Source organism: Dipteris shenzhenensis, chromosome 33 (assembly GCF_047967505.1).
Source record: "Dipteris shenzhenensis isolate YYH24624 ecotype China chromosome 33, Dip_SZ_1.0, whole genome shotgun sequence".
Lineage (NCBI taxonomy): Eukaryota > Viridiplantae > Streptophyta > Polypodiopsida > Gleicheniales > Dipteridaceae > Dipteris > Dipteris shenzhenensis.
In genome coordinates this window covers 42,336,626-42,404,081 of record NC_141628.1, presented here as the reverse complement: position 1 = coordinate 42,404,081, position 67,456 = coordinate 42,336,626, and the positions used below count along the sequence as shown (strand labels likewise).

The window sequence follows — 67,456 nt, the reverse complement described above, 5'->3', positions numbered from 1 at the left end:
GTGTGTGTGTGTGTGTGTAAGACTTGACAACACCCCTTTGCATAGTGAGAAGACAAAAGAGTGAAGCTAGACAATGGAATAGAAAGAGAAACTTATTAAAGGAAAGGTTTGTACAAGTCGGGGAACCCCTATTAATACAAAAACTAGCAGTGGGCCATTTTGAAAAAATGATTTTACATAAACCGCGTAGAAGTTGATGAGCTTAGATAAGTTGTAGCAAGCATCACTTTTATTGAAGAGGGGAGTTTACATACCTGCCACCATCCAACAAGAAAAACATGGTAAGAACTAGCTTAAAACTTAGTTGGGAAGATAGGTGTCATAAACACCCCTCCCTTGTTATCGGGGTCACAATAAAAATAATAACTTAACCATAAACTTATCAAGCTGGATGTAAACCTATGAGTATAATGTTGAAAAGAGTAATAATGATGGATAAACTTGGGAATAGAAGAGGGGTTAAAAATATTAGGTAAAGAAAATGAAAAAAAGGGGGGAAGTCTTCAAAAGGATAAGGGGTGGAAGAATTAATCTTATCAATCAAAATAAAAGAGAGATTAACCATAATGAGAAGGAAATTTTTTTGACATGTAGAGTAATGAAAAAACAATGAGGGATTAATCTTATCAATTAAAATAAAGGAGAGACTTATATAACGAAAAGGAAAAATAATCTTTACGACAAGTAGAGTAATGAGAAAAAGAAGTCTATGTGAGTGATTAATTACAATAAGATTAGGAAAGATGAAATTAAATAAATATGAAAAAAGGGGGAATATATAGAGGGGGGGGGGCGGAATAAGGGAGAATATGAATATGTAGGGGGGGGGGGTGAAAATAGATATAAATATATCGAAAGGGAGAGTAAGAAAAAAACATATAAAAGGGGTAAAAGAAGTAAATAGAGAGAGGGGGGGGAGGGGGGGGTGGGGGGAAGAATTAAAGGAAATTAAAGACCTAAGAGTCTATTTTGGTGAAAAGGTCGAGAGGGGACCAAGGCTCAAAGCCCGAAACGAAAAGCAGAGGCGCATAAAGAAGTGCATAGTCCGAAATAGAAAGCAGAATCGCTTGAAGACGCTACAGTCAGTGAGAGTTCAGGGACCGAGGGATGTGACAACGTAGGCAACGACTTAATTGTGTACATGGTGGGCCGTAGGAGAGCACAATTTAGAGGAAGGCGCCGGTGCATAGACAACAAGGGAGGTTTCGAATGGGCCATCGGGGAAGACGCAGTAGTACAGGGGGAAAAGACGTGAAGGAGTAAAGAGGCAGGGGCCGTGAGGGAGTAAAGGAGGGAGGCAGCTATTAATAAGCAGTGTGCAGAAGCGGCGTCAACATAGGGAGCACCTGTAGTGGACGAAGCAGAGGGGGATGGGGACAGCAAGCTAGGAAGCGAGAAATAAGGGCGCACGGGAGAACACTACAGAGGCAGAAAGTAAGGGCGCATGGGTAGTAATGAAAGCAAGGGCAGAACAATGTACATATATTAGAGGCATAAGGGAAACCGTGATACAGCTGATACGAAGAGGCGAGGAGAGTAATATGACGGGATAGGGAGAGATTGAGGGCGATGTGTGTAAGGAGAAGAGTAGGGCTATTTATAGGTCACGTAGTCAGGTTGGGGAGAGTCAGGGGTCAATTGGTTAGGGGAGTGGCAGTTTTTTTATTTTTATTTTTATTTGGGGGGGGGGGTAAAGGAGTATTTTGGGGGGATTGGGGTGGGAGAAAAAATTAAAGGAAAAATTTGGAGTAAAATAGGGGGGGGGGGAGGGATTGATTAGGAAAAGACTACGTTAGGGAAAAATAGAAAATTAAAAGGAAAGAAAGCAAAGAAGGGAAAAATAAGGAGTAAATTAGGATAAATTTGAGGATAAAAAAGGAAGTAAGAGGTAAAAATGTAGGAATAAAAGGGAATTAGTATGAAAAACTAGGTAGGAGAAAAAATAAAAAATAAATAATAAGAAATAATTTTAAAAGGTGAAAAATTAAGGAAAAAAGTGAACCAATACGAAAAAATTAGCGAAGAATAGGAGAATTAGGAAAATAAAGAGAATTAGGGGAAAGAAAGGTTAGCCAAAAAAAAAAGGAGAAAATTTAGGAAATTTTTATTTAAGGACAAATAGGCAAAAAATAGGGAGAAATAATTAGGAAAAAATAGAGGGAGTGTAGTAAGGTAGGGATTGAAAGGGAAAAAATTGGAGTATGAAAAATTAAGAGAAAATTATGAAAATTAAGAATCAATTAAGGAGAATATACAAAGATAGAGTAGGAAAAAAGAGAGGGAATAAATTAGGAAAGGGAGAGGTTTTAAGGAGAAATTAGGACAAAGAGGAGGAAGAAGGGTAGAGAGGGAGCGGGGGGAATTTGAGAGAGGGAGAGTGGAGAGGTAGTTTAAAAAGGGTTATCAAAGGATTTTTTAAGGGAAAAAAGTAATCTGCAAGGTCGAAAGAAAAAATGAGGATAGTGTGTGTGTGTGTGTGTGCGCGCGCATGTGCATGCACACACACTTAATTCTTTTCACAATGAGTGTGATTGACAGAGCACTCACATCTCTAGGTCCTTTGAGGAAAACTACTACTACTTAATCTTATAGGAGAGGCTCATTTCTTACCCCTTTTCATTTGTACATGGTATACATTCAAGCTAATGTAGCTTTTGAAAATATCATGTTTCTTTGAACAGTGAAAACTTGCTATGCAACAAAAACAATAAGACTAGAATCTCATTGCAGTATTTTGAATTATGAGTCATTCAAATCTTATTATGTAAATCCCATTACAACATTTTCCATCTCACCTTACCCTTTAATAACTTTACATAGATTCCAAGTTGAAACAAAACACATAATTATTAATCATTACAAACATTAGGGGGTTATCCCCAACATAAGAACCTAACATGAGTGTTTCTAATATGGGAAAAATAAGGAGGGCAAAGCAATTTGTAGACCTAGTGCAAACTATGGAAATCTTGAGGTAGAGTTGCAAGCCAATGCGATGGAAAAGTCTCCTATAACATGTAGATAAAATGGAGATAACATATAAATCATTTTATCTACATGTTGTCTCCATACTACCTTGATTCAGACTAAAAGGAGGCTCATAGTGACAACATTAGAGGGCAAGGCTCGTAGTTTATATGTCTCATTCCCTTGGGGACCTAATAAAATTTTTTGGTTATCAAGATAGTTATAATATATGATTACATTGTATAAATCATTGGCATGGAGTACATGTACATTGGGGATAAAGATGATAGTGATGTCCACACATCTGTGATCATTTCTTACCGCTTTTCATTTGTGCTTGGATACATTTGAGCTGATTTTTCTAATGTCTTGTTTTTCTAGACATGGTAAAGCAGTGCTTGATAAAACTAGATCCTGATTATAGTGTCTATCATTTCATTTAGTATTGTAGTTGTGAGTCATTGAACATTCTTCCATTCCACACACAAATAGTAATCATTGCATTTGTAAGTTTTACAAGTTAAGCATTTAAGCAAAAGAAATTTGATGCCTTTCATGGCACTTAAAGGAAGGTTGTGTGGCTTTCAAGAAATTTTAACATAGGGAGCTAGAGGTTCCTATTATTCATTTCATGAATTGCTTTTAAGCATCTCAAAACTTAGATATTGTTATTCTAGTGGGTTTATTTGCTAGTCAAAAGCTCATGCATTTAAACATAGGTTTTAGATGCTTCTATTATACATGTCATGAATTGTTTTTAATCATTTTAAAACTTAGACTTTCATTGCTGATCTAAATGCCAACTAGATGGTTATGATCCAAGGCTATGCATGTTTTCCCAACTTTAAAAGTTGTATGCAATGCTTATGGTAGTCGTATAAGGGTCGTATAGGTAATAAATGGTGGTCAAAAGCACTATGAATTATATTCATTATCCCCACCTCCTCTTGTCTTCTCATTGCACAAACATAGAAATCCCATCATTATCCCTTACTCTTATTAAAAACATGTTTTTGCACCCACAATTTCTCCCATTCAGTTGCACACACTTCTTTTCAACTTTATAAGAGTAATAAGTGGTAAGTTCCTAAATTATGCAAGAATAATTTCACAATCAAAAGATTCAATTGAGTGCAAGATCGATGATAAGTTCTTATTATATTAGGGCAAAGCCTAGCTTAAAAGAAGTTTGAAATTGTGATTGACAAGCCTTCATTCAACTATTTTTGGCTTCTTCACTTCATCTTTAATCATATTTACCACTTGCACAAATAAATCACTCAATTCCTTTGTTGTGTTCTATGCCTATTGTTGATGAAACCCTTATTTTAAGCATCCCATATCACATGCCACACGTTTAGGTGACTCTGAACATGACATGTATGAACTTGTGGAAATTTTAAAGAGAAAACATGCAAAACTTTGTTTGAACCTCATCAATAGCATATATTATGAACCCTTACAATGCTATTAATAGTCAACCGATGAAAAGATGTAGTAGTTTTGAAATAACAAGATAATGCCATCTTCAACAATTCAATACTCATTTTTTATATCAAGAGGATTTTGATAGTTACCTTGATAGAATCTACTTCACAAGTAGCAGGTGGTGGTTAAAGCCTCTTCTATAAAATAAAATCATCATTGAGTCGACTTCCTTAGCCACTTTCTGTTGCTTCTCTGACTCAACTTGGTTGCCTTGCCTCATATGAATCAAGGAGCTATTCCTTTCAAGTTCAATACTCATTTTTTGGGTCAAGAGGATTTTGATAGTGATGTAAAAAAGACTTGGATTGATGTCTCAATAATTTTAGTAATCCTCCTCAGTGAAAGCAATCACATTGCCTACTAAATGTTTTGGTAAGGCAAGAGCCCATAAGGCTAGATTGTATGAAAGGAACACTGTATGGGCTAGATCTTATTTGATACTAACAATTCAGGAGTCACCAATGGATGCGATGTATGCCTCATTAATTAAAACTACGGATCTATTCCTGTAATCTTTAGAACATAGTAAATTAGCTACAGCAAGGATTGTGTCGGGTCTAACATGGACTGATGAGGGAAACAAGCCATTGTTCTCTTCTTTATAGCTGTCCGTGATAAAAAGTGTAAAGAGTCAATCTCAATGGTACTTGACAAGAACAACAATAGGGACTTCAGAGACAATAAAATAGCAAAGGTTTTTGCTGATCATTTATCTAGTATCCAGGTTCAAAGCCAAGTATTCCTATGGATTATAATGATCATGTTGAGGCATTTCTTTCAAATCTACAGTGAACAGTTATGCCACACGGTGATGACTATGGCCAAAGGAAAAGCATCGAGGCCTAATGGTTTCCTTATCAAATAAATTCAACATTTTTGGAGTGCATGTGGCTCTGGTTTAACTAATCTTATCAAAACCGATGTAGCTTTAATGGAATGATGCCTCACAAACTGAACATGGGCATTATTAAGTTTATCCTCAAGTGTCAAAATAGGCTACTTCGTAGTAGTCATTGGAAACCTTTGTCTATGCTCAATTGTGTATGTACGGTGATTTTTTGTTTTTAAAAGAGGATTATTGACCCCAAGCAGTATGGTTTTGTCACTGGGAGAAATATACATGATGTAGTTTTAAATGCATTACTTGTGAAAAAACTTTAAATTTTTTGTATTACTTGTGGTTGATCATGCAATATCTTTGAATGACAAGTTTTTGGTGTTGTACCTTGATTTAGAGAAAGCATGTGACAGAATTACTTGTTGTTTTGTGCTCAGCACTATGCAAAAACTTGGTTTTGGAGAGATATTTTGTAGAATCATAAGGATGTTGTTCACTAATACATATGCAAGGGTCTCTTTGAATGGCTTTCAGGATGGAAGCTTTAAAGCTACAGAGGTTGATCTAACAGGGATGTCCCTGAGCCCTTTAGTTCTTTTCAATAGCCTCTTCTTCATCAACATGACCACTATCAGAATCTTGGGCTAATTACATGATTGCCTTTGCCTACTAATAAGTCATCCTTCTACTTGTGGTTTTTTGCTAATTAGAACATTAGTATATTCTTAGGCTTTGAAAACAATGTTAAGGACCTTTTGAGGGGTCTTTGATGATTTCGTTGTTGTATCTGACTCTAGGGAGGCTCTAGGGTCAATGAATCCAAAACTATGGCTATTTGTCTGAGTTGGGGTGATGCTCCTCCATCAACAAGGAATTTTGGATTTAAGTGGATCAACATAGGATAGATAATCAGGCACCTATCATAAAGGTTGGCATTTCTAAATGCATAACATCGGGATGCATTGGGGTTGACACAGACACAAAGAACCATGGGGCCTTGTGCCACATGGTTGAGTCTTCCATTGAACATGGTGACTGACTGTGCACACACATAAATCATGCTCACACAATCGTGCCATTAAAGGCATGGCTATAATAGTGCAAGATGGTGGATCAATGGCCGCAGTCATCCACGGGGGCGGTGTCGAAAATATTGGCTATCCATGGAGTCAGGAGTATCGCAAGTCTCATGGCCTCAGGCCATGGGATGGATATTAAATGGGGCCACACAATGCCCATTGTTGATGCAGACACAAAAGTGGGTGTGTCGCCACATTGGTGGCTGCTCATTGTGCGTTGTAGTGGGGCTTCATTGGTGTTGCCTTCCAATGCCTCATTGTTGTGCATTAGCAATTGGAGTTCAAACTTGGAGATGATTATCTTTTGGGAGTGCATCTCATTAATTTTTTCTTTGTATTGCTGGTAGATGGTTGTATATGCCTCCTTAAGCTTTCTCATTTGCAAGGTGACCTTTGCCTGTTGAGGAATGTCTTCAGTGGTATGGACCATTGGTCCAAGACTTGTGCTTATGAAGTGCTAGCCTCTTGTGCGGTAGCAAGTTGGTCCTTTAAGATTCTGCATTCCCTTGTAAGCTCGTCAATGTTGAAGGCACGTACTGCCAAAGATTGTTTCATGTCTTCAAGCTTGTCTTTGCAATCTTGGAACTCTTCTTCTTTGTGAATTAGAGTGAGTCGAGCTTGTGCCACTACCTCCATCTTTTGAGCATGTGCGGATGTTAGGGAGTTATAGTAGGTCTGTAGGATTGCCGTTGCTTGTACCGATGCTGTCAGCTGTGTTTGGCTTCGGTGGAGGTGCCTTGACCTCTATGGCGATTGCCTGGAATTGGTCTTCAATTTTTGTTGCAGTTTGTCTGTCTAATTCTCTTGCATATTCTTCCTTGGCCAAGCTAGTGAATAGTTATGACATTTGGATCATTTGGCTAGCTTGATGTTGGAGAATGACAGACGGTGATGAGATCTGGCGATACTGTTGATACAAGTGGTGCCCATGTAGCCATCCCGATGATTCCGTAGAACTTGGGGGAGGTTGTTCCAATGGTATTTCAGTCCCTTGTGTACAATAGTCATACTGTTGATCTGGCACTAGCTCCCCTTGTGGCTCATCAATTGGCATGGCATCGATGGGCGGTTCTAGTTATGATGTAGCCTCAGGCTCTGGTGCTGATCTTTCCTTAGGTTCTAGTGCCAATCTTGCCTTGGGCTCTAGTTGCTATTGTTGTTGGAGATATATTGGTTGCAGTTGTGCACTGAGCTGCAGCATCTCGTGGGGTAATTCCTCAATCCCGATCTCCAGAATAGGTATTTCTTCTAAGGCATGTGCACTTATCAATGTGATGGTAGGAGAAGTTGGTGATGGCTCCCATACTGGTGAGAAGGGTATGTCCAACTCCTCAATTGGTTTTGGTGACTAGGGCAGAGTCATTTCTCTTTCTTGTAGCTCTTTTTTGATGATTATAGCCAATAAGTGTGGAATTTTACATGTTTGGCCTGATGAACCCTCTAGTTTCTTCGTTAAGAAGATGACTAAGTGCTAGACCCAGTTTTGTTTTAGCTTCCTACTCAGCAAAACAAATGTGCGCTTGCTACACTTAACCCCCAGGATTGTGGATAGGAATTGTGCTACTTCCTTGAGGCGATGGTTAAGGATTGTGCGAAGCAATATGCCATCCCTATGGAATAGTGTGCCCTTAGTGAGAAGAGATTGTACTCCAAGAAACTTTGCATCAGTAGGCCGTGTAGGGTATTTGACACCGTGTGTTGGCAGTGAGAAGCCCTTTGAATGACTGTATTATTGAGGATAATGTTTAGTGTGCTCTGATGTACAGTGATTGTACCATACTTGCCAACCTTTGCATTGCTGGAGTGGTAAGAATGGAGAAAGTCCTTGATGTATGTCATCATTGTAGGACTGTTCTCCAAGGATTTTAGGCTCTCATGCAAACTGCCTAGACCCCTTTGCTCTAAGTAAGAGGTTGCTTCCTAGGAAAGAGCATAAGTCGATGTGGGTGGCCAAACAAGTTGCAGTGGCTGGGCCCCATCAATGGCTGTGTAGGCCGATGGTGATTGGGGTGGCATTTGTTCTTCTTGGTCATGCACTGAATCCTCTTCGGAGCTATCGCTCTGGACCATGAATGCCTGTGGTCGCCAAGGTTGAGAGGATGTAGATGGCTGTGAACTCTGGAGGGGGGGTCTCGTAGTTGAGGCGGTGGGCTCTTTCTGTGCATCCTCTTTAGTGGCGGCATCTTTTCTGAACCTGCATCCATGTGCATGTGGTGTGCCATTGATCATTAGATTGGTTGGCATGTCGGTATGACCTTTCTATGTGTGTGAGAGAGATCTTATTTTGATACATGCTTTGAGAGTGTAGAATGAAAGTGTGTGGTACAATTATTCATGCAATCATCTATGTCTGAGCAAAAGCGTGTGAGTGTAGGTTATATGCTTTTTTTTGTTGCTGGGATTTTCATAGGGTAGCTAGAACTCAGGCATCACTTCAAAGGCCCTAGGTTAAAATCAATTGATGCTACCTATATGTGTGAAGACGTACATATGCAAGTGAGTGCTCATGATACAATCTAATCCTCACTAAGTAAGACTTGGTTTCCCAAATCTTCGTTTTTGTCGGGGATGGCTTGCGTGTTGATGTAGTAGCGCTTCTGTGGGCTCCCGTTTATTGTTGTGTTGAATTGGACTCCATCCAATGTTTCTAGTAGCACAGCTCCGATGGGATTCATCTTTCATACTCAGTAGGGTCCTTGACCTAGATACTTCAGTTTCCTCTTGTGTACTTTGGCATTGTATAACAGAACTATGTCGCCTTCCTTGATGTCTTTAGCTTTAAGATTTCTATCAAACCATGCCTTTCTTCTACGTTTTTCTATTGTCATGGCATGGTAGGTGACTAGTCTTGTTTTTGTATGCTTCTCCAATTGATAGAGTCTTTCTTTTAAGGATTCATGGTCTCCCATGCATTCATGTACTGCTATGTGTAGACTTGGAATTACAAATTCTAGTGGGACCACAGCTTCAAGGCTGTACACCAATTAAAAAGGTGTGTTTCCCGTACTGACCTTGAGTGTGGTTCTGTATGCCCATAAGGATGCATTCAGTTTCTTTGCCCAATCAAAACGTTGTGGTTCTACTACCTTGGTGAGGATAATGCATATTATTTTGTTAGTGGATTCGGCCTGTCCATTCCCTTGGGGGTAGTAGGGTGTGGTTTTTCTATGGATTATCATGAAGCCATACAAGAGTTCTTAGATTACCTCATTGACAAAATGTGTGCCTCTATCCGACAAAGCACACTCCCAATTGCATACTTGGATCCGTCAGTATGAACGTGAAAATCAATATTCCAATTGGGAGATATAAGGATGGGTGCTGTGATTAGGCGCCACTTTAAAAGCTCAAAGGCTTCGTCGCACTCTTTGATCCATAAGAATTCCACTAATAAAATTTGTAGGAGGAGGCAATTCCATGATGATTTTGATTTTGTCCACGTCAGTTGCAATCCCATGTTGAGAGACGATGTGTCCCAAAACAACTCCGTGCGTGACCATGAACTGGCATTTTGTTGGATTTAGGGAGATGCCATACTTCCTGCATTTGATTAGTACTGCTTCAAGACATTTGAAGTGGTCTTGTTTGTTTGAGTGGATGCACAAATCATCCAAGAACACATGTAAAAACTTATCCAAAAATGACTTGAAAGCTGTGAACATGACTCACTAGAATGTGTTGGGGCATTACAAAGGTCGCATGACATGAATCTATATGCAAAAATACCCCATTCTGTAGCAAATGCTGTTTTTGATTGGTCTTTAGGAGCAATTTGCACTTGGTTATAGCCACTGAAGCCATCCAAGAAGCTATATATTTTAGAGTCTGCCACCTTTTCCAAGACTATTTCTATTAAGGGTAGGGGATAGTGATCCCTAATTGTGGCGGCATTCACATTTTTTAAGTTTAGGCATATTCTGAGCTTCTTGTTGCGTTTAGGCACAATGATGATGGGTGAAACCCAATCAGTGTGCTCTATCTCGTAGATGAATCCGGCATCTAGGAGCTTTTGTAGCTCATCATAAACCATGGTGCCATATTTAGGATTTATGCAATAAGGTCCACATACCTTAGGGTGAGCACCTTCCCTTATAGGTATCATGTGTACTGCCACTTCTAGTGAAATTCCTTTCATCTCTTTGTATGACCATGCTAGGCAGTCACGGTATTCCATTAGGAGTGCTTTGAGTTTGGTTTCATCTTCCTATCGAAGCTGTTTCCCAATGAAAACCAGTTTTTCTTCCTCCCCTTCAAGGGCGAGGTATATTCTGCGTGTTTTTGCTGGTCCCTCATAGATTGGAGTTTCTCCAATGCTATTAGTTTCTTGAACTTCAGATTCTCTTAGTGGTCTTGGCATTGCTATTGGCGCACTGCCACTTGTGTAATTCTTGAAGTATTATGGCACTTCTCGAAGATCAACCTCTAATGGTGTTGAACTAGCCTAACATGTGCCATGTGCACTGGGTGGCATAGTTGCATTTACCAATTTGTTAGGCTCTTCTTTGCTTTCTTTTTCTAAAGTCTCTTGATCGAGCTTCATCCGCACATGTGGCTTATATTTTCAAAACTTCTTACGTTGGGAACTGTGGGGTAACTTTTCCACTGGTAAGGTGTTTCCAAGTAAGGGTTGATTTGTTGCGCATACTCCTTCCAGTCCCTCAGGAGACCATTCAAGAGGTGGTGGTTCTAATTTTGAGGGAGCTGGCTTTGCAAGGTACAATTCGACGATCGTTGTTTGGACTTGTTCAAATTCATTGAAGTCTTCGGCCTTGACTTTTTTGCGATTTCCTCCTTCAGCTTTCTTGCGGGATCTTCTGCTATTATTCAACTTCGGAGGTTTAACTTTTGGGAGCTCGACTGCCATTAGGGCATGCAGAATGGCTAAGTCATTATCAAAGATTTGAACAGTTGTCGATGGTTGCCAATGTTTGTATCCAGTTATTGACATTGCTTTATGAGTCACCTGCTATGGCATGCTGTTGCAAGGGAGCTGATTTGCTTGAGATTGTCATGGAAGATGTGTCATCCAATGCTCTAGGCACAATTGGTTTGATAGCTCCTATTCCCACATTCACCCTGATTGCAGTGTTGCGGTTCTAGATTGTCAGTCTATCAGTTCCCCAATCATGGAGGACTGATACTTCCTATAACCAAGGATGTCCCAGTAAGATTTGATAGGATTTTTTGGGAAGATCCAAGATTGTGAATTGAAGGGAAAAGCGGACTCCTGCGATCTTTGTGGACATGCCATTTACTATTCCCAAGGGTTTAGCCCGTGAATCATCAGCAAGGCATATGTTAAAATTAGCTTTTGCATTGGTGGGAGACCCCATTCTTTGTAGAGCTCCTTTGATAGGACATTCACACATGCTTCACCATCTACTATGGCTTGGAATTCATTATATGCCTTGTGGATCAAAGGCACAATAATGTTGCATATGTCATCTCTCTCACCCATCTGCACAAGGATATCTTTGATGTCATTCATAGGTGGAGGGGGATTTTCGAGTTCAATCCATCCTTTGAAACTCTCCCAGAGATTGGGACCATTTCGTAGAAGCATTCCGATGGGAATTGACACAGGGCAACTCAGGATGCTAGAGAGTGCGGCTCCTTCAAGTTGACGTGGTGGTACATTATGTTGTGGAGTTTGTTGTTGGAACAGAGGCTCGAGTACAGTATCAATACTTTGTGGGGCCAAGTCATGGATTGGGTCTTGAGCTTGTTTCTCAGCCTCAAATTGAGCTTTTTTTTCTTGTACCCATTGTTGAAGTTGCTGCGCATGTTGAAGATGCAACTATTTTCATCATGGCCACTGATGACGCAAATATGGCATCACAACCTTGGTGGTGTATTTGCTTGTGTAGTGATCCTAGCTCTTAGGACCGGGCACTCATTTGCTATATGATTGGCCATGCAGTGTGGACACCAGACATTTTCTCGCCGTGGATATGTCTGAGTTGGTGGCTGAGACAAGTGAAGTTTTTGTTCCATGGCCTGCATCATGTCTTCTTTCAGCTTCATGGTCATGGCCTCTAGGCAATCTTCATTTTATGTTTCAGTAGTGCACTTGGATTTGCCTTTTTTTGAGTGCTTATCTCGTGTACTAGATATGCTGTCATCACTGCTAGTGTCTGAGTCGATCATGCCATCCTCAATGTCAATGGCTGCCGCATGAGTAGCATTGAACGTTTCATAGCTGCTTATCTTTTTCATATCCTTTCAGATTTTCTTTCTTAGTCCTGCAATGAACCATGCCGTGAGGTACTTTGCATCTAGGCATGGGCAACATTTGGTAATTAATCTTTTCATCTTACCCAAATACGTGCGTGCATCTTCTCACCAACCTTGTTCAATCTTGCTTAGTTGGAGAGCGGGATCATCTTGTAGCCTCTCCATTTGAAAGCGTCATTTAAATTCTATTTGAAGTAGGTCCCATGTAGCACGCTCTTCCACTAGAAGGTCTAGGTACCATTCAGATGCTTCATCAGTTAAGGCCATGGGAAACCAAGCCACCTTGGTTTCATGGGATTGATCTCCACCTGCCGGGCATGCGGCATCAAAATGTTGGAGGAATCGGGCTGGATCTCCCCTACCATTATATTTGGGAAGTTCCAGTTTCCCCAAGGGGCGCCTGCCTTGAGTGTTATTATTTCTTCGATTAAAGAAATTGTCAGCCTCTACATCGAGGTCGATATCCCCATCATTGTTGCGACGGCATCCAGCCATATTGTGGCATGGAGGAGTCAAACAGAGTGATTGAATTTCAGGGGGGAATTCGGGATAGAGGATTGTCGGAGGCGGTGGTTGTAGCAGTGGAGTTGTATGCAGATTTGGTGAGCGTTGGAGTCGGAGGCATTGGCCGGAATGTACTTGCATGCAGATTGGGCGAGATTTGCAAAGGGTGCCTCTACTGCAAGTGCGGGTGTGGATGTAGTTTTGTTGGGAGGGTTAGAGTGGTATTAGTTTGTGTAGGGACCGTCGTGTTAATAATGTGCCTAAGATTGTCCTATGTGTGTAGGGAACTATGCCGGTGCAGATGGATCGTTAATCAGAGGTCACGGCCTGAAGATACGAGCGAATTTGTGCAAAATGAGGCCCACACGGGGGCGCGAATGAGCGAGTGCTAGGGATGCCAAAATGGTGTGAAATGGGCTGAAAAAATACCTCGTAGTGTGGTGTTTCCCTGTGTGAAATTTGGGTTCAAACGGGGTCTAGTTTGGGTCCCAAACGGATGAGTTACGAGGGGTTAAAGTAGGGGTAAAATTGGCTTTTTTTGGGGGAGGTCTTAAGGGTGGTGTGAATGGACTTTAAGTCCAACTGAGGGGTTTGAACCAAGTAATTCTAGTTAGATAAACTAACCTATATCCTCCCACTTACTATAACTGGAAGGTTAACCTAACTAGTTTTACTAACTATAGTTAGGCACTAACTAAAGGTTAGTGAAACTAACATAACTGTTAGTAACTAGGGATGCCAAAATGGTGTGAAATGGGCTGAAAAAATACCTTGTAGTGTGGTGTTTCCCTGTGTGAAATTTGGGTTCAAACGGGGTCTAGTTTGGGTCCCAAACGGATGAGTTACGAGGGGTTAAAGTAGGGGTAAAATTGGCTTTTTTTGGGGGAGGTCTTAAGGGTGGTGTGAATGGACTTTAAGTCCAACTGAGGGGTTTGAACCAAGTAATTCTAGTTAGATAAACTAACCTATATCCTCCCAGTTACTATAACTGGAAGGTTAACCTAACTAGTTTTACTAACTATAGTTAGGCACTAACTAAAGGTTAGTGAAACTAACATAACTGTTAGTAACTAACCTAGGTTAAACTAACCTAATCTAGGTTATAATGTTTTTTTCAAAACTGTTTTTTTTGGGGGGGGGGGGGATTTTGCCGTGGCGCTCGGGGGGGGGGGGGGGTTTCGAGCATCGGCGCCCGGGGGGGGGGGTGTTTCGAACAAAGGGGACGGGAGGGATGTGGAGGGTGGAGGGGAGGGGAGTGGAGGCGTGAGCGGCAGGTGGGGGGTTTGTCGTGGCGGGCGGGATGGGGTGGGGCAGGACGCAGAGGTGGCGAGGGCGTTGGGTAGGCGCCGCCGCTGCACCGCTTGGGGCTGACTTTACGTGCGAGCGTCGCTGCAGGCGCTAGCCCTAAGTAGAAAGGGCCTTAAGGCCCTTGCTTAGTAGGTAGATTAGTTAGGTTAGTTTTGTATAGGGAGCAGCCGGCAAGGGGGGCGGTAGAGAGAGAGAGATGGGAAAAGAGAGAGAAAGAGAGAGAGAGAGAGAGAGAGAGAGAGAGAGAGAGAGAGAGAGAGAGAGAGAGGGAGGGGGGAAGAGAGAGAGAGAGAGAGAAAAGAGGGAGGGGGAGGGAAAGAGAGAGAGAGGGAGAGAGAGAGAGAGAGAGAGAGAGAGAGAGAGAGAGGGGGGGGGGGAAAGAGAGAGAGAGAGGGGGGGATGGGGGGGTGAGAGGGGGGCAGGGAAAGGGGGTGGTGAAGGGGGTGAGGGAGTGGTGGAGGGGGGGGGGTGGTGGAAGGGGGAAAGGGTGGTGGAGATGGAGGGGGGGTGGGGGGGAAATGGAGGGAGGGAGGGGGTTTCGTGAGAGGTCTCAAAGACACTTATAAGGTTGAGGTGAAAAGAAATTCTCCAAAAACCTTTGAGGAAGCCATTCAGTATGCCAAAAAATATGATGATACGATGGGGAAATCTAGAGTTAGAACTTCAGAGCAAACATGTTATGTTCCAAAGTTTAATAAATTTCCCAATTTGAAAAGGAAGGGGCACTTTAAGAAGGAGTTTCCTCAGGCACCACCTAAGAAACCTCAAACACAAAATTATCCTCTCTTAAAGAAAGAGGATTATGAAAGGGCCAGGCAAGAAAATCTTCGCTTCAAATGTTTGGGCAAAGACCATGCTGCTTGGAATTGCCCTAAAAATAAACTAGCGGGAGCTAAAGCCCCAAATAGACCTCCATAAAGACAAGTGCATGCGGCACAAGTGTTACCGCTGAATGGTACTGAAAAGTACACTGAGGTAGAGGTCTATCATGAGGATAGCACCCACATGTGTTGTTTATCATCGGCAATGCAGCAGCCCACCTTTGGTCCTCATGATTTAATGAGGATGCATGGAAAAATTAAGGGGCAAAGAGTAAGAGTGATGGCCGATGATAGTGCAACACATAATCTCTTAAACTACTCGTTAGTTAAGAAATTAAAATTGCCTGAGAGTCCGAGTGCCCATAAATATGTGGTCTCTTTGGCAAAGGGCTGTGATAAAAAAGTTTGGGATACCATGATATATGGTGTAGAGGTGGATATTCAAGGCTATCAGGATGCCTTGGATTTCCAAATCATGCATCTCGACCGAACAGATGTAGTGCTTGGTCGAGAATGGTTGTATAGTCTTGGGCATAGCTTACAAAGGAGTTATCTTAATAACTCCATTATGTTTGAAAAAGAGGGTAGAGTCTTCAAGTGGATTTGTAATCAGCCAGAGCTTAAAGGTAGAAAAGCTAGATGGGTTGAGTTAATGCAAGAGTTTGATATACAATTGACATATAGGAAAGGGAAGTTCAATGTGGTAGCAGACTCTCTTAGTCGAATGCCAATTGTTAATGAATTGAGTTTTACTCAATTTCAGAATGATTTCCTAGAGTCCTTAAAGGGGAAATGTGAGTTTGATCCTCACTTCTCTGAAATATGGAAAGTAGAGTCCTTAATGGGGAAATGTGAGTTTGATCCTCACTTCTTAGAATGATTTCCTAGAGTCCTTAAAGGGGAAATGTGAGTTTGATCCTCACTAATCGAGAGGCTTTCACTGAGGAGTTGCATGGAAATGGCGACACACCACAGGTTGGTGTGATAAAGGACTCAAGTGGAAAAAATATAGTATTGAAGATGGCTACCTGCTCTACAAGGGTAGAGTATGTGTCCCGATGATAATGATATTAGGCGCCAAATCCTTTTTGAATGTCATGATAGTCCGAGTGCTGGACACCCGGGAATTCACAAGACATATGTGCTTCTGAAAAGACAATTCTTTTGGCCTGGAATAGGTAAGGACCTCCAAGATTATGTATTGAAGTGCCAAAAATGCCAGGTCAACAAGGATGAATACCTTAAGGTAAGAGGTCTCCTACACCCATTGGAGATTCCATTGGTAAATGGGAAAGCATCTCCATGGATTTCATTGTGGGGTTACCTAGGACATAGAGGGGGCACAACTCTATGTGGGTAATTGTGGATCGGTTGACCAAGATGGCTCATTTTATTCCTATCAGTGAAGATGTTAAAACTCCAAAATTAGCTAAGCTATTTGTGGAGCATATCTATAGACTGTATGGGCTACCAGCTGGTATTGTTAGTGATCGAGATAGCAAATTTAACATCCATTTTTGGAGGGCTGTGTTCAAGAGGTTAGAAACTTCATTGAATATGAGCACCGCGGATCATCCACAGAGTGATGGTCAAATTAAAAGGGTCAATCAGATCATTGAGGATATGCTTTGAGCATTTGTAAGTAAATGACAAACTAATTGGGAACAGTATTTGTCCATATTAGAATTTGCATATAACAGTGCCAAACATTCAGCTACAAGTTTCAATCCATTCATGATGATGTATGGATTTCAACCGGGGGGAGGTCTAGAGAGCACAGAGAGAGAGAGGAAGAGAGATTGTGTGTGTGTGTGTGTGAGAGAGAGAGAGAGAGAGAGAGAGAGAGAGAGAGAGAGAGAGAATATAATAGAACATATATAATATAAGAGATATGTATTATAATATAATATATTATATTATAATATAGATTATAATATACAATATATATAGAATATATTTTATATTTTATATAATATAATATATTAATGTAATGTGTGTGTTATATGTATATATATATGTATCAGAGTTTGATCACTGAAAGTAGGACGGGGAAGAAATGGTGTTTCCAATGACGAGTGAAGCGGAGGAAGGGGCCCTCGGATCTTTTCCTTTGGAACCTTTCCTATTACCAAATGTTGGCGTGCACTAGAATGGAGACCTCAAATAGCTTCAAAGATTTAATATCTAGAAGGATTACTCGAGAGTCTGATACATTGTTTCTCTCGAATGCGATATATACAAGAGTGAAGAGTTTTGGTCAACTAGACAATGCATTTTCAAGCGAGCACAGATTAGTAAGAGTATGGGTACATAGATACTATAAAGGTTCTAAAGTGAGGGATTGATTTCATTTTAGCCTGCCATTCACTGCTTGCAAGGTCTTTCACAAAGATTAGATAAGTGAAAATATATATATTAGCGCTAGCCCAAAATGCCCACAAAGGCGACGTAGGCAGGTTTCTAAGGTAGCGGAGCTTGCACGATGGGAATTTCCTGAAGAGATGGCGATAGGTGGACAAGAACCATGCATGGAAGAACCAAGAAAAAAAGATGGATGGATTGGGGATGAGAGGCAATTATGGTAATGAGGAAAGAAACATGGAAGAATTAAGAAAAAAAGATGGATTGGGGATGAGAGGCAATTATGGTAATGAGGAAATCTCTATATTCCTTATTTGTGAGGTTGCACTCCCAAGGCACCCCTCCTTCTCTTGTGAAGGTAAATGGTGAGGGTTGGAAAAGAGGCAACAGATCCTCATGGGAAATGATGATTGCAGCAGCAACAACTGGTCACCTTTGTCTTTTAGTTAGCATGCTAAATCAAATTAAAGGTGAACCGAAAGCTGCCACAATTAATATCTCCAGTTGACATGCCTTTAGGAGAACAATAATAGTAAGGGATGTGAGCAAAAATCTGCAGCAGAGGCGGATGCTCACTAAATCGAATTGAAGGTGAACTCAAAGTTGCTACAAGTGGTGAGACTCAAACCCACACACCTCTAGCAAAGCATCGATTGTGAGGGGATGATATTCACAACGTGCAAGGAGTCGAGTAGCCTCAATACCACATGGATATGCAAGGGGATATTCTCACACTAATAAAATCATCATTCCTTAGATGAGGATGTTTGAAGGATAGCACTTCGTTGCATAGATTGAAAACCATTCAATAGTTCTAGGGCATGTTCTTAGTTTTCTTCTATCTTACATATTTTCTTATTTTGAACCTGCCATGTGTCAGGGAAAAGGGAGTTCCATGTCCCAAGAAAAGAAGAGTATCGAGGATTTTAGGGGACAAAAAGAGTGAAAACTATTCTTTCGGAGCACTATAGAAATTTGAAATTCTTAGAAAATATAATTAGGTACCTAAAGTTTCTAATACGAATACCATGAAGTTTATATGTGTGTTTGCGCTCACACACACATCTATATCTATGGGTGCAAATTTCTTAAAATTCCTCAAAGTTTGACATTTATAAATGAGACCTTAAATTTTATTAAAGGCAATCGTAGACAGGTCAGGTTACTTGTAGGCCTTAAAAACAGATGGTCGTCCTTATATATATAGGGGCATATTGAATAGACCAATGTAACGATATTAAGGATTGCAGGACGAGGTATGTTTCTGTCTCCCTTTTGTCTGTGTTTTAGGGTTCATCTTCGCACTAGCTGAGAATTGTTGCTCGTTCCTCTGTTTCTGGATTGCATTTAGGTTTTTTGTACATCACTTTGTACCCATGAAGCCCTTCCCCGTATTTGTTGGGGACATGGACCATTCTGGCTCCTCCGCTGCAATGGATATGGACCTTGACCATCATCGTGCCATCAATTGCTTCGGGGATTCCGTCGCCGATGTCAAGCCCTTGGACATTGATTTCTTTAATAGCTTTGAGGACGATTTCGATGACTCAGACATTGCCTAGGTCTCGTTTCGCTTTCTTTGTTTCATGAGATTCGCAGAAGCACTGTTGGCCTTTCCTCCGTACTGCCTCCATTTATTCTGATAAAAGATTGTTTGTTAGCCCTACGCCTTTATAATTTTAGTAACCCTATACCTTTTCTTTTGTTTGAAGGTTCCAACAGGTCGATCGAGCTTTAAAGGGAACAAATTACGTTTTGCAGTTTCCGAATGTCGAAAAGCAAAGAACCTTGTAATAGGGAAGCGTGCGATATTCAGACCTGCCTAAAGAAGAATGATTTCGTACCTGAAAGGTATGCTAGATATCTAGACGTGGATTGTCCGCAAGATGAGAGCTTAAGACGATGATCATATATGTAATAACTGCAACGTGTTCACAAAACCTTCGCCCTCTGGAGCTTGACGTGTGGCGTTCCAACCTTTCTTTTATTGTGTCTGTACTTTGTGATCTCCCATTGCTTCCCGTTCGCTTTCCCATTCCTTTCTGTGGGCCTATGTTACAGTTGTTTAGAGTTTTTTCAAGCACGTTCGAGGCCCCCTAAGAATCAAGTGGGGGGGACCGTACCACAGGGTGTCCCAAGAAATAAGGTTTTCACCTACCCTGAGCATGGATTAGCAATCTCAACCTGTGTCGATCATCCATGTAATCTCAACCTGTGTCGATCTGCATGGAGTTGATGGTTGCTCAGCTGTAAATCTCTTAATTTAAGTACAAATATGGACTGAGTTTGGGAATGTTCCTGGATTCATCTAGGTATATACAAATATGGACTGGTCTGAAGCATGAATCTTCTGTACTGTCTTTTGCTTGAAGGCTTCCCTAAAAGCATTTCCACTGCCAACGATAGGGAAACTTAAGATTTTAAGATTTTCTTCCATCCTCATGCTTCTATGGAAAGCGACATGTTTGTAGGGCGGTAGTGGCAGGGGCGGGGTCCTTTTATAGATTTTATCACAGGCACTGCTGGTACCCTTCCTGTACCGGGTGGTATCTCAATGCACAGGATTTCATATCCTTCCCAATCAGACGATCCAGGCTGCCACACGTGCCGATTGGACATGTACCGCATGGTACAGGAAGGTTACCGGCAGTGTTTACTGATGCCCTAATAACTACCGCCGGTATAGACCACGGACTATGCAGGGCAACTGATACTGCTTGGTATGGCTAGAAACTGCGCGGTGTTTGCGAAACGGTACCATGTGATAAGAGCGTAAAGCATTTCCTACTTAAAGACTGCTACTACTAGCCGCTCACAATATTCAGAGGCAAGACCAAACTAAATCATAGACAGGTTCCACAAGTGCTGAATAGAGGCGACTTCATACAAGGTTGATGTGCTCCTTTATCAAAATAAAGGAATTGCCGGATGCATAGAAGATTGGCCTTTTGCTAGCGTTAGGATCCCCACAAAGGCTAAATCCTTTATTGGAGAGCCAAAAGTATTTCTATCTTCTATCAATTTAGCTCTACTATATACAAACGAGATGGGTTGATATCCTCTGCCGACTGACGGAGTTGGTTCTCTAGACAGCATACATAGGATCCGTCACTCATGACGGTTAGTTGACCGACTGGCCCACTGATGGTGATCTCCCTCCTACTCCTTGTCTGGTGAAATTAGCTGATTCTTGTAGACACTGTCGTGTAAATTTCAGTAGCAGTGATCAATCCATGTGTATCAAATTTATCATTGAGCTTTACTAGCTTTACTGATACTGTTAGTGTGAAATTTAATAGAGGTGGGTTTGTCCTAGAGAAAGTAGGTTTGCTCACTAATCTAGTACTTTGATCTTTTTGCAGATGTCGTGCTACTATAGAGGCTCTGCAACTTTGTTGTGAAAAATGCAAGTACAAGTCTACACATTGTGCGTCTTTGTCTGGCCTTCTTGGGGTGAAAAAGAAGACTGAATGATGCCCTTGGAATGCAATGCGTCCTTATAGATTTTGTGGATGCCCATTTTGATCATTTTTACGAGGGTGAATCTTTAGGAACTAAACATATCTGTCTCTGAGTCGATCAAAAGTTCCACTCTTTGTGGATGTACAAAATCCTGACTATGATTCTTGTTCTCTTCTACTTTGTACATAAAATTTGGTATTATGTACTTTGTGGAGTAGGATTATGTATTAAGTGTGTGTGTGTGTGAGAGAGAGAGAGAGATTAACGTCTGCAGAAGACCTCACGGGTCTATGAGAAAGTACCAGCACCAAAAAATGACTTGCTACATCCCGAGTTATGAGAGAGAGAGAGAGAGAGAGAGAGAGAGAGAATTTACTGTTTTAAGTTGTGATTTTGAGCATAGGACTACGAACATTTTTACAAAACATAGCATTGCAGCATAATTAACAAAGGATGCAGAACTATACCCACCATATGAGCATTATCAATTGATAGAATGTGATACTCCACGTCTATTGCCTCTACCACAACTACCAACAGAACTATTTTTTCATTTATGCCATTGTAAACAAATGATGCTGAACCGCACCCACTGTGCAAACCTAGGTTTTCCATCTATCATCTATTTGGATAGTATATAACACTCAGTCATATTTGCTCTTACCATGACTGCTATCATGGAATGCCACCCTTGATAGAATATAGTATGTTGCTTGTCATGACTAGTGTCTTATGTGTGCTTTGACTTGATGATATTTTGTAACTCTTTTGTCTATTTGACTCTTTTCTTCTACAGCAATTAGTCGTTGCTTAAACGAGTGCTTGTCAAAAAATAGTATATGTGCATGAGCTATCTTGTGAGTAACATCACGTATGCACCTTCGTTTACATTAGATCTTATTGAGAAAGGTTAATAATAGCTATTGGTCTTCGCTTGAACGAATGCTTGTCAAACAATAGTATATATGTGCATGAGCTATCTTGTGAATCATTTGAGAATGACATCTCAGATTCACTGCATCCATTCCCATATCGAATCTAATTTGTATGTAAAATGCCAATTCACTTGTGATTAATATGGTCATGAGGAAAATTTAATTTGGATGACACGGAGCTACATAGTCATGACTTTGCAGAGGGTCTATCATCCCAACATGCATTGCATGTATCAAGTATGCATTTGTACATATTTAATTATCAAGTTGGAACAAATTTTGTATTGTGAGATAGGCTCCTAGAATCAAAAGGGCAAGAAATCAAGATGTTGAAGTTCAGCATTTGCAATGGTAATTGTAAAGGGGTTGAGGATTAGTTAAGATAATTGATTCTAAGAGTTTTGTTCATGGTGGAGTCATTGTTATGTTGATGTAGAATGATTCTAAGCAACTTTATGGATGACCTTAAAGGTAATGGGATGTAGGATAGATTATTTGGGTAGTCTTGACACTTTATGAGAGGGTTTCAGGCATGGTTCGGGTGGTGGTTGGATGGATTGAGGTGGCCAAGTGCACAATTGGTACAAACAGGGTTGTCCTTTGTTATCTTTTTTATTTGGGCTCTACATAGATGAGCTTGAGACATTCATTGAGACGCCAAGCAGCACGGGCTCATCTTTAGCAAGATCCTTGGTTTAGGTTCTCATCTATGCATATGACGTGATCTTATTCGCTGTTGTTGAGGGTCTCTAGTGACATCTGGGTCCACTTTAGACCTTTTGTGAGACGTGATTAGAAGGTCAATCTTAAGCGGCACGGGCTCATCTTTAGCAAGATCCTTGGTTTAGGTTCTTATCTACACATACGATGTGATCTTATTCGTTGTTGTTGAGGGTCTCTAGTGACATTTGGGTCCACTTTAGACCTTTTGTGAGATGTGGTCAGAAGGTCAATCTTGGTAAAACCAAGCTTATGATCTTCAACATGTTTGGGTAGTCACACATAGAGAGTACTTTACAGTAGAGATTGTTGCATCCTATATGTATTAAGGAGTGCTCTTATTCGGTCTAATCTTTATGATGACATAAGCTAGGCATGCCCAATTGGGTAGGGACTATGTTGCACTTGCCAAGCTCAAGCGCCAGTGCTTTATTCTTGTGTCCAAGATCCAAGTCTCTTCACTTTGACTGTTTGGTCTATTCAGTTGGTATATATGGTAGACCTTGTTGGAGCTTCGATGTATCAGAGATGGATTGGACTCGATTTGAGGATCCAACTTTTAATTACTTTCCGTGTTAAACCTTCAGTCCCACACTAGATCCTTTTGGTCGAGTTTAGAGCTTCCTCACTATAGCTTGACACAACCTTCTAGATCATCACATACCCATGACCTTAGGTTGATGCAAGTTATTGCGGCTGATCCTATGTGTGTTTAGGACATTAGTGATTGAGGGAGATAAAAGATATTAGTATGCTTGACATGTAGATGATTTGTGAGTCTTAAACACATTGCCAGGGTCTCATACAAGTCCACACTTATAGGACTTAATATCTAGTGAGCTTTCGATGAAGCAATCTCTACAAAGAGCATTGTCTATAGATATGAGAGGTTGACCTACTTAGCTACACTGGATCCATCTCCCCCATGCTTTGAGGATCTCAATTGGATACTTTTGAGTTTCTAGCCTTTGTACTTTTTGTGATTTTTGGTGATGGTCCTTCCCCCTTCAATTAAGAACATAACTGTGATGTCAGTAGTACAATATTCTTGGCCGGCCAGTGGTCTTGGTCCCTTATATAGCATACAAATGACCCCCCACATAGGTGGACAGCCAGTTTTTCCATCCTTATGCTTCATTCCCTCCAATAGTGAGCTCTCCACAGCTTTTCCTTGCTCTTTGGTATGATATATCATATAATACGCTATGTACTCCCTCCCACAGTGACATCATGCTATATATCTACCTTTCATGGGATTTTTGGATGTGTGATGTTGCTCAGTGGTCCCACCCCTCCACGTCTTCTCACTGTATGTATTTTTTTAAGTCTTACAGACCGACCCTAGAAGACTCTAATAAATCTTATGGACCGACCCTTGAAGACTCTAATAATCTCGCTCTCTCTCTCTCTCTCTAGGCCAGCATGGAGCCTACCAAAAAGTTTGCTACCTCGACTCTTACTCGACTATTGCAGCTTTTGCCCCAACTCCTAGCACAAAGACATACCAGACCATCTCAAATCCAGAATAGCGCATCTATTACCTAGAGCTTGAAGTGAGCTCAAGCTTCGGCTTGCAACTCTAGGGTTCATGATATGGAGGGTAATAAAAAGCAAGAAGTCTTCCATGAGGCAATACAAAAATGTAATGCACCTCCACCGACATCGCAATTGGTTTCTAAAGTGCAAGACATGGTCATCATTGAAGTGAAATCTATGAAGCAATTGCAACACGAGAAGGAGTTGTTGTGCTCAGACTTTGTAGAAGACACAACGATTTGCGTGGAGGGTTCTACAGAGTGCCTCGAGGTGGTCAAGGAGGTTCTAGCCACCTCTGTGCGGCATGTCTTTTGTTGGCCCCTTGCCTCATGTATCTCGCAATATGATTTTGAAGCTATAATTTCACTTATAATTGTCAATATAATCTAGGTGTCATTGTCTTTCAATGACATATGTTAAGGCTTGTGGTACTTATGAAAATTTTCTTCATGTCATAGACACTTTTTGCTAACTTTAGATATGCATAATGGTCTATTAAGAATGATGCATCCATTGTCTGTAGGCTCTCTTTCAATGTAATTTAAATAAATAAAGTTAAATCTTGTGGTTTCTTATAGTAAATTTTACATGTCATACACCTCTCTCTCCTCTGTAGTACAAACTTTACATACGCATGGTGTTCTCTTACAAATGATGCATCCATTGTATATATGTTCTCTTTCAATGTATTTTAATGAAGGGGGTGAAGGCTTGTGGCTCCTTATTGAAATTTTTACATGTTATACACCATGTCTTCCCTTCGTACAAAACTATAGATATGCATGGTGTTGTATCAAGAATTATGCATCCATTGTCTTGTAGTGTAACTTTTGATATGTAATTCTAAATATCAAAAGTAACTTTTGATTGTCTTGTAGTGTAACTTTTGATATGTAATTCTACATATGCAATGGTGGTGACTCACCAAACGCACATGTTGGAGAATGCATTAGTATAATTCTCTCCATGCAATTATGGAGAATGCCAGTAGTGGTACCGCTCCCAAATGGGGATATAGACAATGTCATTAGTTTCTTTCTAATAACCCCTAAGAATGTTACTAGTGTCGAGATTTGTGCATCAAAATCATTGGAGTGATTTAAATCTACATCCATGTGATTGGCAGACGTGGACATTGGATATGGGTTGGATGTAGATGATGGAAACTTGGTTCCTATTTAATGGGTGGTCACCCCTCTTATATGGTGTGGATCATTCTCGCCTTACATTTGAACAAGGTGATAGCCCATACAAGCTTATGTGTTGACTCCATTAAGTGGTCCTCCATCTCCATCTCTCTTCTCACTTGTGATCGTTTCCTCTTGAGCACTCTTGTAGCTCATAACATGGTATCAGAGCCTTGGTTCTCCCTCCCTCGATCTTTGATCACTCTTGCCATATGTTAGCTCTCAAAGGTCCTCTTGAATTCTTAGAGTAGCTTGTGGTTTTACACAGAGAATTTTTCTTGAGCATTTGGAGGCTTGGTTCAGAAGTCCGAGTTACTGTTGTCCAATGTGTTTTGACACATTTTTTAGAAGCCTTATATCTAATCGCCAGTCTTTTTAGAGGGTGTTGTTGTCACATTTTTATTCTAGAAGATGGTTTTTTAATGTGGCTCAAGGGGCCTTAGCCTCCAATTGCCCTTCTATGCTCTTTCATTGGTTCTCAATTACTAGAAGGACACATCTTTTTTTAATTTTTTGCTCTCTCCCTGTTCATTGTTGACCACGAAAAGCTCTTGTTAATGTGCTGATTTTTTCGGCTAATTCTTGGCTCGAGAGTTTTTTTACTAGCAATATTTCACTATTTTTTAAAGCCCGAGAAGTCCTTCCATTTCTAATAAGGATTCCCTTTTTTGGGTTTAGGGTTTTTATAGTCACATACTTTTTTAACTCTATTTTACAATTGTATCCTCATTTTATATTGGTAGTTTGATGTAACATGCATATGTATTATTACTCTTCATTTTGTAAAGTAGTAGTCACTACCATGCCATGATAATTGATATTGGTACGACCCTCCTTCCTTCTTATGCCGAGAAACCATTTCTGCATGCTCATGGAAGCCAATCATATCCATGTGGACACTACTTAGTCATTGTGTGAGGATGACTAAGGTATAAGACATACAGAGTTTCGAGAGTCAAGCTACTTTATAGAGTCACATTCATTAATACACAACTCTCCTTGATAGTGTGTCACCAGTTACCATGATGTCTTCAATTTCCAAAACCTTATAATAAGCCTATAATCGATAAAGTCTTCTCCTTGAGTTGATATTGCCTGATGTTAGTGCAATACATCACCCATTTTATATTGAGGGGGAATGCTAGGATTTGTACATTAGAGCGATTAGAATGGTTTATATCTACATCCATGCCATTGGTGAATCTGGATATTGGATAGGGGTTAGATGTGGATGATGGGGACTTGATTCCTACTTAATGGGTGGTTACCCTCCCTTATATGGTGTGGATCATTCTAGCCTTCAATTTGATGAAGGTGATAGGTGATACAACCTTATGCGTTGATTCCTATTGAGTGGTCCTCATCTCCATCTCTCTTTGACCTTGTGAGTGTTTCCTCTCTTGAGCACTCTTGCATCCCGCAGCAACTAGGACGATTCTCAATAATACCAAAGGGGGGAATGGAACTACTTCCATTCTCCCCCAAGGGATTACAAGGAATTCCATTACTTTTAGTGGCTATTGTATTCCATAAGGGGGAAGCAGCAATACGACCATTTTCCATAACCGCATGGGGGAAGGAATGAAACTACTATCGTTCTCCATAAAACATGGTGGGGAATGTCACATGTGCCATTCTCCACTAGCCCATTCTTTCCCATGGGTTCATGAAATGAGAGAGGGCATGTGACATGCACAACTACTGCCATTGTCCCCCATAGGGATGACCATAAGGCCACTACGTTATACTAGAGGAGTTGATGTCGTACTTGCTACTACAGTTCAATGAAGCTAATGATGTGCACATTGTGATCCAGAGGAATTGGTATGGATGATTTCCTATGCTGGAGGTTTATGAAGATTCAAACATCGTCCAAGTCATTTTTAATGGATGGAATGAGCAAAATCATCTATGGTCAGGAATGGAATACAAAATAAGAAGGCTTCCTCTTGTAGTACAACTAAGAGGTAGGGCTATAGGTGATAAGGTAGAGCTGCAAGCTACATTTCATAAACCAAATCATGGTTGTGGCAACCAATTACCTCAACTCAATACGTCACAAATAAGACTTCTAAGGGATGCTCCACCCATCTATAGCATGAATAGCATGCAAGTTTTTCATTTGGCTATAGAGTTAGGGTACCAAGGTCACTTTATTAAGAAACACATTGCTAAGGCCCTATTTAAAGCAACCACAAAATGCATATGGTTCCATGAAGGTACAAATACCAAATCTTTCCTTGAGCTTATCTCAAGTGACTATAATTGCATATTACATTACTTTGGTTTTGGAGCTAATTCGACTTGTCTTTTGTCATGTAGACAAATGATTTCAAATCTTGCTTGAGTAAGACATAGTGGGATGTGATCCACTTGGAGCAATAAAGTTTCCTATGTTCATCAAGGAAGTGTTATGGATCAAAATGGTGACTTTTGAGGTGCAAGAGTCAACCATTATAAGCGCTAGCCTAGGCTTATTTGTGCATGATTTCCTCAAGAGAGGGACTACTATTCTCAATTATGGAGGTGGTAAGTACTCATACAAATCTTGGAAAGAATTGTGTAGAGCTTGGAAAGAAGTACTCCATCCAAGACGATGGTAAGGTCTCTATGAAGGATATGGTGCACATTGTTGGTGATGTTTGGTATGGCAATGTGGTAGGCTCTATCAACAACAAGAGAAATAAATATGCAACGCTAAATGTTTGTTTTGTATTTCCTCGTGATTTACCATCTTGGTCTATCTCTATGAGGAAAGTAGACATTGAAGAGTAGGCATGCATATGTGTTGAAACTATAGATGATATATGTGCAGGAGAGGAGCCACTTGTAGACTATGAGTTTGATTAAGACATTGCACCCATTGAGTATGTGAACATGGTCAAAGCAATGTTACATTTTCCATCACCTAGTGGGAAGATGGTATAGAGCTTCAACAGCTCTAGGACCATCTTCCCATTGGATTATGGAGAATGCCTCTAAGGTCATTCTCCCAAGGCGACTATGTATAGAACGAAGGGCTACTAGGATCTAGGCATTTGATTGATTGTTTGTTTGTTGAGAGGAATGTTTTTAAGAGAGATAAGGATGATGCTTTCAATGACGAGGCTTAGTACCTACATATATAGTTTAGAGCCTATGGGTGACCTTGGCTTGGTGTTATTGACTATGTTAATATATTTGAGTTGAGTGTACTTGCTTCTTATACTAATTTATATTGATGGGTTTTGCTGTGCCTTTAGCAACTTCCTATTTTGACCTAGAGATCATGAGAGTATACGCTCGGAGCTTGTTGGGTGTCTTGTGCTATCTCAAGCAGATATTCAATATCGTCACCTATATCACCTAAGGGCTCGTTAAGAGTACTCAATGGGGGTTATATCATGTATCTATCGAGTCTAAATTGGAAAAACTTATGAACAAATATGAAGCGAGAAAATTAGAAGAGTGGAGAGGTAGGGAATCTCAAAGGCATTCTACTACGAAATACGGTTGATCAACATTTGATCTGCTGACACTCAAGAAACACCCCTCAAGATGTTATTGCTAGTTTAGAAAGCTAAAAGGTAAAAGGGAACACTTTCTATCACAAGCATGAGAAACCTTCAACCCCTTGACAATAAAAATACACTTGAATTATTAAATCATGTTTGTAGGGACCATTCGTATATGCTATGCAAGGACAAGGTAGACAATAAACCATTGATGCTTTGTTGCTCATCTATCGATTCCACTCATCTACATGGCACACAAATAGAATGGGTGTATCTACAAATGGTTCATCAATTTCCAAGTTTGGAAAAATTGTTGATCCATCATAGGAGCTTCTAAATGGAGAGTAGTTTTCCACATTGCAAAGCCTTAAAAATTTGATTCAACCAGTAGGAATTGTAAAAATGGACAAATAAGGCAAGCAACACAGCTACTTCGCACTCAAGTTAAGCATGTGCATGCATAAGTGATTATTGCATGAACATCCATCAAAACTCCTATGACAATTCTAAGGTGAGTGCTCCCAAATTTCCATCTCTCCTCGTCATTGCCTTGTCATCGTCACCTTGAGCAACACATAACTTCACACGTGGAACCAGAGAGGGTCTCTCCTCTTAATTGCCTTGTCATCGTCACCCTGAGCAACACATAACTTCACATTTGGAATCAGAGAGGGCAAGTGGTCATCATAGAGGGCACGGTAGTGATTTCTCATCGTGTCCTTAAATGAAGCATTTGGGAAACCTATAGATCAACTCGTGGTTGGATTCAAATAATGCTCCTCAAGTTAAATACAATACATTGCCTTGTGGAGAGAGAGAGAGAAAGAGATCCATGGCTGCTCCCAATCTAAGCGCGGCCAAAAGTTTGGCTTCTGCATTCCGACGACGCGTCACTGCCCGCCCTGCCCTCCTTCGATCGGGTATGGGCATGCCTGTTGGCTCTATGGAAATCCCAAAGGAACCTGTAAGTCATGTCTTTCCTTTTGGTTTTTTGGAGTAGCTGAAGCCGTGAATGCAACAACTTGCCGATCGAGGAAAACACATGGGTGTGACGATAAATGGAGCGTCTTATTACAAGGAGTCCCTTCTATCTTCTCTTTTTGGTCCGTGATGTCCGTAAATGTTGGGTTTAAAAAAATGCAGCTTCCAGAGGATGCTGAGTTGATCTGGGACGATGGAAGCCCGTATCCTGAGCCTTGTTTGGATGATTGGGCTCCAACAGTTGGAAAGGTCTGGAATCGATTATTTTTGTTCTCAAATTTGTTGTCAAATGCCGGTTAGGAGTGCAATTTCGTGGAAATTTGCTTGCTTTTCTGGTGACCAAGTTGAATGATGGAATGTTCAGTTTGTATTGAAGACGCATGTTAAATTTCCTTTGCTACCAGCGATATAGAGAAATCAGATAAACATGTTTCATGATGCTCGGAGAAAATCTATTGGACTGGAAAAGGAGAGCAAAACCTTGAATTGGAAGGCGGGGGTGGTACTATTTTCAATTGGCTCTGTAGTAAGTTATCATATCGATAGCATAAAATTGTTCATATGCAGTACGAAGCGCTTGCATGGGTGTGTGGTGGATTCGGGTTTTTCGGGCTCGTTGGACTTCTAGCAGCCTGGAATGATAAGGCATCCAGAATACCATATGTACGTTTTCAAATTTATCCTCGTTGGCAGTCTCACTTTCAAGAACTGCATGCTGATAAATTTATCATTGTTTTAAGATAGTTTTTTAGGCTTATTTGATTTCTAAATCGTCCGAACTTTATGTAATATGACAGGATTACTTTGTCAGATTATCTCTTGCATTTCTTTCAGCTATTATGTTCTGTGTTCTTTTTTCCCAGACACCTCGGGAGTACCCCTACGATAACCTCCGCGTCGAGCTTGGGGGAGAACCTTGATGGTTTGAATTTGTGTTAGAGTTCCATCTCTATCAGTACAATCATGAGCGCTCCATAAGCATGCCAAAGTTCCCTTTCCTCTCACCTTGTTATTTTGCAGTACACTCAAAGGGAAGCTACATTTAAGTACACCTGATAAGAAACAAGTTACTCTGAAATAAATGTACGATTGGGGTTTGCAATGCTTTGCAAGCAAAGTAAAAACATCAGCAATAAAAGTTTTGTGCTATAAATGTTCTAGGTTTTCTCTTCATTTTTGCACTTTAATTGTACCTAAGAGCAATTGGAGCGTACTTCTTGGCCTCATTTTCCATTTTTGTTTTGTCATCATGATGTACTGCCAAGTTAAAGGGTCCTTTGGTGATATGTGCGATTGTGACTCTATAATTGGGGGATGAAGTATAGGTTTTAGTATATCAAATATTGAATACCTTGATAGAAAAGTCAATGCGATGTTTGTATGTATGACTGTAAGAGGAGTGGAGGGCAAAGGGTGGGCTGGAGAAGACCCGGTAGCAGTGGTAACATTTCATGCCTTGTATGGAATGATTGCATCAACAACCCATTTATGTTGAGTGTTGAGACTTGGGAGGGGAGAGAATATGAGTGGGTGGCTATTGTCGGTGGAGCCCTTAGGACTAGAGGGTCATGTAAGTGTCTCTGGGCATGACATGGCATCTCTAGAGGGGATTGAGGGGTACCATCCTTGTCCATGGCGGTACCGTCAGTCTGATTCTCACTCTTACATTGAGCTAGTTCTTTATACTGATAGGAAAAGACATAGGGACTGCAGGGCAAGGCAGCATGAGAAGGAGAAGGAGAAGGATAAAGGGAAGGTTTTGATAGTACAAAGGGCCAACGGGTCCCAAAGCGGGAATCAAACTGACAATATCACCATGTACAAGGACGGTACTAAATCATCCCCCCAAAGATACCATCCCATGCCCCGAGAACTTACATGATCCTCTAGGCTTGGGGGTCCAACGATGATACCCGGCCAAGTTACCAGGGAATGGCGTTCCGTCTTTTTGGAACGTGGGAATGCCGTTCCTAGGTCGATGGCAGTGCAGGACGTCTGGAAACGCTTGGGAAACGTTCCCTTCCGTGTTTAGGGCTGCGCGGGAGCGTTGTTTTGGCGGTGACGGGGGGCTTTTAGCCCTCTCCAACCACTCTCCACCCCCTTCCACTCAGCCTCTCAGCCCCCTCTCTCAAGCACTCAGCCCACTCAGCCCCCTCTCTAAGCTCTCATCCACTCAGCCCCCTCATCAGCCCACTAAGCCCCCTCTCTAAGCTCTCGGGCATCAATGCTCAGCCCCTTCCACTACCTTCTAAGCTTCTTTTCTTGTATTTTGCATCTTATATGCTCTAGCCTCTATGATCTATAGTAATCTGCAATTCCTGGCTTAAGCTTTAAAGTTTATGCACATTGCCCATTGCACAATGCACATTGCAATTTGTGTTGATGTATATTTCAGTTTTCTAAGGATTTTTTTTCTGTAAAAGTCTAAAGTTGAAATGGAAAGATTAGAGCTGCTACATCTGGTTATTCTTAGCATATTTTGGTATGTCTCCATGTGATTTGATGACATGTCATATGACGTGGCGTTCTCGTTCCCGTTCCCCCGCTCCCTCTTCCCGAAACGTTCCCGTTCCGACCCCCCACGTTCCCTTTTCTTGGTAACTATGTACGCGGCTCACTTTAGTCTCCGCCTTTGCCCCCTACCTCTCTCTTAGTATATTCTCTCCCCTCCCAAGTCTCACAACCCTCCGATCCCCATGCTTACGAGACTCCCTTGTCCACTGCAATTGGGTTCGTGTCCTCCTCTTCTTCCTTGATTTACACATACCCACCATGCCCTTTATCATTGCCCTTGTTTGGCCTATATATTAAGGAGCTGGAGTCATTCAACAGGCACTAGGTGTATTAGGCTCATTGTTAGTTAGATCTGTGATCCCAATGCAACTATATGTAGATGACGTGGCTTTATTCTCTTCCTTAGTCAAGGATCTCCGGCAACACTTGGACGCACTTCAAACTTTCAGTGAGACATGATTTGAAGGTTAACCTTGAGAAAACCAATGCTATGATTTTCAACATGTCTTGGGCAGCTGCTCATTAAGACAAAGCACTAGTGGAGATTGTTGTGTCTTATACGTACAGGGAGCTCTCTTTTTGGGCCTGAACTTCTCAATGCGACTAACCATGCAATCCTGATTGAGCAGAGGGTATGTTGCATGTGCCAGACTTGAGTGTCATTGCTTGTAGTCCCATTTTCAGGATCCCAAGACCAACTTTCTCCTTGTCAACTCTCTTGTTTGCCAGCCGATAGATGTATGGTAGCTCCTTTTTGGGCATGGATCTGTCTGAGACGATTGGTCTCGAGTTAGACTACAAGTTTTACTTCTTGCACGGATGATCCATAGCAAGCCATCAATTTCACACCATTTCTTGCTAGCAGAGTTTGGGGCTACTCGTGTACATCTTGATGCATCCTTTTAGGTGGTCACATATCTCCACAAGGTTGAGGTCTTTGGCATCACTTAGAATGACATAGTCTACCTTGGTTGGCCTTGATCTCGTCTATGGTACTAGCAGTGAATGGAGTTCAAATGAGTTGGTATGCTCAGACATGGGGGGATGGCACAGACGTGAGATTCCATGTGGACAAATTGCTACCATTTCAGTGTAGCCCTAAGGCCGCATCCATTCTGCTCGCTATCACGAGGTGGACCACGCCATCAGAGAGGATCTCCTACAGCTCTACACTTACAAGACTTGATTGGCACGCCACGAACATTGAGGAAAACTCAGCTTCTATAGTAATCACTGCGTCATAGTAGGCCTGAAACACGTTTCAGGACAGCCAAAACGTATGAAACACTTAGGTTCTGAAACTCGCGTTTCGGGACCCCAAAAAACCCACAATGTTTAAAAAATCCCAAATTGTCCTAATTTTGGAAAATCTGGTGTCGTGCTACATTTTTGCCACCCGTACGTCTCAAATTGCTGCCCGTATACTGAAATTGACCTTCAGCCCATATTTCTTAAGCTTGTCTAGGTGCAGCACAGACATAAATCACGATTCATGATTCCATGTATGCTTTTCAATTTTGAAATACCACCATTGATGCTTGAATCTACAATGATGTGTTGTTAATTTTCTGATTTATGATTTAGTAATATGTTTCATGCATCCAATTTCAAGTTCTAAGTGACATATCAAATGTCTGTGCACTATGTTTCATGAGTTTTTTTCAAGTATTGGAATTCTGGTGATAATTATCTAGAATTCTTTAATATTTTTGGGGAAAAATATATATTTAAATATCCTATTATGCACGAAACGTTTTTACAGATGTTTCGGGTTTGCCTCGAAACATTTCCGAAACCCCCAGACCCGTTTTGAAACTCCTCGCCTACTATGCACTGCATGCATATCTTGGAGAATGGTTTTATGGATTCTCCGGCTGTACTCGGATCCATCTTCCACATGCCTTGAGGATTTCGATTGGGCAGTTTTGAGTGTCCTCTCATCAACTCTGTGTTGAGAGAGGATGACCAAAGGATCCCAAGCTTGAGCTCAGTATCTTGAAGGTCCATATCAAACAATTTTGCATAGTCCTGAGGAGTAGTGACGGTACCACTAAGTGTTCTCACGGGATGGACAGATTTACACTTTATGTGACATGCAGGAGGTTGAGTCAGAGGACCACCTTGCTTTTAGATGCCCTCTGTACGATGCGTATCTAGACGATATCTAGCACTGATGTTACCCAAAATGGGGAGATGGCCAAGTTGGCTGATCAAATAGCAAAGAAGTTCTTTGATTGTTTTAGGGATGAGTTACCTTATGGGTTACCCCCAGAGTCGAATGTTTAACATGAGATTGAACTAATCCCAGTGGCAGAATCTGTAAATAGATCTTCCTATAGGTTAAGTTTTACCAAGAAGCGGAGGTACGAAGACAACTGGAAGAATACCTCAAGTTGGGGCAGATTCAACCCAGTTTCTCACCTTTTGCTTCGCCAGTGATATTGCAGAAAAAGAAAGACGATACTTTCCGCCTTTGTATAGAGTACAGAGCATTGAATAATATCACTGTTAAGCACAGGTATTCGATGGCTTGGATCGATGATTTGTTAGATGCATTACATGGGGCCATAATTTTCAGTAAGATTGATTCTAAGTGTGGCTACCATCAGATCCGTATTAGAGCCGAGGGTGTGCATAAAACCGCTTTTAGAGGCAGGTTTGGACATTATGAGTTTTTGGTAACGCCATTTGGACTTACTAATGCTCGGGCTACATTCGTCATGCTTATGAACGATTTACTACGTCCGTATTGTTGGGGTAAAGGCACATTGCCTACCCTTATATTAAAGAATTAAAGTTAGGACACCTATGACTGTCTTAAGACAGTCATAGGGTAAACCTAATCCTAATAAAACTTAAGTGAGTTTGTGGTGTGGCTCACTCATCACTTCACACCCGCACTATTGTGTCTCTCTCACTCTCACTCTCTTGCTCCTTTTCTTACTTTTCTTCCCCCTCACAACTGGTATCAGAGCCATCCCTTTTCTTTTCCCTCCTTCCACTCCCTCCTCTCCCTAGCCTACCCCTACCGTACGGACAGATCCGTACGGCTGTACGTCGTCCGTACAACCGTACGGACGGAGCTCGAGCAGCGAGCTGTGGTGCAAGGCGGCGGCGTCGAGCAGCAAAGGCAGCTCCAAGGCGGCGGCGTCGAGCAGCAAGGGCAGCTCCAAGGCGGCGGCGTCGAGCTGCAAGGGCAGCTCCAAGGCGGTGGCGAGCAGATCTGGGCGCAGGCGCAGGCGTTCGACTCGAGCTGGGCGCGGGTCTTTTTTTGGCACAGCAGCTGCTAGCTGCTAGCCTGCGCAGGGTCAGCGCAGGCTGTGCGGGATCAGAGCGCGCAGTGCGCTCTCAGGTACGGAAATCCGTACCTGTTGTACGGATTCCGTACCATAGCCGTACAGGCGTCCGTCAGTACGGACGACGCCGTACTGTTTCCTTGGAAACTGCGACAGGGAGGAGTTCGTTTTTTTTTTTTGGGAGCTGCGTCAGGCATCTAGGCACGCAGGCCTAGGTAGCATTCGAGGAGGAAGAAGAATAAAATCTCGTTTTTCGAAGAAAATAGAGCAGATATCAGGTTATGTATCTGACAGTGTATATATGCTTTTACTGGGATTGAATCTCAGTTTTCGGGTGAGCAGATCATAGGGCTTTTGCCTGGCAGTTGGTGTTTTCTATGCCTTGAGGCAGTGTGTAGCCAGGGAGCACACATTTGCTTTCTTTCCGCAGTGCATTTGGTGACATTTGTTGCAGGTCACATTCTTTGTACACACTCTGAAAATCTCAGTTGAGCCACGCTTGGTCAGGGCGCATCGAGTTTACTCGGTCCCTAACTGCCCATCGTTGACAGTGCTCAAAAGATTTTCTTCTGGGTGTTTGTACTTTGTGGTTTGTGTTGTTACTGAGTACACAGAGGCAGTCTATGCTTTGCACATTGTCAGGTACAAGAGTCAGAGAGATTTTCATATTGCATGCTACCTCATTGTTGAGGTGTTCTTCACTTGATTCAGGTGTCAGATCAAGGGGCTTTTGCCCAGACTTTGTTTGACAACACTTGGGTTACCTACAGATATCTTCAGCTGCATTTTCTCCCCTTGGTATAAGGGTGATTGCTTGGGATTTATCCCATTTACTGTTGCAGGTTTTGTGACAGGCTGAAGGGTCATTTACTGTTTTTGGGGTGTTTGTCAAGTGATTTCTGCAATTTGAGTCAGTGACATACCTCATCTGAGGTGGGAGAAGTGATCAGTACAGTCAGTACAGCAGTGTTTACAGCAGTCTGAAATCACTGTTTTATGCCTTCTTTGAGCTCAGAACAGTTTGTCAGAAGGTACAGTATTTGCAGGGACATTTACTGTTTTGCTGCAGATTTCTGAAATGGTTTTGTCAGATTAGTATGCACTGTTAAGCTCTTGTTGAGCAGCAGCAGCAGTCTGAAATCACTGTTTTATGCCTTCTTTGAGCTCAGAACAGTTTGTCAGAAGGTACAGTATTTGCAGGGACATTTACTGTTTTGCTGCAGATTTTACTGACAGTAAAAACAGCACCTTTGAGAGTGCTTCTGGCTCTTGAATAGAGCAGGCTTTTTCTGAGAAATCAGAACTTTTTTTTTATTCAGTCTTTTTACTTCCAGGGAGTCAGGTACTTTCCTCATCTGATATGGCATCAGGAGGAGGTGATTCTTCAATTCTAAACATAAAGAAACTGGAAGGAGCACATAACTATGCATTATGGGCAGAACAGTGCTTGAATGTTCTTCTGTTAAAGAAGATTGCTAAGCCCATAAGGGTAAAGGGTGTCAAGCCATCTGATATGGCAGCTGATGATTGGGAAGAGCTTGATCTGTCTGCGAGGGCAGCTATCATGCTCACTATTTCAGACACTCTTGTGTTCAATGTACAGGCTGAAAAGACCTCTTATGGTCTATGGCAAAGACTAGAAGAACTGTATGCCCAAAAGAGCTCAGCCAGTAAAGTTTATTGGCTGAAGAAGCTGGTCGATCTTCGCATGAAGGAAGGTACAGCTATGACCTCACACTTGAGTGAGTTCAATGCTATCTTTACACAGCTGATTGCACAGGGGTTGAACCTTGATGAGGAGTTCAAGGCTACTTTCTTGTTGTGTACTCTTCCTGAGAGTTGGGACACTTTCAAGACCACCCTGTCAAACTCAAATGCCACTCTTATTTATGCTGATGTAGAGAGCTCTCTCCTTATGGAGGAGATGAGCAGGAAGAATAATGCGGGCAGCAAGTCTTCAAATGCTTTGCAGGTACAGGATAGAGGCAGGACTCAGCAGAAGGGGAGATCTGCTAGTAAGTCCAAATCCCGCAGTCAGTCCCGTGGCAAAAAGGACATTGAATGCTTTTATTGTGGCAAGAAGGGACATGTGAAGTCGAAGTGCTTCAAGTTCATACGGGATCAGAAAGCCAAGAAGGCTGAAACACAAGATGCAGGAAATGCAAGCAAAGGCAAAGGCAAGGCCAAGATAGTTGAATTGGATGCAGTGAATGTTGCAGCAGAGGACAGTGACAGTGACATACATGATGTTTTATGCTCTTCTGCTGTAATAGCACATGCTTTGGTTATTGATGGCCATGACATGCACACCTGGCTCTTGGATTCAGGTGCCTCTTTTCATGTTACACCTCATAGGGAGTGGTTTACTTCCTACACAGGTACTCATGGAGTTGTTCATCTTGGGAACAACTATGCATGTCAGATTGCAGGGGTTGGCAGTATACAGATAGTACTTTCTGATGGACAGTCATTTATGCTTGATGGTGTTCGCCATGTGCCGCAAATCAAGAAAAATCTGATTAGCACTGGCTTATTGGATGACAGTGGTTACCACACCACATTTGGAGATTCCAAATGGGTGATTACTGATGGCCATACTGTAGTGGCTGAGGGTTTTAAGAGTGATACCTTGTACCCTCTTTATGTTTCCAGTGTGGGTAATCATGTTGTTGCCATAACCGAGCTGCCAAAGGTTTCATTGTGGCATAGCCGGTTGGGACACATGTCTGTTAAGGGAATGCAAGAACTGTCACGTTTGGGTTATCTGCCGCCTCTCTCTTTTTCAGATTTGCCTACTTGTGATCATTGTATTTTTGGCAAGCATTCTGTGACTCCTCATAAGAGGAGAACTCCCCAAAATAGAGCACCACTTGATCTAGTGCACACTGATTTGTGTGAGATGCCACAGTTATCACTAGGGGGTGCCAAATATTTTATTACTTTCATTGGTGATGCCACACGTAAGGTGTGGGTCTATTTCTTGAAGCATAAGGGAGATGCCCTAAATGCTTTCAAGAGATTTGTCGCTCAGGTGGAGAATCGGACAGGTCGTAGGCTGAAATGCCTCAGATCCGATAATGGGGGTGAGTATGTGTCACATGCTTTTGTGCAGTTTTGCCAAGCTAAGGGCATCAAACAGGAACTCACAGCCCCTCATAATGCATCTCAAAATGGTGCAAGTGAGCGGATGAATCGAACTGTTCAGGAGAAGGTTCGATGTATGTTGTCTTATGCTGCATTACCCCATGGCTTTTGGGCAGAAGCCGTGCAAACAGCAATTCACATTATTAACAGGTCACCAAATAAGGCTTTGGAGTTGAAAGTGCCAGAGGAGGTGTGGTCTGGCAAGCCACCTTCATATAAGCACTTACGGGTATTTGGCTGCGAGTGCTTTGCTCATGTACGCAAAGATCTACGCACCAAGCTGGATCCAAAGTCTATCAGATGCATCTTTATGGGATATGGTGATGAAGGTGAAATGGGGTACAGGTTATGGGATCCCGTTAAACGGAAGATTATACGCAGCAATGATGTCATCTTTAAAGAAGATAGTGTACACAAGGAACCCGTGCAACCTGTGGAATACAGGAGGGTTATTTATGATGATGTTGGACAGCAAAGAATGCCCATTTATATGCAGCAGCAGCCTGCTGCAGATCACCCTGTTCAAGAGGGTATACAGGCTGAAAATCAGCCAGATAATTTTGCCAATGATGCACCACTGGATGTGCCAACAGATGGGGCTGTAGAACAGCCAGATATGGTGGTACAGCCACCCGTCATGCATGAAGAACAGGCTGGACAGCAGCCTAATCCAGAACATTTTGTGAGGAGGAGCACCCGTGCACAACGGCCTCCTGCCAGGTTTGTTCCAGGAGCCAATAATGTGGCTGATTTTATCATGTTAACAGATTGTGGTGAACCTTCCAGCTTCAAGGAAGCTATGGGAAGAGCAGAGAAAAAGAAGTGGGAGAAAGCCATGCAATCAGAAATGGCCTCCCTACTTCAGAATGATACATGGGACTTGGTGCAGTTACCTGCAGGCAGAAAGGTTTTGCCATGCAAGTGGGTTTACAAAGTCAAAGTGGATTCAAATGCTTTACCTCGGTATAAGGCCAGATTGGTTGCCAAGGGATTTAAGCAGGAGAAGGGCATTGATTTTGATGAGATTTTTTCACCTGTAGTCAAGATGACTACTTTGAGAGCAGTGTTGGCTCTTGTTGCTCATGCTGACATGGATTTATGTCAGATGGATGTGAAGACAGCCTTTCTTCACGGAGATCTCCATGATGAGATCTATATGAGTCAGCCAGAAGGATATGCTGTTAAAGGGAAAGAGCAGCTTGTATGTAAGCTCAAAAGAAGCTTGTATGGACTCAAGCAGGCGCCAAGAGAATGGTACAAGAAATTTGATGCATTCATGCAGTCCCAAGGGTATCATCGGTGTGAGACCGATCATTGCTTATACACCAAACGGGCAAAGGATGACAGTTTGATGCTACTCATTCTATATGTGGATGACATGCTTATTGCCAGTAAATCTCAGCATGAGATTAGTGCTTTGAAGAAACAACTGCATAAGTCTTTTGACATGAAAGACTTGGGGGATGCAAATCATATTCTTGGCATGCGTATTACTCGTGACAGGTCCCAGGGACTTTTGTTTCTGTCACAGCAAGAGTATATTGACAAAGTACTGCAGAGGTTTAAAATGGAGGGGGGGAAGTCCATTAGTACCCCGTTACCTCCACATTTAGGACAGCCCCAGATCAGATGATGATAAGGCTGAAATGGCCAAGGTTCCGTATGCATCTGCAGTTGGATCTTTGATGTATGCCATGGTTGCCACTCGTCCGGATATTGCTTTTGCGGTGGGAGTCATCAGCAGGTATATGGCAAATCCAGGCAAGCGGCATTGGGAAGCAGTGAAAGGTGTCTTGAGGTATCTCAAAGGTACCAAAGACTTGTGCATATGCTATGGTAGGCAGGATGCATTGGTGCATGGTTTTACAGATTCAGACTATGCAGGGAATGCAGACAACCGGAAGTCTACTACCGGTTATATTTTTACATTTGCAGGAGGTGCTATATCATGGGTGTCTCGGTTGCAGAAATGCGTTGCACTATCAACCACAGAAGCTGAATATGTTGCAGCCACTGAGGCTTGCAAGGAAGCAATATGGCTTACTCGGCTGGTGGGAGATTTGGGCATTACAGGAGATATGCCAGTTCTGCATTGTGATAGTCAGAGTGCTATCATGTTGGCAAAGAATCCGGTCTTTCATCAGAAGACCAAACACATAGAAGTGAAATATCATTTCATCAGGGAGGTACTGGAAGACAAGCGTCTTGAGCTTGTGAAAGTACATACTGATGATAATCCTGCAGATTTGCTAACTAAGAGCTTGCCTACAGAGCGGTTTGCACATTGCCGCCACATCATGGGATTAGGATGAGACCATTCTTACTTTATGGTCTTGTATACAGTAACTGTATATTGCTGTATTTTTATTCTTTTCTCCCCTTTAGGCACATTGGCCTTTAGGTGGGAGGTTGTTGGGGTAAAGGCACATTGCCTACCCTTATATTAAAGAATTAAAGTTAGGACACCTATGACTGTCTTAAGACAGTCATAGGGTAAACCTAATCCTAATAAAACTTAAGTGAGTTTGTGGTGTGGCTCACTCATCACTTCACACCCGCACTATTGTGTCTCTCTCACTCTCACTCTCTTGCTCCTTTTCTTACTTTTCTTCCCCCTCACACGTATATCAAGAAGTTTGTAGTACATTTTATTGACGACATTCTTGTTTTTAGCAAAAGTTGCTGAGCATCATGAACACTTAAGAATAGTGTTCAATACTTTGAGAAAAGCCAGCCTTTATGTAAATAAAAAGAAAACTGTACTGTGTATGGCAAAACTTGAATATTTACGATTCATTATTACTCATGAGGGGGTAGAAATGGATCTAAAGAAAGTGGCTGCAATATTGACTTGGCCTATCCCTCAGAGTTTGACCGCTTTTTTGCGATCATTCTTGGGATTTGTCCAATTTTATCGAAGGTATATCAAAGGATATTTTGAAATAGTATCGCCATTGATTGTTGACCTCAGATAAAGTACCTTTTAAATGGGGACAGAATCAACAGAAAAGTTTTAACACCATAAAACAAGTTGTGGTATCAGGACCGGTGTTAAAAATAGTTAATTCCTAAAAACTGTTTTTCATTGAAACCGATGCAAGTGGCATTGTGGTAGGAACAGTTCTCCTCCAAGAGGGAAGGCCAGTACTCATGCAGGAGTTTAACTTGACGATTCGGTACCGAAGAGGGAAGGATAATAAAGTTGCTGATGCATTGTCATGCATTATGCATAATATGAGTTTCACGGTATTAGAGAGTGCTCTAATGATCGAGATTAGAGAAACTCAAAGGTGGACGAGTTTGTTCAGAGTCTTTGGCCGAAGGCTCATGTGCTGAAACCCGGGGAAAAGGATGACCTGGCATCTAGAAAAGGCCAAACTTATGCAAGATTACCATAAGAAATGGTATGGTGAAAAGAAATGGCAAGGTAGTAGTACCGAATCAGAATGATCTTAGACAGAGAGTCATTCAACAATGCCATGATAGCCCATGTGCGGGACATCTAGGAGTCAAGAAAACGCATGATCTTGTGAAGCAAGATTTCTTTTGGCAAAAAATGATGAAAAAACGTATTCATGAATTTGTGACACGTTGTTTTTTGTGTCAAGTAAGTAAGGTAGAACGGGTGAAGCCATCCGGACTTTTACAGCCTTTATAATACCACTAGGTAGGTGGGAGAGCATTTCCATGGACTTTATTGTAGGTCTGCCTACGACACAAGGTGGATATGATTCTATCCGTTTGATATGGATATGATTCTATCCTTGTGATAGTTGATTGTCTTACCAAAATGGCTCACTTCATTCCAACTAGAGAGTCTGTTAGTTCCCCGCAAGTGGCGAATTTGTTTATCAAACATATATTTCGTCTGCATGGATGACCAAAATCCATAGTGTGAGACAGGGATGTTAAATTTACCAGGCATTTTTGGACTGCAGTGTTTGAGACACTAAGGGCTGAGTTGGAAATGAGTAGTGGAGATCATCCAGAAACGGATGGTTAGACGGAAAGAATCAACCAAATTTTAGAGGATATGCTTAGAGCATATGTTTCATTGAGGCAACATACGCGGGACAAATGGTTGCCATTGTTAGAATTTGCCTACAATGATAGAAAACATTCCTCTACAGGGTTCACTCCGTTTGAGCTGAACCATGGTTATAGAAGAGCAAATCCAACTACAGTTGGAGTATCTCAGAAAGTGCCTAGTGCTGCGAACTTTGTGATTCAGATGCAGGAAATGCTAGCACTTGCGAGAGCTAACATCTGCCAAGCTATGGAGAGAGCTAAGGCGTATGCGGATGAAAACAGATCTGTTAAGGAATTTAAGGAAGGAGAAAAAGTTTTTCTCAAAGTTCCTTCGCACTCTAAGTCTTTGACTGTAGGAGAGTGTGCTAAGTTATCACCCCGATATTGTGGGCCATGGTTAATTCTAAAAAGAATAGGCAAGGTGTCCTATAAATTAGAATTACCACAGGGTTGTAAGGTGCACCTAGTGTTTCATGTTTCTCGTTTAAAGAAATTTTTGCATACAGGAGACTCACTAATCGAGGGTGTTATTTTATTTCAGGAGATAGATGATAATGCAGGACGCAAACCAACAAGAAACATGGACCGAGGAATAATGCAAGTACACAATCGGAAGATACCCACGGTGTTGGTTGCATGGCATGGTTTACCTCTATCAGAAGCTACTTGGGAATCCGTATACCAGTTACGGAGAGTGTTCCCAGGCTTTATGATCGAGGATGCTGATGCCTGAAGAGGGAAGGAATGTTACACTCAAGTTGAGGTAACATGACCTCAGAAGGTCAGTGGACATTTTCGTTTAAGGGATCAATGTTTGTATTATATTTGTTTGGGCTTCATGTAAATGGTCAAAAGGAATCAATGTCAAGGTCCTTGGTAAGGGTGACATGGCACAAGACTAGGTGGATCTAAGGCTAAGGGGCCTAAATGCATTAAATGTGCCAAGGGGCAAATGAATTAAATGATGACATGTGGCAGACTAGATCCATCTAGGGATATGTGGGCTTTGTGTGTAGCATGCCGGGGTTTTTCTACTTACGTAACTTTGGAGCTTGCTACAGTAGGGGTTGGCTGGGTGGAACAAAGTGTGCCTATGCCCTTGATTTGACAGAAAAGTTTGGCGTTAATAGTTTAGTCGTATCACCGTCTTTGACACGGAGTCTGTGACAGATTTGCTCTGTGAATCTCCAGCATTCCACAATTAGATCTCTTTGGGTGGCTTCCCTAACAACTAAAATTATTAACTTAGCGGCCTCCAAGAAGTCCACATCACCAACTCTCAGTCATCATGCAAAAGGAGTCACATGCGTCTGTTCTGAAGGTGCCCCCTTTGGTTGTCTGGTGGATCTTGAACCTTCTTTCTCCCAGTTGAGAACTTTAGGCCAAGGGAACGTTCAAAAGCATCTTGCTGAAATTGTACAAGATGCATACCTTGGATGGATATTCTCATGTACTTGCTTGCTATTGTAGCAACCCCGGCACAGCTCTTGAGTGCTAATTCTCCTGTGACTCTGGAGCTATACCTCAGTGTTGGTGGCCTCGTCCTCAATCTTTGAGTTTAAGCCACATCCTCTTTGGGATGTGCACACATGCAAATGAATACCACTCCCAGATCTGAAGTAGACAGCAAGATATGGCAACCCATAATGTTGGTCTTTTAGGGGTCAAATCCTCACCTGTGAGCCCACAAATGAGGACATGGGGGAGGTCATAAGACAGTCCACCTGAACTGTCGGGGGGACAGATCTGAGAATTTTTGGAGTCTGCAGTGAGCAGGGCTGCTACAGCAGGTCATGTAGAGTATAGCGGGGCTGTATGGAGGCTGTACAGGTTCATGACAGCAGGCTGCAGCAGGTAAATGATTGCTGCAGGGCAGCAGCAGCTACTGTGGGGCTGGGGCCATCTATAGGCCTGGCTCCAGGGCAGCAGCACAGCAGTACTGGTTGGCAGACTGGAGCAACCAGTTAGGTGTACGGCAGACAGGGTCAGCAGGAGGCGCAGCAGCAGCCGGGCCAGTGGCAGGCTCCCAGGTTGGCCAAGTTAGCCTGCAGATCTGCTGCAGGCTGGGTCAGCCGAGTCTGTGGGCAGGGGTAACTAGCCCCTATATAAAAGCCTTGGAGGGGCCAGTTCTATTGTTCACACAAAGCCTCCACTCCTGGCTGTTTACCACGACAACAGAGAGGCCAGGAATCACCATTCCAGGCAGTTCAGCCTGCAGATTACCTGCAGGGTAAAGAGTAGTACACTGTAGAGGGTTTACGGGGCAGCAAGCAAATAAGAGGTTAGTGGAGCACTCAGCCTGCACATCTTCATCAAGAAGGAGTGTGCAGAAGGGCATCATTACTCAGCCCCCTGAAGCTCTAGGAGAGCACACAGGCTGACATAGATTGCAGGTGCCAGGAGGAGGTAGATGGCAGTTTTGAGTGGCCATGGGTCCACATCTAGGCAGTACCTTACCTGCCAGGTGGTGGTGCATTGAGCACACCCTTTTGTATCAGGTTTTGTTCTTTCATTTGGAGCACTTTCTACTCTATTGTTGCACTGTTCAAGGACCTAAATCTGTGTGTGTGTGTGCACATAAAGGAAAGGACTGAGATTTGAATTCAGCACTGTGTGGCTTCTATTGTTACAAAATCTTCCGCTGTAGGAGTGTTGGCTATAGCAATCAACCTCCATCTCTGTTTTCTAACAAATAACTGAATACCAATGTCCAAAGATAGGACACAAAGGGTGCTCTTAGATTCTGCACAACGTTGGAGAGGTGCTGCCCACTAGTGCTGAAACTGAGGCCAATCTGCTTCACTCCCCGTTCTGTGTGCCTTTTCAATGAGGTCTTCAGTGGCTTAGGGAGGAGCCCCAAAAATTCCTATTGGCTGTTATCTTCCTGCTCTTCTCTGTTATGCTTGCTCGATGAGCCCTACGCAAGTGCCAAATCCTGTTGCTGCTGAAATCTTCACTTTCTTTAGTGCCTTGCTACACTTAAGACTTTCTTGATCCTCTGCCCTTGCTGCTCTCCTTCACTGCTCTCTCCTAGTGCCTTTGGTGCACGCTTGAGAGGTCCCTTGCAGTCTGAAAGGCTGACTGGTTGGATACACTTGTGCCCCCCCAACGTGGGCCTTTTAAAGGGCTCCAGGACTCCTGGAATTGGCTGATACTCTGATCTGCTGACCAGTCTCTGGACTGGCCACAAGTCCAGAACTTGGGCCTGGACTTCTCCATTTCTGCCACAAAGAGGGCTTTCTGCCTGCCTCTATGCAGGCCTGTGCACAGCCTCATTGTCAATGGCCTATGATCTGGCTGCAATGGTGCTTACGTGGCCCTGAGAATGGCCAATACAATGACTATCCCTTCCAGGGCAGATCTGCTTATGTGGCCCCGAGGATGGCCAATACAATGACTATCCCTTCCAGGGCAGATCTGCCATAAAGGGTGGTTCTCCATCGAAAACAGGGACAATCATATGCTGTCCTTGTGGCAGCCTGTGTGCTGCCCACATCATAGCCTCTTCATCCCTCTCCCTGCTTCCTATCTGTCCACGGGTCACTCCCCCATGCTCTCCTCATTTGGGGGCTTACAAGTAGGGAGTTGACCCATATATTTTGACAGGCACGATCGTTGGTATACTTATAACCTTGAACCTGGACACCACTTGGTAGGGTAGCTTGAATGCTGTAGTGTGTGAACATGTACAGAGAAATGGATTAATTACCAAAAGGAAATAAGCCTAAAGATTCGTGGAAAGCACCAAACCTTTCTTTGGGTAGTGCCTTGCTATTCCTAAAGATTCGTGGAAAGCACCAAACCTTTCTTTGGGTAGTGCCTTGCTAAATAGATCGGCACCATTGTCCTGTTAGAGCAGTTGGTCAATGTGACCTACGTGAAGCCTCCTCTGTGACATAATGATAACAAATCTCAATGTGCTTCATATGGGCTTGAAAAACTGGATTCCTGGCCATAGCCTCTCAGACTGTCAATGAGAAACGTAGTGGTTTTCCGTTGACATTCAGGAAGATCTCGAAATAACCTCCTCAGCACCCTTGTAGTGAAGGTTGCCCTTTACTCAGCTTACATACCTACGTTATATGGCTTTTAGACTCTTCTTCAGCCAAAATTCACCTGTTTACAAATAAGGCTTGCAATCCTGAAACCCAAACTTATGCAGGAGCTTTTGTTTAGTGTGGAACTGCAAAAGGATAGGGCATAGAAAATGAATCAGTGATTACTGTAAGATCTGTGACAAACCGGGACATGATACCGATGAATGTTGATACATGAGAAATCGAATGTTGAGCATAGGTTAAATAGACAGAGAAAGGGAGAATAAGGGAAAAGGATACCATACAGAAGACCACACACCCATGGGAGACTTACGATGATATGAATCGAGATATGACAGAGGCCATAGAAGAGGACAGGAACAAAGTTTAACATATAAAAGGACTCCAACAAAAAGATTTTGCTATGAAGAAGGGCACACCTAGACATAATGACAAATTTGGAAAAAGCATCTGGAGATGTTGAAGGCAAAAGTAAACAAAAGTTAAAGCCACACCAATTGCTTGGTGATGTTAGAGATTAACAATTGTTGTGACTATATCGCAAGCGTAGGGATTGACTATCACAGAATTGGCTAATGTTGAAACACCCAACTTGAAGAAGGAGAAGCAAGTATCATGACATACTTAAGGAATCATGACAAACTATCTTGCAAAATGCTCATGAGTCCGGCAGATGAATGTATGAAGGATGACAAATAAATGAGCTCATAGAAAGTGAACACTTGATTGGAATTGCTTGAAGACCTTGAAGTATCTCAATAGCAACTTGATTGTGGGACAGCTAATGGAGCTGGCACCCTATTGGAGAGTTTTTTTTGATGAAATTGAGACAAAGAAAGCATAATTGGGCAACTCATGAGATTGGTAGGGATGGCGTAGTATCTAGCCCTTGCTATGCATGATGGCTTGCTAATATTACGATAAATTCTTTCTATGCAAATCATGACACCATCTAGTTGTTTCAAGTAAGCCAAAGACCCCATGTTGCGGCTTGCTAACATTGCAATAAATTCTTCTATGCAAATCATGACACGAATTAATTGTTTCAAGTCAGTCAAAGATTCCAAAGGATCGATTCTCGATTGAGCTAAGGTATATTAAATGAAACAATTTCATTCTTCGGACTTAAAAAGTGTGATCATCCTTGTGAGGACACATCCACCATAGTTTTCGTTAGTAAGCTTTGCCCTCCATTCCATCTTCACTTCAATCCGTAATTCATGCTTTTACCCCATTACTCACCACGTGTGCCAATATTATTCCCCCATTCACTTTTGAGATTTGCTTCCATTTTTGCAAGCTTCCCCTTCACTTGTCAATCCAAATTGTCGAGAATCGAGCTAAGGTATATTAAATGAAACAATTTCATTCTTCTGACTTAAAAAGTGTGATCATCCTTGTGAGGACACATCCACCATAGTTTTCGTTAGTAAGCTTTGCCTTCCATTCCATCTCCACTTCAATCCGTTATTCATGCTTTTACCCCATTACTCACCATGTGTGCCAATATTATTCCCCCATTTACTTTTGAGATTTGCTTCCATTTTTGCAAGCTTCCCCTTCACTTGTCAATCCAAATTGTCACTGTCTTTCATTTCTCTCTCCACATCTTGCACTTGTTATTGCTATCCTTTACACCCTCTACCATCTTCCACTATCATTCATTTGTAAGCCATCTCGATGTTCTAGATTTTCATTAGCATCTCTCTCTCTCTCTCTCTCTCTCTCTCTCTCTATGATTGGTCTCTGACGATCACCACCTGCACATATATACTGTATCTCCCCCCTCTGTCCCATTTTTGGTGCCTCCTCCTTTTTTGTATCATCTGGAGGTAGACACATTTTTTGTATCAGGACTAGACATACCGTCCTTCATAACCTCTTTTTTGTAGAAACGGTTGGCTAGCCCGTTTTGAGACTGCTACCGTTATGCTCATTGTATCAGTTATCTTTAGTCTCATAGACCTTCACGGTCTCTCGAAGACTTTAATAAACTTTCTTTTCTTTCTTTCTTTCTTTCTCTCTCCATCCATCTATCCCCTCATCCACTTCCATCCTCCATCAAAATAATGAAAGCTCAACAAGGAGCATCGGGTGATACACAACAAATCAAATCCTCTCTGCAACACATGTGGACTCCAAGTGTGAAATTGTTATTGCAAAAGTTGAAGGTGAAAGTGTTTTTCAACCTTGCCTACGATGTATTTGATGGAAACAATGCAAAGTAGGCAATCATATTTTCCAATGAGACATCCTCGTTCGTAGTGAACGACCAGATAGTCACTCTCGTCAAGCCTAACATGATGGAGGTCTTTCACTTGGATATGGAGGATGATGACTTTGAAACAAAGTTATCTAACAAAGAGAGAGGATTTCAAGGACAAGCTAGAACCAACAAGTGAAGATAGCCCCTTGATGAACGACCAGTCACATCGACCACTATGCGTGAAGGGAACTGGTGTACCATGGATCATTGAAGTACATATCTTGGAAGTCCAATAGTATTGGGGTGTGGCAATATTCAAAAGCATAAGGCCATGAACTTGCAATGCGAGATCTTGATGGATGGATGCCACACCAATATGCTTTCAAGCGATCCAATGGCGCTAGAGGCAAGAAGAGGTCGAGGAACAAGAAAGGGCTATTTGCAAGGAAAGGGTGGAGCAGTATCAAGCTCAAACAAATAGCGCCCCAAGAGAAGGTGGAGGGGATGACAAAGGACATCCACAGCATGTCGAAGCAAAAGGATGAGCTGAGAAATGTAGCTCAAGAACTAACTCGAGCAAAGTTGGTAATCCTTCAGTAATACAGTGACAATAAGGAGACTTGCAACAACTCTACACGATGCCTTGACTCACGAAAACTGCAATGGTATGTAGAAAAGGATATGCTTGAATATCAAGTTGCAAACTCAGGTGACATGGTACCCATTTCAAAGAAAGGGATGATGGGACTTGGCAACATAGTTATGTATGTTGGAAATTCAACTTGACACATAGAAATTCGAAATGCTTTAAGGACTAGCAGTTAGGTTTGGATGTAGGCGATTGCAAAAGGTGGGTCAAATGCGGCAACCCTAAAATCATCAAGGATGAGCACAACCAATGTGCCTAGCAAGCCCAATAATTCCAAACCTATAAGCAAAGGACAACCTTAAAGTTGACTCCCTACTCTTTGAGTGAGATATGTACATGGTTATTAGTAGATAGGACAAGCAAAGTTGCAATGCAAGCCATAGGGAGGCGAGGACCAATAAATGAGGAAGAAGCTGAGCACCCTCGTTAGAGTTTTTTGCTAAACTAAGTGTGGAAGACATTGGAGGTGACAAGATATAGCTCCCCCGTGAGATTATCTCGATTAAATTCATAAATTACACAAAGGAATCACAAGCCTCAAGGGAACATGAAAATAATCTTGTAGTCAAAGAAGAATCTATTGATGCAATCTCCCAATAAAGTGCCCCCATACATTGAGGAGTGCTTTGGATGTCGAGAAAATTGGAAACACTCTTGCAAGCACAAACACCCATCATCGAGGAATTTGTGGACATAGATGAGCGTAGGACTCTCTTAATCTAAGTGATCAAGGTAGCTAAAAGAATTTGGCAGGTGGTGCAAGGCAAGATTGATGAGCATGAATATAACCGAGCTAGTCAAGTATATATGAAGGTGCATTGGGATTGTGCCTATCGAATGTCCTACATCCAAGAAGAAGAGAGTAATAAATTATAAGCCAAGTTCAATGAATGTGCCAACTTACCTAAAGTCTAGTGGACATCAAGGTTACACATGCAGTGACATAGAGGGTAGAAGATGACAATGTGGGGTGCGCTTTAGGGTAGTTCTTGGCCAATATTTGGCCTCGAGTGACCCAAGGCCCACAACCCAACGAGGTCAAGGGAAGGGGAAGGAAAGGGTCAAAACTTTACAGTATCAAGGGTTGGCTTCCTTTTCAGACTTAGCGTAAATGCAATTGGCCTTAACAATTTTGTCATTACACTAGTGCATGTGCCAAGGCATATGGTTGTGAAGAGTCACATTGTGCCATGAAGGTGATCCTTATGATCGCCTAATGATAAAGGTCATAGTGTGCAATGGGTGCTTGTTCTAAGATTGTCTCACATAGGTAGCCTTATATTGAATAGGTGAACCTTATGATCACCTAATGTGATAAAGCTCATATTGTGCAGTGGGTGCTTGTTCTAAGATTGTCTCGCATAGGTAGTATTATTTTGAATGAAGGCTTTGGCTTCTTTCTATTCTTAATTGGTGTGATATGCAATACTTTACATATGTTGTAGTGGGAAGGTTGATACTCACCTTCCTTGCAATATTGGTAGGATTTGATGTGATTGTAATACTCACCTTATTAAGACATCCAGATCGTTGATGTTTAGAAACCTTTAAGTACCATGATAGCCTTTCAAGTAAAGAAGTGATGATTTTCACTTATTGAGTAATGATCTTCACAATGAACCTCATTAGAGGTGGTGTCAACTCCATCCACTGGTAATCTTGTTGTTTGTAAAGGGATAACACAACCATTGGTATACTTCTAACCTTTAATCCATACATAATACTCGGTAGGATAGCTTGAATGAAAGGCTAATTGTGACATCATAAGTAGCTCTAAAGAAATCATATACTTCCTATTCTAAAGTTAGTATCAAGGTCCTTTGATCAAAGATCACATATTTTTCATTCTTGTGACTTCTCAAGTAACCTCCATGAGGGATCGTGTCCATATGGGTTAGACCTATTAGTACGCATCATAAGTGCTCTTAACCTTGACCTATGTAAGGACCATGCTTGTCTTGACCAATCCTTGATGCTTGTGCAATGTAAATGTGTTTAGAGGCCTCAATATTGAAAGTACTTTGGAAGAAGTTCGATAGGTCAATTAGGGTGTAAATCCTTTGAAAAGATGTGCAAATATGGTTGGAAAAATGGTTGATCCAAGTACTCAAGTATAGTTTCGTGAGTTGTCTCATCCAAAAAGTTAACTAATTGAGGTGTGGTACAAGCTTGTCGCTTGGTGAACCCCCTTCAGTGCTGAGAAAATAGGTATTGAAGGAGAATACTATATGCCAGTTAACGCTATAAGTTGATTGTTTGGATGAGTTGAATATAGTACCTGCAAAGCTAATGATTGTTTTGATAGGTGTACATGAAAAAGGTCAATTTGTTGGAAAATTTCAATCTAGTGTTATTGAACATGGGCTCTTGTGTAGGCACCAAGAACCTTATAAGAAAGTTCTATATGGTTAGGGAGGTAGATCCATGTAGAAATAGAAACTATGTTTGTGTCTAGGCTCATGTTTATTGTGTGGGCTATTCAAGCAAACGTGCCTTTATATCTTGAAGTAGTGGTGAACCATCTACTTGTGTATTGGTGCTTGGTCCCATATTGGAATTCAAGTGGAGTCTTTTAGGGCATTCAACCCATCTATGATTGTTAAAACAACTGGTATACAACTCTTTGAAAGATGAAGATTCACTGTTTGCGGAAGACTCTATAGATGAGCGTTTGGAGTAATTTGGTCGCTTGTCACTACATGGGGTCAACTCAAAAAAGAATAATGGCATAGGGGCCTTCTTTCGTGAGTCCTAATATGGTTTTTGGAATTTGGAATGATCATGGTTATTTTTGAAGGGTATCAAATGTTGGTTGGGATTTGGAGCCATTCATAGCACATGCACTAGCTATTTGTGGTTCTATTATTGGCTAGAACCATGTTGAACAGATGTTTGAGATTGGTAATCTGTGTGACATTTTGAATATTTTGAGCTGTGGTTACTCATCATTATTTCTTTGGCATATAGGTCTAGCAACAATGAAAAGAGATTTTCATATCTCAGGTGAAGCACTATCAGAGGTTTTGAAAATATTTAGGATGGAAAAATGCATGGAAGAGTAACCCCAATGGTGGCTGGTTGAGTAATGAGGATCCATCTCATTTGGTGGGTGTACCAAATATTGGTAGTTGCTAGGTGGTATGATCTACTATACTCCCTCTTTCTTACTGTTTTACTAAATCCCTTATCCAATCATATGCAAGAGAGAGAGAGAGAGAGAGAGAGAGAGAGAGAGAGAGAGAGAGAGTCTAGTGCCATAGCATTGACAATAATTTATTTCAATAGGATTATATGTGCATATGTGCATACTTTATTTCAATAGGATGGTATGTGCATATGTGCACATATGCACTTGCATGCATGCATGAATACGTGTGTGCATGCATGCATGAGTGCATATGTGCTTGCATGCATCTATGTGTATGAGAGAGAGAGAGAGAGAGAGAGAGATTTTATTAGAGTCTTTGAAAGGACTGTGAGAAACCAGATAGAAACAAGCTGGAAGGGTGGAGTTACTACTTAGCAAGCATTAACACCCATACTACATGCTACATGCTATATAGTCATGCTATATAGTCATAAGGACCTCAATACAAAGCCAAAGCATAATATCCATGTCAATGTGGCCCCCATCATCGCCACTATCATCATAGTTCATCAAAATACACTGGAGAATCCATTGCGAGATCATGAAGTACCCAAAGCCCACCAATGAGACAATGGTAGCATAAAGTCTTCTAGTAGAAGCTTTTTGTCAAACTAGGGCTACAGTTACCCCAGTAGGTCGTACCCCCATCTTGAACATGAAGGAATGTCCCCAAGTATAATCTGCATGTCCATCCTCTATCGGGTATGACACATTATTGGATTCGGTGGATCCTGGCCACATTGTAGGTCCGCGTGGTGATAACCTGTGTTGTCTAGCTGAAAAAACTTTGTAATCATGCTTTGAGAAGAGTCTACCAACGTGTCTCTATGATCTGGCTCCAACCAAGTTTGGAATGTGTGTAGTTGTTGGAGGTCCTTATGTGTGACCTAGTTAACCTCGTGATACCTACATAGGAGAAATGGCACATTGATGCTGTATTGGAAGGGAGGAAGTCTATCCATGTGGAGTCCCAATCTCTCAAACTGCCTGCATGTGTGAACATACAAGCATCTCTGATCGCCCTAAGTTGTTGAAGCCATAGGGGAGGACAATGCCACCCATGGCAATTTGCATCACTATGAGGTGTAGTCTCCATACCTCTTGACGCGATATAGATAGATGATGACTTGGAACGCTGCATCAAGATGTAATAGCGAGGGTGATCCAAAATTAGTATGAATAATATGATGAGGAACTAATGGTTTACTGCTGCGAATCATATGTGATAGCATGAGGACCTAAAGATGCTCCACCCGAGACCACTTTGCATCTAAAAGATACGGCCCCCAACTAGGGCATCCGTACATCCCAGCTGGTGGGACCAAGGAGTCAAATAAGAGAGCCTTGGTTCGGGGGTCCTGAAATTGTGAGTGGAAGCACTGTATCTCCAATCTGGCCAGAGAAGTGTACCCTCTACTAACATGGGCTTGTATAGCTAGTCTCACCATAAAAATAGAGCCAAAAAAGAGAACCTCTAGGTATGTGTAAAACGAAACAATCTCAACTGATGATCCATCAAATGTGAAGAGCTCTCTATGCATGGCTGCTCGAGAGGTATTGAAGATCATAACCTTGGTTTTTCCGAGGTTGACCTTCAAATGGTGTGCCTCACAAAAGGATTGTAGTGCATTTAAATGTCTCTAAAGACCCTCTGCAAAAGAGGACAAAAGCACCACATTATCTCCATACAACAAGATCTAGATTAGAGTACTAGCAAGAGAGCACCCAAGTCTACATAAAGGTCTCAAGCTCATTTGTGTAGAGGCCAAAAGGGTGGGTGAAAGAGGACACCCTTGATCGCATAGTGCTTGTGTTCTCCTCCATCCAATCCTGACTCTCTATCCCAGACTCACTCGTAAAGTGCCATGATAGCCAAAATGATCTCCTTGTTATAATCTAGATCCTACAACTGTCTAATAAGGCAGGTCCTCAATACCATATCAAAGCTTTGCAAAAATCCACAAAGCAACAATAGACCTTATGCTTCTGTGCCCCATCCAGCCTGCCCTTTTGGTCTAAGCCCCTACATCTTTGCAAAGCGGCTAACCTTGGTATCTAGGACTGAGGGATAGATCTTGGACATGGCATGTCCAATCATGTTGGTCTTGTAATTCCCTTAGTCCATGGGATCCCCTGCCTTGTGAATAGGTCAGGAGTCATGGAAGTTTATTATGGCATGTGGAGCGAGTGGTGTACAAGAATGCATGAAGTGTAGCCTCGTGAAGTGAGTGACTGATAAACCTACTCAATCCTCTAAAAGGGGCATGAAATCGATGTATGTGAGCAATGTATAGAGTTAGGAAAAATAGCCAGGTGAAAGACTACGATCGAAGTGTATGTCTTGATAAGTGGTATGAGTGATTAGAGGTGTGTGTGGTATGAGTGTCATGATAAGTGATATGAGTGATCAGAGGTGTGTGTGGTATGTGAGACATGGAGTGGAGATATGAAAGAAAAGGTATGCATGGTACGGTGAGACATGGAGTGGAGATATGAGGAGAAAAGGTATGTGTGGTCTACTAGAGGAAGTGGTGCAGCAGTGAAATCAGTGATATGAGGGGAGAGGGCAAGAGATCCCATGATGTAGTCATCCATGCTAGAGCCCCCCCATGTGGGAAACAAGTGAAACCACTCGAAGAGGGCCATCGGTTGAGACCATTGTAGATAATGAGATCATGCATCCTTCCCAAGTCTAGTAGTGCATGCCCATAACATGTGATTGGGCTCGTCTATCTCTAGAGAGACTCGTGACATACCTACATCATCTAAGTCCATGTCCGGCAACAAGATAGCATCATCTCTGAAATCAAGAAGAGGCACCTGACATGCCTCCGTCCTCGCATTGAAGTCCCTAATGAGGACTTCTCCATGGCTCGAGAAATCCACAAATTTTGGATATAGTGCTATGTAGGGTATGCCTCTGTGTCATTTTGAGCATCTTGTGCAAAGTGGTACGTCTCAGCTGGTCTCAGCTGGAAACTGGAAAGTAGCACATTGCAATGAACAGGTTGTGGCTATCCATACACTAGACTCAGGTCCACAAAATCTAGAATGGATGTCTCTCCTCTCTACCAAGATTACCCCTAAAAGGGATGACCTGTAGAGTACTGCAACTCCTCCCGAACCTCAAACCCTAGTTGTATCCCTCGTATCATCTCGAAAAGTTGTCTCCCAAGTGTAGCCACTAATATCTGGTAGGTGGTGCTCTGGACTCAGGTATGTCTATGTAAAAGACTATGTCTCAACCTATGAATGACTCTGAGAAATTCCCTAGTTCTGACCATAGGGTATCATTACAGTTCCGAATAGTACAGGACATGATCTTGGTATCTTGAGTCTCCTTGACCTCGCCCCCTAGGTGGGAGGAGGGATGGGCCCTCTACGAGCCTCAATGAGGAGTCTCCCATCTTGTACTACCACCCACTTTTCCTCTTTGCGGGCCATATCCTACTACTGCATTACGGTACGCCTCTCCTCAACCTGTAGAGGTGTCAAATACTCATCCATGGAGATCGATGGTTGATCTTGTAGGGCCAATCTATGACATAATGTTGTCGAGCGTGAGCATCATGAAATCATATGATGAGGAGCTATTCACAGTTGGGGTCTCTCCCCACTCGCCTGACTCTCTCAATCGCATGCTCTGTGAGCATCATGAAATCATATGATGAGGAGATGTTCACAGTTGGAGTCTCTCCCCACTCGCCAGGCTCTCTTAATCGCATGCTCTGTGACCCCCAAAGTGGTGGCCACAAATGTGATCTCATCATCTAGCTGCAGTGTCTGTGATACACGAACTCTAATATTGAGGGATTTACTCGCTATCTGCTATTGCTCCATGAGAGTGGCTGAGATGGTTGCCTTTGTACATTCTTGCTTAGCCACATCCACACATTTGGATGTCTCCTCAATTACACATTGCATGCTAGCAATCTGTGCCTCCACTACTGGCGCACTCCTTAGGGCTATATGTAGGGCGGAGACCTCTTTCTAGAGCCATTAAATGTCCTACTATAGACCTTGAATGAGCCTAGCATACTCCTGTAGAACCTAGGCCTACTCCTATGTGAAGCAGGCCTCCTCTTGTGTTAAGCAGTTGAGCTCTACCTCATGGAATCAAATATTGCCCACCTCAATAAAGAAAGACTCCCAAGCAAATGGTGGTTCAGCTTGGGCAAACTCCACTCCCAAAGACATCAGAAACTGAAAGGGACGAGGCATGAATGTACAAGGATGAGGCTGGATAGTCAGTGGTGTGAGCTTTGTAAGGTATGAGAATGACTGAGGTAGGGGCGAGGTGATACTAGTCGGAAGCGGGAGGGGTGGTTGGCTGAGAAGAAGGGGCGAGAGGAAAGACGAGGAATATTGTGGTCTAGTGTATGTCACCTCTAGTGCTGGTGACACGGGTGATGAGATTGGAATCAAGTTGATACTAGGGGAGAAGAGATTGATGTCAAGGTCTCCAATGTGAATGTAGACCACGTATGAGCTACTGTGGATGCCTTTTTTGCTGCCTTTTGTATAGCTGTGCTTTCTACCTGAAGACCACTTCGATTGCTGCGTTTATATGTTGAGTTGCCTTTTGAGTTTATCCTTCTCCTTATTTCCTTTATCTCCTTTTGCCATTGATTTTATCCTTCTCCTTATTTCCTTTATGTCCCTTTTCCATTGTCTCTCCCTCTTTCCTCTATTTCTTCGAAACCAGATGTAATCTATTAGAGAGGGGTGTACACCCTTTGTTATTTTCCATATGTAAGTGAGTGATGGATTAAAGAGTGCTCCCAATTTCCACACAGGTCTAACTTCCAACCTTGTAGAAAGTTGAGAGCATTGGACGAAGATTCTCCTTGAGAGTGGATCTACAATAGCACTTGAGGCAACAAGAGAGAGAGAGAGAGAGAGAGAGAGAGAGATGGAAATCAGAATAGACATGATCACAAATTCATGATTTACCAAAACCATAGAAACCAAGAACAAGGAAACAATTGGGGGAGAGGAGAAAGAGAGAGAGAGACTGCATGGGGTCCAATCTGCCCCTGGCATCCCATCTAGAGTATTCCAAAAAGCAAAGAGCCAATAATAGTACATCCAAAAGCATCCCTTGTCCACAATTAGAGGGATTGCTCAACATAGCTCCATGAGCTTAAAATATCACAAGGCTTAGTATGCCCTCATCCACAATTAATAATATAAATTTGCCCATGCCTTAATATTCATTACTTTACAATATGGCCCATCTCCTTTTGCAACCATTCGATACTTCGATCAATCCAAATCACCTTCACCATCTCCGTTCCTCATTATCCAACTCATCATCTATACTCAAGCTGCCAATTTTATTAGTTGTTACAATCAATTGATAAATCATCACACCAACTAATCCCAACACAATTGTATTCTTGATATACATACATCAAAATATACACCTTGCGACCAAATAACACTAGTAACACTAGAGACATTAGTATTAACATGGAATCACCCACAATACTATAACCATCTAGCCTAGCAAAACAGAGGTAGTTAGGTGTCCCCAACTAAACCCCACAAAGCATCCACTAGGACCCCTGCCGCATTCGGTGTGCTCCTATGGAATACTTTCCCATAGTCACACAACTAAAATAAAATAATTTCCATGGCAAGAAATATCGAAAATACAATTCCGTAACATGCCTCTTGCTTGGATTGCAACTGACCTCAGTTGTGTATTTGACTTTTCGAGTAAACGAGTAGAGACGTGAAGAGTACTCTCTTGGATATTCATCATGGTCAAAAAAATTTCAAGAGATCTTAAGCTCTCATTAACCAAGAGATAATGAATTTATCCAATTCAAAACTTATGAAATATTATTTTAATTCTTATCCTACACCAAGAGAAAGTATTATACCGCATCCATTCATTGCTTATGTTATTTTGGTATAGGTCCAAGCATTATATTTGTCATAATATATCATCTATACAGTCCCATACTAGTATGATATTGAGAAATAATAACAAATGCAAAGCATAATTCTTTTTCCCTTTTATGTGAGTAGCAATAAGTCACATATACTATTCTGTGATCAGTAGAGGAGTATATGTACGTCATTGTCTAATCACACGTCAAAGTTTTTGACTTAACTTAGTAGCTAGTAATGATCCAATATGTATTTTCTTCAACTGCTAGAAAATACATAGAAGACATTATCTGTTGACATACCAACTATTTCTCATTATCTATAAAAGCAATTTCGTAAAGAAATTACCAGAGCAAAAAGCTTGCCAGAGCAAAAAATCATACCTTCCCTCTTGCTTAATGAAAATGTCATATGCTTTTTCTTCTCTTTAATTTTCTCCAATTCAGTTCAGTTTAGTAGAAAACTTTATCGAAGCATACCATATGTCTCACACAATAATAATTTTGTTATCCACAATTAAGCTAGGATTGCCATCTACTCAAGCAAGCTATAAGGATATGAGCCCTCTAAGTAATTGTACTTCTTTTTTCACATGATATACATCTTTCTCATCCTTATCAATGCACATAATCATGATTATTTAATCATAAAATACTCTTAGCTCACCTAGATTATCCTAGATCCTATATAGGCTATCATATTTTATTCTCCTTTTCATAATATTTTAATATGATCTATCACCCTTCTTTAGATTCAATTATTCACTTTTGTTGCCATACCATTCTTCCTTGTCTCTATATGAGTACTTTTATGGGAGAAAGGAAAAATGAGAATATGGGAAAACAAAAGTATGGGAATAGATACATATCTCCTTTGTCCTTCCAAATCTTTTCTTGCTTGGTGGAGCCCTAATTAAGTTTCTTTTGCTTCCCATTCAATCGTGAGTTTGATAACTTTGTGGTTCAAAAGAGATTCCTTGCTCTCATCGTGACCTCATCATATGAAACTTAAGAAAAGCACTTAAATAAAAAGAAAAAAGATGTATTTAGAGATGCCTTGGTCATCTCGTCACAACGCTTGTATGCTTGATTATGTCTACTAAGTTGACAAGAGAAATTGCAGATTGTTGTCAAAGCAACAACATGCATATAGTGCATCTATTTGTCCTTGTTTCATTTGCAACTCTCGATTCTTAATTTAGTCCTTTCCAATTAAATAGCCATGATCTTTTGCTTAGGAGAGCAACATCCCTGTTGTGATTTTCATATGACTTCCATTCTTGAAATCACATGATGCTACTATTACTTCAAATATCATTCATTCTGTAAGAATACGAATCTTTTATGTCCTCATGTCCTAAGATTAAGTCACCTCTGGTCATGGCTGTTCATCTTCCTATCCAAAGACTGCTTCTACCAATTCATTTAATAGTAGGCAATGAAAAGAAATAACCATTAATTTTTTGCCTTAAGTCGAAATATAGTGATCCAATCACTCAAAAGAACCGGCACATACCCTTTGAACAAGCTAATGTGGGCCGTTTTTGTCAATCACAATTGTAGCATTGATTTTCAAAACATCTTTGATAACTTTTGCATACAAAGTCAAAACCTAGTGGTCAAGCAGTTGAAGCGATGGAGAAAGAACATTCTAAGAACGATTGCATCATTAGATTAGAGAAAATCATGTCACTTTCCTCCCATAGTAGAAGTAGATCATAACCAGGCTCTGATACCATTGTTACAAAAATTAAAATTAAACATGATCACAAATTCATGATTTACCAAAACCATAGAAACCAGGAACAAGGAAAAAGTGGGGGAGAGAAGAGAAAGAGAGAGCAACACTACATGGAGTCCAATATGCCCTACCTAGATAGTGGCTCTTGCTTCCCATTTAGAGTATTTATAATTCAAATTCCAAAAAGCAAAGAGCCAATAATACTACATCCAAAAGAATCCCTTGTCCACAATGAGAGGGATTGCTCAACATAGCTCTATGAGATTAAAATATCACAAGGCTTAGTATGCCCTCATCCACAATAAATAATTAAATTACCCCATGCCTTAATATTCATTACTTTATATGGCTCATGGCCTTTGGCAACCATATACTTCGATCAATCCAAATCACCTTCACCATATCCATTCCTCATTATCCAACTCATCATCTCTGTACTCAGGCCTCCAATTGTGCTAGTTGTTACAACCAACTGATGAACCATCACACCAACTAATCCCAACACAATTGTATGCCTGATATATAGACATCAAAATATACACCTTGCGACCAATTTTAATAACACCAATAATACTAGCGACATTAGTATTAACACGGAATCACCCACAATACTAACCATCTAGCCTGGCAAAACACAAGTAGTTAGGCGTCCCCAACTAAACCCCACAAATCATCCACTAGGGTCCATGCCACGTCTGGTGCACTCTTATGGAATGATTTGCCATAGTCACACTTGACTAAAATAAAGTAATTTCCATAGCAAGAAATATAAAAAATACAATTCCGTAAGAGAGAGAGAGAGAGAGAGAGAGAGAGAGAGAGAGAGAGAGAGAGAGAGAGAGAGAGTATTCTCGCCATTTTTGGACATGCTCGCCAAAAGATGCTCACAAAAAACACATCCCCTACAAGGGACATTTAAAAGTGAAGTGCGCCTCTGATTCAGTCTTTTGTAGATTGTATAGGGTGGATATGCAGCTCTTTTTGTATGCATTCAACCCACCCAATCTCAAGACGTAATAAATGTGAAGAAACATGGAACTTCTGATCCTCAAGGAGTGGGGGAGGTGGATTTGTGTAGCCTAGTAGGTTGATGAATTCATCCTTTGATATTCATGGGCAGTGATCTCCATAGATGTTGAGCTTCATAAGAAGTTTTCTAGGTGCATTGGGTAGTCTTTTATTTGTGAGAATGACTTTGTTAGTCCCGTGACAAGTGAGTGGAATAGTGAATAGTAGTGATCTTGGAAGTGGAAGCAAAAGTCTCCTCGAAATCGAAGTGCATAACATTGTCTGTGGTAGCATGCATTTGGAGAGCTCCCTGTGAGCTGCCACGCCCCCCTTGGTTGCCTGTGAGCTACTACTGAGCTCCCTGTGAGCTGCTGTTGTGCTGCCACGCACCCCCTGGCTACCCTGTTGCCTCACCCCATCTGCCCCTTCTGCCCCCTCATCAGCTCCATTGCCCTCCTTGTCACACTCCGCCTCTGTTGCCTCCCCCCTCCACTCGTTGTGCCCCCACCAGCCTCGCCCACTCTGCTCCTGTCCCTTTGCCTCCTGCCACCTCTGCCAACTCCACCTCTCGTCACCTTGACCTCCGCCCTCGCCACCTCTGCCTCCTGCTTCCTCCTCCTCTCCCCTGTTGGCTCCCCTCCCTCGCCTCCTCTCTGCTCTCTTGCCCTCTCCTTCCCTCCTTCTCTCCTTCCCTCCTCCCTCCTTCTCTCCCTCCTCGCCTTCTCGTCCCCCCTCCTCTTATGCCTTCCACCATCCCCCCTTGCCCTCCTTGCCCTCCTTCTTCTTCCACTTCCGTCCTATCCCTCTCCCTCCTTCACCCCACCTTGTCTTCGCCTCCCCCTCTGACGCTCTTCCTCACCCTTCCTTTTTCTTCTTCCTTCCTTCAGCGAAGCATTTGTGCTTGTTAAGGTGAAAGAAGCCTTGGTGGTGACCCTTGGTCTGGCCAGAGGGGCTTTATGGCAGCACCGTCGAATCCCACAGTCGTTAAGGTTCTTCTTTCCCTTGCTGACAAGCAGTAGGTACAGCAGGCAGTTCAGTCCCTCCAAGACAAGGTACTCGTGGGGGGCAAAATTGTGGGCCTCACGCCTACAAGGAGACAGGTGAGAGAGTGGATCCAGGCGAGCTTGGCATTAGAGGGTGGCCACATCCAGGAGGTCACCATCTATGGAAGATACATATTCCTCATTTAGTTGAGCTCCCCCGATATTGCCTCGAAACTCATGGAGTAGAGCCCCATCCTCCTTGGCTTGCATCTAGTTTACCTCTTTCCTTGGTATCATGGATTTACAATGGAGGACATAGACATGACACACCATGTTTCCCATTTTCTGGTTATGCTCCGATTCCAAGGGCTCCCAAAGGAGTATCGAGCCATCCTCCCCTCCATTGGTTAGGCATTTGGCACCGTGCTCCAGTCCCCACTAGAGTCGATCACCATAGTTGTAGCAGATGACGGGGTCCTAGGATCAAAATGGTGGTTGAGAGCCCAAAGTCCCTTCCAGAGTTGATCTTCCTAGAGACCCTCGAAGGGGGTGCACTTTGCCAGCGAGGGGAGATTTTTGGGTTACTAGGTCATTGTCTTCGGTGCAAAAAGATGGTCACCTAGCCAAAGATTGCCCCCGTGGCCATGGCCGAGCACCCCCCCACCCCTACAGAGTAGGCAAAGCCAATAGACCAGAGTCCTGCAACCCCCCAGACAAGAGCAATAGGAGTCTCAGACCCCCTAGGTGACCCCCTCAGAAGGGGACTAGACCTAGGTTAAAAAGAAAAAGAAACCAAGCAAACAGGCTTGTAAGTACCCAAAGGGAGCCCAGCGAGCCTGATCAACAGGGGGAGCCTGTGATCGCCCCTATTCCCCCCCCTCCCCCTCCCCCTCTAGATCCCTCCCCCCCTTCCCCTCCTCTCCCCCCTGGGTTCCCCCGCCTCCTCCTCCCCCCCGCCCCTCTTGCTATGATCACTTTCGCCACCCGCCCCCTCCCCTCCTCCCACAATTGCCCCCACTACCCCCCTCTCCACCTCTATAGCAAGCTCCTCAGCCTCCCTCCCCTCCCCTACTTTGACACCCCTGCTAGTAGGCAAGGGTAAGATGACGTCCCCTTCTGCTCCCTCATCATAGCATCAGGCCCATTTGGGGAGGGAGCTAGAGGGATGGGGTTCGTCCTCCAGGTTAGCAACTCCCCACCTACAGCCTGGGCACCCTTACCGCGGGACTTTTGGAGGCTGGGACCTTGGAACTACCTGGAGATCCTGGACTCCTATCCTTTACCGATGGACTCCTATCCTTTACCACTGGAGGTAATGCCTATGATCTTGCAGCACGGGAGGGGGGTTTGATCAATGTAGTGGGCTGTCAGACACACCTTGTTTGGAGTTTCTAGTTTGCCTCCACAGGGTTGGAGAAGTGGACCCCAGAGGTGTTTGATGCTATTATGGGAGATTAGATTTCATGCATGATGGATGAGTGGATGGGAGCATGGGGACTAGATCTTTGGTTTGCCCATGGTGTGGAGGTGAATTTTTAGCTAAGCTTCACGCAAAAGGAGCAACGTGTGGTTTGGCAGTAGGAGTTATCAAATTGCCACTTGAGGCAATGGTGGATCATGCATTCTATTGGCCCCTCTGGAAGTGTGTGGAGCATTTAGGGGTGAAAGTCTCCTTCATGATGAACTGGGCATGGAAGATCGACATTGAGCCAGTATCCATCCTAGTACGTCATCGCATAGACACAGACTATTCGCCCTCCAAACCCTTGGCAAAGTCACATAAGGTAGTCTTTATGGAACAAGCACCGACTCACGGGAGAGCCTTGTTCTTTGCACCCCTGTCCTCATGAGCTAGACCATAATGAGTCGAAACGTGCAGGGCTCCATGACTGTGCTCGTAGTCAACCGTAGTACCTAATACTCCGACAAGAGTTGTAGAGGGCAGTGGTAGGGCAGACAATGGACGTCCTTTTGATTAAGGAGCATATGTTCTCAGCAACAAACATTAGACGACATCACCACCTTCTCCCAAGGAGAGGTCCCCTGCAATAGGATGGAGCCCAGGAGTTTGCATCTTGGTCTCACAGACTTTGGCTCCAAAGGTCTACGATTAGGGGTGAGCTTAGGAAGTTTGGATGGGTGGGTCCAAGATGGGGATCGTGAACGTGTATGCCCCAGTAGCGTGAACGTAGCATCATCCAGCCTTTTGGAGGAGGCTGTCATAGTGTCTTTCGGATATAGAATCCTAGATTGTTGGAGGGGACTTCAACAACCTCGAGTTTGGGGAAGAAAAGTAGGGCGGCGCATCCTTTGAGATGCTAGCAGCAGAGCATAGCACCTAGTAGTAGTTCATTTTCATGATCAGTGGCATGGACCCATGGCGAGAGCCAGATTTCAGTAGGATACCTGGTAGCCTCCTCTTCGCACTGCACAAAGGTTGCTCTATTGGGATTTTGGTAGGTACCACGATGTCAGACCACTCTCCCATAGTACTTCACTTAGATCATCCCCACCGAGGTCTCCCTCAGAAGGGGGTCTGCATTCCAAAGGACCTTCTACAGGACGAGGAGATCTAGCAGGTCATGGCAGGGATTTGGGAGCAGTCAGAGATGACACCAGGTGAGGGATGGGCTTCGTGGGTGGCCGATGCGATCCAAAGGAGTAGTGAGGAGTTACAGGCTCATGCCCTTAGGTGGAGGAGGATGCTTAAGGAGCATGAGTAGGCTTTGAGGAGAGACCTCGCCTCCATAGAGTGGCTCAAGGAGCAGGACCCAGGTTCTTAGTGGCTTAGCAACAAGTTCGAGAGCACTCACCTTGAGCTTCAGGACACGGAGATTTGATGGGCTGAGTTCTCCTATCACTCTTCTCAGCACCGGTGAATACAGTAGGGGATAGGATGATGAAGCAATTCTTCTAGACCATTGGGCCTCGATCGGTAGGCACAGAGCTGCAGTGTCTCCGAGATCCACAGGGCATCATGCACACAGACTTGTAGGAGATTAGATCTAACCACATGTTTTTACAGCCAATGGAGAGGATGACTCCAGTTGGTATTGTGGCCCGAGAGGTAGTTTGGGATCATGTTCTGACAGTAGTCTCGTAGGATTTATGTAGTAGGTTGGAGGAGCCTTTCATGGATGAGGACCTCTAGGAAGCCCTCAAGGGTCTCCTGACCCAAAAGTGTCCTAGAGAGGATGGCTTGACTCTAGCTTTCTTCTGGAACTAGGAGATTATCTCCACCCCTTTTCGATTAGCATGCTAGGAGATTTTTGATAGGAGCTCCCTCCCTCAGTCCTTGAGCAGGGGGTGGATTTGTTTGATCCCAAAAGGGGGAGATAGGTCAGACATCCGATAGTGGATACTGATCACTCTGCTTGATACCACTTACAAGATCCTCGCCAAGGTCTTGAGCTTGCGGTTATGGCCCCATCTTATAGACATCATCCATGACACACAGACGAGGTTTGTTCAGGAGCGCAGCATCCTAAACAACATCTTCACATTCCGGGAGGTAGTGGATTGGTCTAGGGAGGAGTCACAGCCCACTCGCCATCCTTCTCTTGGATTTTGAGAAGGCCTACGATAGGGTGGAGTGGTCCTTCCTGGAGGGCACTATGCGGAGATTGCGTTTCTTAGACAAATGGGTCAGAGGAGTTTTTGCACTTTATGCGGGGAGCTCTAGCCAGATGCTTATCAAAGGACACATGGGTGAGCCTTTTCCTCTCTCTCTCTCAGTTCGCCAGGGCTGCCCACTCGTTCCCTTCCTCTTCTTGTTTGTGGCAGAGGCTTTGGGCTACTACTTGAGATCACAGGTGGCAGGCCTCACAGGGTTAAGGCTCTCAATCAGACAGGAGAAGGAACTGCTTGACTCCAAGTTTGCAGATGACACGGCCTTGTATGTTGAGGGCACCATAATTAGTTTGGAGATAGTCAAAGGATCCCTAGCTATCTACTATGAGGCCTCGGGTGCGCAGATCACAACTGGACAAAGTCTATAGGTTTCTTCATGGGCTATGAGGAGACACATGAGATTCATGAGTGGGGGAGTGACTTTGGCTTCAGATGGATACTGCGGGGCCAGATAGTGAGATACCTCGATTGCCAGGTTGGTATTGACATTATAGCAGAGCAACAGATTGCCCCGGTCCTTGAGAGTTTTTGGCACAAGTTCTCTATTGGAGCTCGGCCAAGCTCTCCCTAGCAGGGCATGCCTTAGTGGCAAACCAGGTCCTTCTTGCCACGGCTTGGTATACTGTCTCTTGCTGGTGCTTTCACAGAGGATGCATTGGGCAGCTTCAATGGAACTTCCTTTAGGCAGGATCGAATGACACACAGAATACTAGAGCCCGAGTCACGTGCAGACAGTGATCATAGATGATGATCGTCCTGTAGGCACTGGGAGGCTTGGGTATCATAGATCTGGAGATGCAAAGCAGAGTCCTTCTAGGCAAGTTAGTTGTTCGTGGCCTCATCACAGGCGTAGAGCAAGGGATTATTAGGAACACCCCATGCACTAGAGGACAGTGGAAGCTCCTCTTACAGCAAGGGATTATTAGGAACACCCCATGCATCGGAGGACAGTGGCAGCCTTCACATAGGTGGATCTTCTCAGAGGCCCCCTTATAGGGAAGGGTTCCCCCTTGATGAGGAGCCTTCATAGGGTCTAGCAGAGACTAGTAGGGGGTCTCATTCGTGCTCCACCTAGATGCAGAGAGGAGTTTGAGCATCAAACCCTTATGTGGCACCCAGAGATCTGAGATTAGAATGAGCGTATGCTTGGACAACTGATGCACATTGGTTGGGCACAATGGGACAGTGGTCTGGTCAGGTATTTTGGCAGATGGAGCAGATTACCCATGGAGGCAGAG

The 67,456-nt window shown here is 42.6% G+C and overlaps 2 protein-coding genes across 5 annotated transcripts; both read left to right on the top strand.

The window, feature by feature from the left end:
* Positions 1-18,724: 18,724 nt before the first annotated feature.
* LOC147880128 (Cox19 family protein (CHCH motif)) lies at positions 18,725-21,237 on the top strand. Of its 4 annotated transcripts, none has more exons than XM_087372020.1 (4): positions 18,725-18,856; positions 18,983-19,162; positions 19,323-19,451; positions 20,963-21,237. In XM_087372020.1, exons 3-4 carry the CDS (start codon positions 19,369-19,371, stop codon positions 21,072-21,074), a joined length of 195 nt encoding a protein of 64 aa, XP_087228146.1. In that variant the 5' UTR covers positions 18,725-18,856; positions 18,983-19,162; positions 19,323-19,368; the 3' UTR covers positions 21,075-21,237. The 4 variants fall into 4 exon arrangements, with proteins under 4 accessions (XP_087228146.1, XP_087228144.1, XP_087228145.1 ...); XM_087372018.1 differs by having other exon boundaries at positions 18,760-18,856; positions 18,952-19,162; XM_087372019.1 differs by having other exon boundaries at positions 18,760-18,856; positions 18,952-19,162; positions 19,313-19,451.
* An 8,487-nt stretch (positions 21,238-29,724) lies between these two features.
* LOC147880127 (NADH dehydrogenase ubiquinone 1 beta subcomplex subunit) lies at positions 29,725-31,088 on the top strand. The gene is made up of 4 exons (XM_087372011.1): positions 29,725-29,898; positions 30,078-30,164; positions 30,483-30,578; positions 30,779-31,088. The coding sequence occupies exons 1-4, from the start codon at positions 29,767-29,769 to the stop codon at positions 30,833-30,835; spliced, it is 372 nt and encodes a 123-aa protein (XP_087228137.1). The 5' UTR covers positions 29,725-29,766; the 3' UTR covers positions 30,836-31,088.
* The last annotated feature ends 36,368 nt before the right edge of the window (positions 31,089-67,456 follow it).

Coding starts and splice junctions, on each gene's coding strand:
- LOC147880128 (XM_087372020.1), top strand. CDS start 19,369: ATGTCGAAAAGCAAAGAACCTTGTAATAGGGAAGCGTGCGATATTCAG. Junction 19,452..20,962: donor AATGATTTCGTACCTGAAAG/GTATGCTAGATA, acceptor ATCTTTTTGCAG/ATGTCGTGCTACTATAGAGG.
- LOC147880127 (XM_087372011.1), top strand. CDS start 29,767: ATGGCTGCTCCCAATCTAAGCGCGGCCAAAAGTTTGGCTTCTGCATTC. Junction 30,165..30,482: donor GGGCTCCAACAGTTGGAAAG/GTCTGGAATCGA, acceptor GTTCATATGCAG/TACGAAGCGCTTGCATGGGT. Junction 30,579..30,778: donor AGGCATCCAGAATACCATAT/GTACGTTTTCAA, acceptor CTTTTTTCCCAG/ACACCTCGGGAGTACCCCTA.